The sequence below is a fragment of the Haemaphysalis longicornis genome, unplaced genomic scaffold (genome assembly GCF_048455015.1).
Source record: "Haemaphysalis longicornis isolate Haplotype H1 unplaced genomic scaffold, Haemaphysalis longicornis Haplotype H1 scaffold_8, whole genome shotgun sequence".
Taxonomy (NCBI): Eukaryota; Metazoa; Arthropoda; class Arachnida; order Ixodida; family Ixodidae; genus Haemaphysalis; species Haemaphysalis longicornis.
This window is the reverse complement of record NW_027526445.1, coordinates 146,333,864-146,405,952: the sequence shown is the minus strand read 5'-3', so window position 1 is coordinate 146,405,952 and position 72,089 is coordinate 146,333,864. Positions and strand designations below refer to the sequence as shown.

Genomic DNA, 72,089 nt, shown 5'->3' with positions numbered 1-72,089 from the left:
TGAAATAGGTGTACATGTTATGTCGAGAATGAAGGTGCCGCCCTTTAAAAGCATGGCGACTTTAATGGCTGAGGAACAGGAAACCACAAAAAAGTACGTCGACTTCCGAAAGTTCGCTCACTTGACAAGAGCAGAAGAAGTTAAAAGAGGTCACCCTCCCACTATTAGCCAACACCGGCACGTGCTGCTAGTGTTGACTGAGAGTGTGGAAACAACAGCGCGGGTTCGTGTGGGGTAAGATTGCGTTTACTGCGCTTTGCATGTATGTCTTCGCTCGGGTGGATACGCAGTTTGTTGTTAGCACACTGTCGTCTCTGCTACCTCGTCTTTTAGCGCTGCCGTGTTTTCGAAGTTCCTGCGCCAGCTGCCCCAACAATCCGCATTGCTCATGCCCGCTCTTGTAGCAAACAAGCGGCTATCGCGTCGGTACATTATGAGGCCCGGTGTTCGTGCGGAGCTACCAGCTTTCGTTCCGAGTGAACGGCGCGGCCATTGCCTCCACCGATGTGCTGATATTCCCGTTATGCCCCTCTTCCTCTCTCTCGCACTAATTCTTCAATCCTGCTTCCCTCTTCGCCATTTTTACCTCCACCACCGATCACCTCCCGCTACCACTGCAGTCCCTGCCCCCTCCGCCCCCGTTTGCCGAGGCTTCCCGAAAGGATGGCTTGGACAAGACGCGGGACAGGGACATACCGCAAAATGGGGGAAATAGGCCGAGAATACTGACTGCATTTTAAAGCGACGACAAAAAAGCAGCTGATGATTGTTATAGTCCCTAATGAGAAATTTGGGCGCAGCGCGAACTGCAGTCTTCGCGGTAACGACGCATAGCTGCTGTGTCTCAGGAAGTGATCAGGTCATCAGCAAACGCACGGCGGTGTGCGCTACGCTGCCGTTATGTCGCAGCGCGTCGCTTTCTTCGAGCATGTTGCAAATCGTGTGCTTGCAGTTTCCGCGCACATGTGACGAGGTTTGGATGAGCTCCGCAACGAGGAGTACACGAAGCGCAACCACCGGTTCCCTCACTCGTTGTTCACCCCTCACTTCTGAGTGCTGCAGTGCGCTGAGGCAACTTTCACTAGTGGGTTCTCTCTGCGGCAGCGATGGTAAGCCTATGCTTCCGCAGTGCGAACTGCGTGTCATCTTCAAGCGCACGACGGCACGCGCTGCTATGGCACCATCTCCGAGCGCGTCGCCATGGCCCAGCATGTCTCACTGCCTTCTTCTTAAAGACGTGTTTCCGATAGCACGAACAAATTTTCACTTCCCTTTGAGTTATTCCCAACTCTATGGAGCTTGCTTAGAAGATAACACACACATTCATACATACATATCTACTAAAGGATGGAAAATATGATTGTTTCAATTGTTCGTACTGCCTGAATGACTGCGCGAACTTTTCGCGCATGATATAAGGCGCATTAATTTGAAATATGAAATCGGCAACGTCGCCAAGCGTGGAGGCAGCATAATCACCGCCGCCCAGTAAAACCTTGGACTGCGGAAAGGGAACATATTGCGCGCAAAAGGCAGAGGTGCACATGAAAAGAAAAACGCTCGGTGTTTAAAACTGGAAAAGAAAGTGTTGGCCTAACCCCAGACGAAATTATAAAACCCTCAACTTGAAAACTTCCGCCGCTTTCAGTAGCAGCAAACAGGGCTGTTCTACAGCTCTCTATGGGTCGACTTCTGCTGGGACAGATTCAAAGAGCCCGACGCGTGCCATCTGTCGCTTCAAAAAAGCCACGCCGCACGCATTCACTTCCAGTCTGTGCTCTTATCGCTTTCGGATCGTTTTAGTCCTTTCGACGCTGTGAAGAGGCCGACACAAAAGGGGGCTGAGAACGGCCTGGAGCCGGTCTACACGGTCGACGCTCAAACGATGAGGCGCGCCAAGGGACGTGAATGCGTTGGGCTATACCCTAAAAGGAAAAAAAAGTGAGAACTTGTATGGGTTTCTCTATGAGGCTCAAGTCAGGGTTCACAGCTCCAGGCAGAAGGCCAGATAGCAAGGCGGGAGGAACACTTCACATTTTGCCTGACGGGCACAAGTGCACTATCAGTTGCTGTACCAGGCGATAAAAAAAGGATTGGCCTGGTTATCAGCCCTGCGTGAATACATTGAAGACGCGAGGTTAAATATCCGACGTGTTGATCCAATCACCACACGCCAGTACAACGCAAATCATTCACTGTACCTGTTGTAAGAAAAGTTCCGCCATTATCGAAAGTAAATACGAACACCACAAATACCGTATTTTCACGATTCCAATGCGCACCTTTTTTTATGGAAATAGCATTCAAAAATGCCTGCGCGTTATAATCGTCCACAAAACACAAAAACCTCAAAACCGATATCGGCAACTCTAAACCCAAACGAAGCGACTTAACCAACACTTTGCAAACTGCCAACACTTTGAAAGTTGCAGTAAAATTCATAATAGGTGCGGACAGATGGAATACCTGCTTTTCATGGATGCCACAGTCATTCCGTACCCCTTGCTCATATTTTGAAACGAAACCCTACTTCGGCCATATGACGACGCTAGAAAAAGGGGAACAGGTAGAAAAACGATACGTCTTCTGGAAAATACTACAAGGTTTCTTATAACTTCCTAATAATGTTAAGTTGAAAGCTCAGATTGACTTCCTGTTGATCTGTCGTTGACATTTCTGTTTAAGTTCGCGGCCGCGACATTCACCACTTGACCAGCACACACGACTGCGTCCTCAATAGCTCGTTCTGCTCGCTCGCCATTTCCATGGGCATCCTGTTTGCCCTGTCGATACCTTCACCTCTCAATATGGCTCCTACTGTGCATTCGCCAGTGGCCTACCCTCCTCCGGAGCTGCTGTTTCCCTTTCTTACCGAGCGCTCCTATTTTTTGTAACACCGATTTTCCGTACACAATTAAATACCTAACTAACAATGTGTTTCGTGAAACATACAGATCTAAAGCTTTCGTTTTTAAAGATTCGTTGTTGCTGGTACCGAAGAGCCAGCTCAACGCCCTACGCGTAATGGTTTGGAGGACAGCCTACGTCACAAAAAAATTATGGGCCAGCACAGCAAAAATCGCAATGCATTTAAGCCTGCTCCGTCCGCAACTGTCGGTGCATTGGGCACAGCTCGTACACGACGCGTTGGCCATCTGTCTCCACGATGTAGGGGCACCACACCAGCAGTGTTCATTACAGCAGAGGACAACGAACATCCGTCGCTTGCAGCTCAATGGGACGACGAGGCCGGGCCGCATGAGACATACCGGCCGCGACCCTGTGCGATCTCCATGTTGAGGGCTGCCCTTCAGCCGGCCTGTCACGCCACGGTCGTAAACAACGGCACGAGAGCCTTTTCCTGCGTGGTAGTAGAAACTGAACCGGGGACAACCGCACACTCTAAGAAATCGGGGGAGCAGTTAAAGAGTCCAACCGTCATTGTACTCTTGCAAGCGTTGGTGGACTCCCCTCGAAAGCTGCGGGGAGTTAGATGCAATGCTCGCTCCCCATGAGGACGAGAGCAAAACTGACCGCGTACTCTTCTCGTGCGCGGCGGAGTGCAGCCCCAGTTCTGCTCCCGCACCAGTGAAGAGTAAACCTGCGCATCGTCTCCCATCTCCAGTACGAAGAGTAGAATTGCAATTTCATTCTTGTCCAGTGCGGGAGTAAGCATGGAGATGCACTCCTGCCATCTCCTGCCATACGTAACGCGTCATACATCCGGGGGATCAGGTAACGCGAACCGCCCGAGCAAGCCTGAGAAAGGCACCTTCAGCGAGCCACGAAGTGCGCGTGTTCTGCAAAAACCTACACAGGCGGTGCACCCGCCAAGGCCGGACGGGCGACTTTACAGGCCGCGCCAGACCGTGATGTCAATGTGCTACGAACGAAGTGGGCTTTCAAGCAGACGCTTCGGGCAACATGGGAAGTTGGACCTGCCCTTATCGTCATACTTGCTTCGACACAGTATACGACGCGTGTTGGCTAACTGCTGGCCGCTTGTGTGTCAGCGCGACATCATGCACACGCAAGTCTTATATTTGTTCATTCGTGCGTGCGTGCGTACGTGGTACTAGTTTTTCTTTCGGACGAACATCACAGCGGCGACAGCGCTGAGGCCGATTTCGGAACTATGCGCACTGTGTAGCGATGCGCGCGCTATGGCCGGACTGTATCCGCGGCCGTCGCAGGCTTCGCGCCTTGAGCTTGGGATCTTTCGCAGCTATTACGACCTTGGATTTATCTACCGGACGAAGAAACGCTGGCGGGAAGTAGAGGTAAGCCATTACTTAACCTCGTATTCTTGTCTTGTGTATTTAACGGAGCAGAGTCACTCTCGGTACTTCGGTCCGTGGAAGCGGTTAGTCCTAACGTTTTCGTGACTGATTTTGACCGTTGTTTAGTTTTGAAGGGCGGCTTTTGTACCCGTGTGCAAACAGCGTCGATTCTTGCACCGTTTCAATCCCTTTGATTCGTGAAGTGCTGATATCCTTGCGGAATGTTTTCGCAGATAGGAAGCATGGTCGCGCGAGTAGTCGCAGCGCTACGCTGTACTCTTAGCTCGGCGGCTAGGGTGAGTGGCGGCCGTGCAGTAGCTGTGGCTACCTGCGCGGCTCCAAGAATTGCGTACAATAGGCTGAGTGATAGGAGCGCGTCTAGCGCGTGGTAGTCACTAAATTACAATAATTTTAGTGACCGCCGCGCGTACAGCAGCAGACTGAAATGCTGTTCAGACAATTTTTTTTACGTTTCGCTTGAGGGCAGGATGGACGGAAATGGGACTTTTCGGGGCGTACTCACCGCACTGTTAAGGGGTAATTACATGCGTCTAAGGCGATGAGCGACGCGAGAAACCTCACTCAGTGTGTACGGCAAACAGGTATTGTGTGCGACACAGACAAGCGAAATTTTTTTACACAGGCCGCTGACGGCGGCGACGGCGGCAGGCGACGGGCCGTCGCCGTCGCGGGTTTATTTCCGGACAGAATCAGCCCACAAGCTAGCGGCAGCAACGACGACGAAGGGCATTGGCAGCAATGCATTACTTTTTTTCGTTTATCGCTGTCGCCCACACTGTTTGTTGTACCCATTACATTACTTTTTTTCGCGTCGGTTTCGCGTGCATGCAACGAAGCGTACTCGAGAATGAAGAAAACAGTAGCTATATGACCCATAGCAACTTTTCCACGCTAGTCTTGTGAACGTATAATTCGCCCTACGTTGCAGTCGGCTGAGGACAAAATCCAATGCAAATTATTCAGGGATTATAACCTTACAAAAAGAGTTATGTTTCCTTAAATTTTGCGCAATGTTTTTATACCGGGAACGATAGCGGGGTAAACAGTTGAAGCTACGGACACGTAAGGCAGACAGCTGTAGGGCGCGCTGTCTGATATGACATTGGTCAAGTGGTACAATGAGCGTGGTGGCATCCAAGGTCACCACATCCGCATCTAGACTGGTTACTGCGCCAAGCAGTATGGCATTCCAATACGGGTTCAGTGCGTGCTCTCGGCGCAAAAACTAATCTATCACCCAATTAACTTCATTTAACGTTGTCAAACTCGTTAATATTTTTTTCATTGTAGAACTTATCTTTGCTGTCCACCTCTTTCTGTCTATGTAGGAACCACGGGAAAGACGCTACTTGCCCGAAGATTTTTTTTTTTTTTGAGAGAGGGAGAGATCCCCGAGGCGTCAGCAGCAGTGGCCGCCGCATTCCATTCAAGACACTTCTCCTCACACCCTTGGACATCGTGGATGGGTTCCCATTGCTGCTGTCTGTGTTTTGGCCGTTCATTGGGTAATACGCTTCAAAGGCGAAGCGCACCTTCTTGCTTCTGTAGAATGGCAGAATGAACCGATTGTTGTGGTATTTTGAAAAATAAAGTCTGAGCTTGTTTTTTCTTCTTTTCCATGTTACAAAATAGCTTGTCCTGTTTTGTTTGCTTGTAACTGCCTATAGTACCATCGTTGGGTGGGGGGGGGTGGGGGGTCTAGTAGCAGGCGGAGCGAAAGCACGCTGCCTCGCGGGGAATAGCAGAACGCTCTTGAGGCATAACGAGATGCTTTCCAAGAGAGAGTAGTAGTACCCGTCTGCAGTATCCGGGAACGCCGCCAATAGAGCTTATTTACGCCTAAAGGGAGTGACGGAACGCTGCCTTGGCGATGGCATTGCAATTCTCACACAGGGTTCAAGTACTCCGCTTCGAAAGCAGCAAGTAAATCCCGCGGGGAGTGTTTCGCCTCTCGTTCGGCCGCCACGCGCTACTCCTCGGAAGAGTCGCCCAATGCTTCCAAAGGGAGTGAAATATGGGACAAAAGTTTTTACTCCTAGACAGAGTGCCCAGCACTCCTCGAGTTCTTAGAGTGCACGGGCCGGCATGCAGATATCAACGATTCCGAGAGGCGGCTGACTCACGAGGTCGAGCTTTCCCGACACGCCGGGTGACCGTGCAGCTGTTGTTGAGCCGTGACCTCTCTCTCGCGGCCTGCTTTGTCAGCCCCTCCAGACTTGCAAGCTGCCAGTGCACGCGGGATATGAGGGTATTGGTTTGTCTATTGTTTACAAGCTCTATCAACTAGGTTTCAGAAAACACTCCACATCAACAACGATCACATCATAAGCATCATCTACGTCATCAGCAACGGAACGTCATCAGCATACTCCCCATCATCGGAAACGGAAGCGTGCCTCTGAACCCGCGTTGCATTGGGAACGAATCCTATGGATCAGAATTATTCCGATAAATATGTACGTGTTCGTATCACTTTAGCTGCTATAAAGTATTGGGCAACTATTCACTTGTTCGTGAAGGTACTGCCCATCAAGAACACGCAGTGTCTCTCGGTATGTGCACCATGTACGTTGGAAACCGCAGTCCATGTTCGCGTGAGGGCGACAAATTATAATGTAATTCTGCAACAAGGACACCAAATAAACCCTTTACCATGCCTTCCCGAGGAAAGTTCAGAGAAGCGCGAAAGCTTCGCCCTGTTAAACGAAAGTGTGTCCAATTGATCGTCATTTGCACCTTCGAAGACTCAAATAGCAACGAACCCACGCGACGATTTTTCACTCACTAAGTAAACACATCTACGAACGATAAATGTATACCGGTACATAGTTTGTAAGGTAAAGGTATACCATCGTATTCCTTCTTCACCCGCCGCGGTGGCTCAGTGGCTAAGGCGTTGCGCTGCTGAGCACGAGGTCGCGGGTTCGATTCCCGGCCGCGGCGGCCGCTTTTCTGATGGAGGCGAAAAGCAAAAACGCCCGTGTGTACGAGATTTCGGCGCACGTTAAAGATGCCCAGGTGGTCAAAATTCATCCGGAGCCCTCCACTACGGCGCGCCTCATCGCCTGCGTTGCGTCGGCGCGTTAAACCCCACAATCAATCAATCAATCGATTCCCGGCCGTGGCGGCCGCTTTTCTGATGGAGGCGAAAAGCAAAAACGCCCGTGTGTACGAGATTTCGGCGCACGTTAAAGATCCCCAGGTGGTCAAAATTAATCCGGAGCCCTCCACTACGGCGCGCCTCATCGCCTGCGTTGCGTCGGCGCGTTAAACCCTATAATCAATCAAAATCAATTCCTTCTTCATGATCCATGCGTGTGTTGTCTCATCGAGAACCGTTCCTTTACCGCGGTTTTGAAGTAACGTATGAACCGTTTTGACGAAATGGAAGCCCCTTTCACGCATGCGCCGTGTGTCCGGAGATCTTGTCAGAGCTTTCCGGTCGTCAAACAAGTCTATGGCGAAATGCCTTACTTTTTTTTTACAGAACGTGATGGGTCCCACTAAGAAAGCTTTAGTTTTTAAAATATGAGGCTCCAAGCAGTTTACCGCGTCGGGCAAGTGAACTTCCGCCAGACGGCCCTATGTTGCTCTATGCTACCACCATCATCACTGCGCTTACAACTGAAGTTTGACTTCGGAATGCTGGAAGTGCGTGTTTTCCATAAAAGCACCACCACATGACTAGCACGCGCTCTCGTCGTCATCACGCGCTTCAAGCTTTGAGAACGCCGTTGAACTTGCAACGGCGACCATTGTCGCGCCTTGAGGGCGTCGCGAAAACGGGGCCCGGGCGCTTTCCCTTTAGGAAAAGCTTGACGTACTAAGCGTAGTAGGCAAGTATCCAGTGACGAAGAGAGTCGACATCGCTAGGGACCTTGCATTTCCACGCGTGGTGCTTTCGACGATCGCAAAAAAGTGGCAATCCGACATTCTCAAGTTTTTTAGGGTTCGACAGCCAATGTTTTAGAAATACATTGCTACAAGTCAAGGGCACACTGTTATCGTTCATTTTCGAAAGTTTCCTCACTGCTGCGTTTTCTTGGTGTTTACGTTTTGTTTTCTCGGTCCGGTGAAAAACGTATGAACGGGGTTCCACTGTATTTGGCCCTCAAGTTCTCACGCTCGTATGCGTGCATTTAGTCGCAGATGTGCCTCTTTTGAGGTAACATTGAATGAGAAGTAAAAGCATTGTATAACTACGGTAATACCACTAATGAGAATGTACAAGTCCAGTTTAGTTACCCGCTTAGAACCACAAGTCTGTATTTCCAAAGTGCTCACATGCATCACCGTTAACAAAAATCAAGGAGCCATTCCACTCGCTAAAGGCGGATGCGGAGCCGTATAATGTACGCATCACACTCATAGGGAATGTACACATGTTGATTAGCACCATTATTAAAGCCAAAGCTTTCTTAGGGGGACCGATGGCGTTCTGTCACAAAGCTAATGTATTTCCCTATAGACCGGTTAATCAACCGAAAAGTTCTGATATGATATCTGGACACACGGCGAGTGCGCGAAGTCGTGCTCCTATTGTGCCAAGACGGTTACGGTTCTTGATAATTCACGCAGCGATCATGAAGAAGCAGTAAAAATGTGTGCGTTTATCTCATAAAGCACGTATCGGTGTACATTTAGACCATTCGTATATGCGGCTACTTAGTGCGCGAAAAATCGTCGCATGGTTTCGTTCGCATTCTGGGACGACCGATTGTACGCACTTTGCTTGGATTGGACGATGCATCCGCGCTTCTTTCCACTTTATTTATTAAGGAATGACATTTTTTTTTTTAGTTTGGCTTTGTAGTTACTTCATGAAAATGGGAAAGACTGGGGTTTTATCCCAGCATATCAGCATGATGATGCTGTCCGTCTCCCTCCCGTTGAAGCTCATGTATTGACAGTAGACGGGAATTCTGTAACGCTTAAAACTTCACTGTGAATTACATAATTAAGAAAAGTGGATGAAATTTGGAGTAATGATGGAGACGTCCTAGCTGTGCATCGTCATACAATTTTTTTTCGAAAATCTTTGATAGTAACAGCTGTTTTCTGTAATCCTACTCCTCCCGTTGATGTCCATCTACTGACAGCAGGCAGCAGTTGTGTAACATTTGCGACTTCACTCTGAACTAACTAGGACAATTAAATGAAACTAGATGTGATCACATAGTCGCCTTTCTGTCACTCGTCTTAAAATTGCTTTCGGGAAACATTAGACGAGGCAAGAATAATAACCATTGTCTGCTGAACATTCTGCTGAACATTGCTGAACAGTCGTTTTGGCTCGCGCCCAGAAAAAATGCACGGAACCCTAGCCATATATAGCTTCCCTTCAAAGTGACATAGCGCAATTAAAACACCCAAACGCAGTAAAAGAAACGCGGAATTCAGCCGAGGTACGAGGGAATGTTAAGGCCGGCGCGTCCTGTGTAGCAAAACAAAGGAGGCCGAAAGGGAGACAGACAAACACACAACAAGCAGCGTCATACCCCGCTCACACAAGGTTAGTGGGCCCCGCACTCGTTCATTACTTTCCCTCACAAGGGGGGAGGAGGGGGAGGGGGTCCTTTTCGATCTTAGCAACCCATAAATAAAGGGGAAATGTTCGTCTCTTCCGATTGCATCGTTGCAAACTGCTTCTTGTTTGTTTCATTCCCGCCCCGTACTTCTGTCCCCAACCCTCCGTCCAAGTCGGGGTTTGGGACTTATTCCCGGTCGACCTTTACACTCCCTTCTTCCTTCTGCCTTCGCTTGCACAGACGACGATAATTAAGGGCACGACGCTTGTCGCAGCTTGTGGCGTGTTGCGGCGTTTTCTTCTTTTAATGGCAAATGGTCTGGGGGAGTCAGAAAAGTGACTGCCACTCACGTGCTTGCGCGTGACGGAACCGTGGGACGGGGTCGTAGGAGAAGTGGCTGCACCGATATCTTCACCCGTGGCCGCCCTTGCGAGGGCGCTAACGAGGTTCTCCGCTTGGAGCGATTTATGCTCGCTGCAAATATGTCGTCTCTCTCTTTGCTCAGCGCATGCTTGCTTCTCGAGCTACCGCATTTTCTCGAGTATAAGCGAAACCCCGAAAGCGAATGGAAGCTCCGAGCTTGAAATATACGTAAATTGAGGAATGTACACCGCAGTGAACCGTCTTTACAACGTACTCCTTACGACGAGAAACTGACTTCGTTGTAAGCGGAATTTCATTAAATCGGTGAAGGGTTGGCGTTCTTTCTCTAGTGCAACTGGGCCCGTAAAATAGTTTCAATTAAGCGGGTCATCAAATAAAGTTAGTTCGTTTTAACCAGTGTTCAGTGTACTTGAAAATTGCGCCTGGTTTGAGCTTAGTTTACTCTATGCTTACCAGTTCAGCTTAGATTTCCAAGTGGCTACTTATTGAGGAAGTGTGTCCAATAAGGGTTCAGTACAAACAATATTAGCAAAACAAATTGGCAAAGCTTGCACTAAATCGCGCAAGGCATGAACCATAGCTGAGCTGAAGGATATATGTTAGCACTTATGAAGGACACACCACCACGCATTGCGTTATAGGTTAGAAATTGTTTATTTGCACGCTCCGTCGTCTCTTTTCACGGCGGTAGTAGTAGCAGTCATCGTCATATCCATCTACACCGTCCTTTTACCGATGCATGACAGGCGGGCCCGGGTGGTTTTGTCCGCAGGCTTTCACATTTCTTCCTAACTGGAACACGTCAGCCCGCGCTAGAACCGGCGGCAAACGGCTTCGCGAACTGGGCGTCTGTATTGTGAACTGCCTTGTGCTCCCCCCTTGAAACGCGGACGCACATGAACGGTTTTCTTGGTATTTTTTAAATGCAAGGTAAGCCTGTGTCTCAAAGAAAAAAGAAGGGAACTCATGAAAAGTAAAACACCCAGCACGGAGTCAGTCAAAGCCAATACGAAGGAGTTGAAAATTACTGTACTAAACTAATTTGCGCTTCTAAACGAGGGGAACGAAGATTGTGAAGGCAGGCTAAATGACAACCTAAACACCGACACGACAGCCTTCGTGGGTGCTTGCCCATGGGTTCTGGGCTCCTCACTTGAAAGTTTCGTCTTTTGATTTCCGGTTTTGCTTGTATCTCCCTTTTGCCCTTTTATCTGGGTTGCTCTTCACGCTGGTGAGGCAGTGATTCCGCGAGTGATGATTATCAACTCTCCCGGCCGGGGCAACTCTCACTCGTCGGCGTCCCTTCCTATCCAGGAACTCCCATTGGATGAGTTTACAATTTGCGGAGTGACGAGCATCCGCGTGGTCTTGGTGCCGGGAAGTTTCGAATCGGCGATGCACGTTTTCTTTCTGTGGAATAGACGGACGCGAATGAAATAGGGAATCGGGAAGTGATGCATCAGTGTATATCTGCTGTAAATTACCGAGGAAAAAATGGGAAGTCCTAGGTTCAGGTATGCAAGGTCTATCAGGCGCTTAGGTTCTGCGTCGCAGGCGCATTAGGAGAGCGTACAGGAGCGGTTGGAGGTCAATGGAAGATGGCATCGCCCTGCAGCGGACCTAAGTAGGGTGCTTCTGGTGATGATGACGGTGGTGGGGGGAGTTCGAATGCTGCAAAGGAACCCGTGTCATTCTATCACAAAGCCGGTTCCGACTGAGTGGCAGAAAGGGGGCGTCTATAAACGTCGTGCTTAGACAGCTTTTAAGCATAGGTTTAACGAATTCTTTTCTCCCATTCTGTGTAGCCCTTCGTGACGCCTAAAAAAATCACGTTTCACAAAAAATTGGTTATACGCACTCACTCAAATCCTCCTCATCTTAAAATATATTTCTTTTTTGCTACGGGCCTTCGTTTGATTCATCCCTTCCGTGCGGGGGGGAGGGGGGGGAGGGGGGAGGGGGAGGGGGGGAGGGGGGTTACCTTGCGCGTACACATGCGCGTACACATGTCCTGATCATTCTCACTTAACACAGCCTCCGATCCATTTGATACTTCCCGAACGATTGCGCTTTCGTTTTTCATTGGTATAGTTGGAAGACCAAGAACTGTTGCAGTGTCTTAAGCAGCTCTCCATGTCAAATCTTGCTTTCAGAGGCTGTATATTTTGTGTTAACTTTGATTCCCTTAATGTTGCTGTAATTCCTTAACTAAATTTTCTCTACATAAATTACACATTATATAGCGGGACATCTGAAAATTGAGTCAACAATGCGGTGTCATCTGTTGATTTCAAAAGCCTTCTGTTTACTTCTTTGACTAGGGATTCAGATATTCTTTCAACCAAGCAACCTAGAGTAGCCACCTATTCAAGCTTCCGATGACTTCATCACGTCGTTACTCACGGTTATTCTCTGTTGTTTGCGCGCCAAATGCACCGTAGTGTTTTTGCATATATTACCTGGAATCCCTAAATATGTCTCGATAACTATTTGCTTTCTAAATCCTTCCATGATCCCAGTGGTTTCCATTCGACCAAAAGCTTCTTTTTGGGATTTATGGTGCCTACACACATGCTTGTTGTATCCGAAATATTTCTCGGTTCCATGATACAGGACAAGAATAAAATTCGATCGTTTGGCTACCCTTACTAAACCCAGCTTATTTCCTCAATCGATGAAAGGTTCAAATTCTTTGTTAGTGTTCAATGTTACTTCGTTAACAGACGCACGCAGTAGACAGCTTATCGCAATATAGAATGCGGTCGTTACATTAGAATTGATTTGTTTTTGTACACTTTTACGTAGTACACAAGCATGATATGACGCTGCAGCTGTCGTTACTAGCCATGCAATTTTTGTATTTATTTTATACTCCGCAACACTCAGCAATACCAGCCGCTGTACGTGTTCGCGGACGACAGTATACGGTGTCTACGGGTTTCTAAACCCTCGGGTGTGGACCTCAGTTGTAGAAATTTGCTTCTGTATAACCCCTATTTCTGGAGCTGCCATCAGTCTTGTCAGGAACGAAAAATGTTCACAAGTCTCTTACTTCTGAGCGTCGCTGCAAACTTCGTTCCACTCCGACTGTTCCCAAAACAGAGTCGACGTGCCCGACGTTTCGGTTATGGACTTGTGAGGCGAAGTTGTAAACCAGCGGGGTATGGTCGTTAAACATCCCCGAGGCCGCAAACCAGGAAGGCATGTAAGGCAGTCCGCAAGAGATTCCCTCAGTGTTTGTTCAGATGCCAAGAACTTCGAACCGCAAGTACTTCCCGGGAGGGGTCGAAGTGCCGGGGAGTCTTTGGATGGACGCGGTTTGCGTTTGTGTAAACTCTTTGCCCAGCTTTGAGCCGTAAAACACTGCCGATTTTGTGCTGATATGCACGGAGTAACGCGCTGCCCAACTCGTGTCGGTTAGCGGTTTACGGCTTCTCCTGCTGCTTCCTGGTGTTCGCGCGTGGTGTACTTCTGTGCGTTGCGCGCTGTCAGGAAAAACCTTCATACACGTGTCTCTGCCGAGCCTTGCCTCCCGGGCACAGAGTTCAAAAATACGTAACGATAGCCTTGCACGCAAGACCAGATGGGCTAAGGTTTGTGTGCGCGCAACCGTACCCAGGCTTCCCGACACATAAACACACGCAAAAAAACGTTACTATGCCCTACCGTGAGGTTCCTTCTGAACACTGAAAAGATAAAAATGCACGGTTGAAACCTTTTTAACGTACTTAAAATTTGTTTTGCTATAATCTCCCCGAAGTGCATGAAGGGGCAGCCAATTACGGACATCTTCGTGCATCGCATAGTGTGCAAACACGGGTGTGAAAACAGAGCAATAGTGAGGCAAACCAAAGTTAGCAGCCGACCGATGAAATACTGAAAATGGGAGGTCGCTAAGCATGGCGCGACGTGTTACACTATTACTCAAGCTCTGGATTTTGCTTGTTGTAACTTACTATAAGCTATAAGTAAAAAATGTGAGGAGACGTTTATAGTGCAACAATGTAGATTTTATGTTAGATCCTTCGGACAAAACTTTTCTTAGGGAGTTAAGAACCTATTGCAAATAAATAAACAGGAAGTGCCACCCATGTCCAGACGATTGATGGCACTTTGAGTCTTCTGTTCTAATAAATAAATAAATAAATAAATAAATAAATAAATAAATAAATAAATAAATAAATAAATAAATAAATAAACAGGTTCTGAGCGCGTAGCATACTAACACTGAACCTTCCCTTAGCCCAAAAACTACTTATTATTTGTAAACACGGAACAAGTTAACGGCCATGTTTAGCCGCCAGCCTCTTCCCCTTCACCGAGGCTTTTGTACTCAAAATATGCAGTCCCTGTCCTTGAGTAGTTATCAACAATATTTAAATCTTCTACGATACTTTCGGTGTACTTTCAAGACAACGTAGTTAACTGGTGCGCTGCCGAGTTGGTCCGTTTACGTAAGTCCGTTGGTCCGTTTATTTTTTCTACGTAAGTGCGATGTTTTTTGTCGACTTTTTTCATTTATTCTTCGGTTTTTAGGGCAGGTGCATAAGATACATATTTTGGATTTCGTCATGTCATTTTCGTGAAAATATTTTTTTCCTCCTTTCTCTTACCCTCTGGTTCTTCAAAATTCTATCCGACCAGTTATCTGCATTGACGGTATTACAACGATTAAAGGTGTTACTTCCGCAAAGTCTGCGTTTTCCTGAAAATGCAGCATTATACGGTCCTTTGCTGGAGGGGGGTGCTCGACAAGGAAGGCTACGCAATAAAATATTTTGCGAGCCTTACCAAGTCGCTCCGCTTAAATCGCTCAACAGTGTCAGCGAATTTTATTACTCGTGGTACTAACCCGGAAAAAGCCCCGTTCTTCGTAGTGTCAACCTGATCATATAGGCTTAGGCAAGATACGGCCAGCGCCTCGTGGGGTTGCGCAGTGAAAATCGCTCGTTGGTTCCAAGGTCAGGGGTGCGGAAAGAGGGTGACAGGGAGAAAGAATAAGGGTGCGGGCGCTCTTAAAAAGAGGCCGTGGCACTTACTAACCGAACAGTAACCCGTTACTTGTCCCAATATAAACTAGGTACTTGATGCTTCTCTAACTGGTCATGGATGCCCTGTATACGCGTGACAATGTCGATCTGCTGAGCGTGCAGCACGACATAGACACATTCATCACGCACATATCACACCAAGACAACCAACAAATAAATTGAGCAAGAAAGCCAACGGGATGCACGCGGAGAGCGAGTATAACTTTGTTAACGTCGACACAAATCTGCACTTCCTGCTTTTATAATGAGCAGCGGAAAGTCCTCTGAGAGAGTCGGTGATCTTGACGGAAAATCAAATATTTTAGCAATAATTTTAAAATCATGCTTTTTAAAGGGAGCATATACAAGTCAGGATGTGGATTTTGAAGAAATTTTAAATCGTAATTTGGAGTGGAAAAAGTGCTGAAGTTATGTTCATAGTATTTTGTTGCTGTCAGAGAATGTCAGTTCTACACTTAGTTCCACACGGTTCTACACTTAATGCAGCACCTAGGTACCGTTCTAGGGGCTAGTAAATTTCGTAAGGAGTTCATAAATAGGGCCATTACTACCCTTTTATGGTCTTTTTTTGCTAAGAGCGTGTTATCAGAAATTGATACGAGGAGGCGCTGCACGCATCCAACTTCACGGTGCGTTCGCGCATATAGCACCGATTGCACCGAGCAGCATCTCTGTTTAGTCTTGCCCTGTAGCCAGCCTGGAGTGGAGCCGCCGGCGCGCCTCCACTCTAGCCCGGCCGTGCTCTTGCGGTGCAAGGTGCAATTGTGTGTGTGTCGACTGCGTGACACCGGCGCGACAATTTGGTTTCAACCGCCTTCTACCACAGCCAAACGTCTGGTTACGGTTCGATTTGAGCATCATCTATTTATTTATTTATTTATTTATTTATTTATTTTTATTTTTTATTTATTTATTTATTTATTTATTTATTTATTTATTTATTTATTTATTTATTTATTTATTTATTTATTTATTTATTTATTTATTTATTTATTTATTTATTTATTTATTTATTTATTTATTTATTTATTTATTTATTTATTTATTTATTTATTTATTTATTGTGGGCGTTCAGAAACAGCGCTGGGCCTTCTTGGGTGAGGCCCTCTGTACATGAGGAATATAAGGTATAGAAACAGACGATATACAAAATAGGGCAGAAAAACAGAAATGGGCAAAAATAAATCTGTAGGTATGTACGAAAGTGTAGTGTGAACAACGAAGGCAACAAAAACATTTCTCAACGAGAGCTCGGAGGTTGTGAGCGGCGTATGCATAAGTTAACATAGACAAGCATGAGAATGTTGCCCTACAGGCAAACTGCCCTTTCTTAAGAATGACCGCCGCCAACGCTCAAGACAAATAATATAACACTCTTAAAAAATATACCACTTCACATAATACCTTTCACGTACATTCTCTGCAACCCCTATGTTGCCTGGTCAAACGCTTCGCTGGTCATCTGCCGTTACAGAGTAGAATGCCTGATAATTTTTTCCTACGTTTCGAGGTTAACGTCCAATGCTTCTCACGCCAAACAACACTATGCACAACTTATACCATTCAGCACTTGATCTCTGAGTTGCCGAGCCGAATGCCTGGCCCTGTGCAAACTTTTGCCTAGTGCTGTCCTTAATCTGTCTGCAGTGGCCTCGCCTCTCATTCTTCCGTTTAATCCTGACTTACAGCCCTGCAGCTTGAAGGGTGCGGTCGAAAGCTGGAGCCATTCATCACAAGGCAGACAGCCTGAAAGCGAAAGTTCGCTCTCTGGGCCACCCCTTCCACGGCTGGCTGCCCGGACAACCGCCAACAGGAGCTTCATGCGTCCTCGTTCCCGTTGTGCATTACCATCTCCATGAATTGGCGCCGACTGGGAAGACTTTGCTTCTAGTTGCTTACTTGTGCTTTTTATGCACTGCATGCCCACTTTTCAAGACGAAAATAATGTGGCGAAATGGTTAGTAAACGGAATATGCAGCCAGATAGGGACACAGGGAGATAAAGACTGGTAGAGCGAACACCGTACAGCGCATGCGTAGAATGGTACGAATTGCCGTAATCGGCAAAAAAAATCAGCATCACGGTGATTACCAAATTGTGCTTAAAATGCTCCTTCGAACACGTACATTTCACTTGCTAAAAGGCATTGCAGTATCCTGCCATGATTTATACACAAGGGTTTGAGAAGTCTCACCACCATTCCACATTTCAGGCAGCTTTTCGCCAAGGCATCAAGCTTTTTGCCGTCTTCATTGCAAAGACGAGTTCTTAGGATAAGAAATCGAGGGTCAAAACAAAACCCTCCGTTCCAAAAGAAACTTGAGAAAAGAACGAGATCTTCTTCACATCAAAATTTCGTCAAAAATGCGTCAAAACCTTAACTAGAAAGTGCGTCCAGCCTTCGCTGAAAAAGCGACCAATCGATCGTCAAACCATCAAAGAAACAAATCGCAAACGAAGAACGCCCCATGCGACGATTTTCCCGCAGTAAGTAAACGCATGTACTAATTATCAAAATTTATACCGATACGTGGTTTATGACAAAAAAGTCTACTATTGTATTCCCTGTTCATGATGGATGCGTGCGTTATCTTATCTAGAACCGTTACTTCGTCGTGATTGTCGAGTAACCGTTTTGACACAATGGGATCCCGGTTTCACGGACGCACCGCGTGTCCAGAGATCTTATCAGAGCGCTTCGGTCGACCAACCCGTCTTAGAGGAAAAGCATTAGCTTTTTGACCCTACGCCATGGGTTCTAAACTAATAAAGCTTTTGATTTGAAAGAAGTATTACCAAAGAAAGTCATAACATTCAAAATGTGTGTACCGTGAGCCTGCTAATATCTTCAGAGGCTTATCAGGGAATTCTTCTCGGTGCACGTAAATTTACTCCAACGTTTAACCTTAAAATGCTGTTATTCATTTAAAGATATCGCCACAGCCTCGCCCGCACTATTCCCTTCTTCTCCTATTGTTCGACCTAGTCTCACGGCAAAGCCTTAACATAACAAAAGAAAAATGAAGGTACGAAATAAGGGCGTCATCCCCTGCCATACCGCCGCCAAAAGATGTATGGTCTGCCTTCGCCGTAAACACACAGTTGTTGAAATCCTACTTTTGTTCGTGTGTGTGTTTGCACTTTCCAGGTCGTTCCCACGACGGGAAGCAGGCGTGGCTGCGTCCGCGACCTTGATCCAGGCGAATGCCAATGCAAAAGGGAAAGCGCAATGTGTCACGCCTACTCCCACGTGCATGAAACGTATGCCGGCAAGATTTCGCTCACACATCCAACAAGTTTGTTGACTGGAAGCATAAGCGGCAGCGTACCGAGACGTTAAACAATCTGCCACCGTGGCGGTGTCTTGGTGTAGAACCAGGGCGACCTTCTTTGCTGGGACGCACAGGTCGCTGCCCTGGGGCCGTTGATGTCTTTTTTGGCTTCTTTCCTCCGTTCTCCCGCTTTTACCTACACAGAAGGAAAACAAACATTTAAAGACAGCCGGGTGGCGAACACGAGGAGGTTAGCATTTGTTCTACGTTTGATTTTAAGCAACCATGGGAACAGAACACTATATGAGAAGACAAAAGCGATAGTAGAAATATATTCCATTCACAAGGCTGCAAACATGCGGGGCGTTACTTCTAATGTTAACAGAATTCGCGGGTGGCTTCGCGCATGCGCACTTGGGCTGGCCAAGTACTGTTCGCCAAAAGCGTCCAGTCTATTATTTCAGGCCCACCTCATAAATGTCTGCACATGGTGGTTGAGGGGCCGCCACAGGACTCTGTACACCAATAATAACGCTCTACTTAGGGCTCCGTGTTTATTGAGTGTCTATTTGCATAATGGGAATAAAGGTTAGTGGAAATCCACTCCCGGCAGTCATGCGCGCGTTTTAATCTTCGTGAAACTGTCAAAGCAACTTCCATTTATGCAGGTGCCAAAAGGATGTTGCCCAGTGAAAGGCCTTCAGCATATGCTAATGGTAGTAGTAGTAGTAGTAGTAGTAGTAGTAGTAGTAGTAGAAATAGTAGTACTAGTAGAAGTAGTAGTTTAGTAGCAGCAGCAGCAGACGTGTTACTCGTATACCAGTAGCTGTAGAAGTAGTGGTTTTTGCTTGAGTTGGCTGTAGTAGTTGTAGTGGTAGTAGTAGTAATCATCGTAAATAACGTAATTTAACGGAGCAGTGGGTGTGGTTTCCTACTGCACGAGTTCCGCCGATAGAACAAATCCGAGAACTTCCCTATACAAGCCGCATTCTTTAAACGCGTCTAGATATTTCATCGTCCTTCCATTTCGGGCAGCCGATGAGAAAAACCTAGCTCCGTTAGCGCGGCCGTGTATACGGAGCCCTGCACGCGCTGCTGCTCTCGGCAACAACCGAATTACCTCACGGGCGTACACCGAAAGTGGAGCAAGCGAGTTGCACAACCGCGAAAGCAAAACAATCAAGAGCGGTGAGCGATTGTACTTAGGGGTCCGCTTCCGGAGTGTTAAAGAGGCTCATCAACGGCAAGGAGAGACCGTAGCGGGCGAGAGGCGCGCCGCTAAACGACGATCACGAAAGCGGCTTCTTTGTAAACAAGCAAGCACAGCGCGCCCGCTGCCTCACGTGCCCGCTTCGTGGTCACGCAAGCCGATTTGTTTGGGCTCGACCACGGCCGCGGTATACAGAACACCGGAAACGCTCGAGGAGCATGGCTCGCCCCTGTTGCCGCACATGTTGCACGTTGCTACGCGGTCGCAACCGCAGCACCCGGACAGTGCACGCAAGAGACATTATAAAAGACCAATCTTCCGACCTACAGAAGGGGATGTTTAGAAGACGATAGATTTTCTTGGGCTACTTAAACCCGAAAATTTTGGTCAGGCTGTTGGTTTGTCTTTGTGTACCCCTCGATTCAACCACCGGGCCAAAACAAAACGTAGCAGAATTCTTAAACGAAACGTTTAAATAAGCACAACATTTCGAAACCACGAAGTCTCGAAACATACCTCACGTCTTCATTGTTGAGCAAAAAGAAAACATTAGGGATATTTGGTACAAAACATCAATACATACTTTGTACTAGCACTGTGGTTTTAATTAAAAATAGATGTGCGCTTGAAGTTTGCCTTAGTAAATAAAAAAATTGGCTCCAATAAACGCTGTGGACATGATCGGAAAGCAATGCTTTAAACGACACCCACAACAATTGCCCATGCGTCGTCATTTCAATTCACACACGTGGCTTTACAAAGAGTGAAATCAGACGTTCAGACAAACATGACCTGGAATTCACGGGGGTGGCGTCGCGAGCGCAGCAGCGTCGGCCACGGGCAGACTACAGCGACGCATGCCGCCTCTGTAGCCCGGCCGTGTGTCGGCAGAGAGAAAACAGAGAGGAGCGTCTTTCGAAGGTTGAGAAAGCGGAACCTAGCCGTCCAGATGTGCCATCTCGGGGCTACACCACCACGCGACACAAGTGCAGACACCGAAACAATTCGAGATGTGAGCTTAGTGGTTGTCAGCTAGCTCCGACGATTCGCAGAAATCTCCCCGCCGAGAAACGAAAACGGTCGGTCACGGGGCGCTTAGCCACTCGACACCACCGAAGCCAAAAAACGCAATTTACTGCCCCGGCCGCGCCGCGAGGACCCGAGATTCTCAAGGGAACGAACGCGCCCCTGACTTCGGTGTGTTTATGTCCGAGAACATGAGGCGACGCCATACGCAACGCGAGTGTTTATGTTCGGTTTTCACTCTCTCACGTCTGTGTGCTGTTCGCCCAAGGGAGTCGCCCCACGCCTGTGCACCGCGTCAGACGTTTTCTCTCCGTGCTCCCCTGTCCTGATCCACTGTAACCTGAGTTTTCTTAATTATTAAACGCTTTAAATTCTCAAAACCTAGTTTCTCCAATTCGATCTTCATTCGAGCCACGACGCAGCTCTTATGGTTCCCATGTATGCCGATTAAAACAAGTTATTTAGTAAGTTTGAGAATTTCACCTCTTTCTACCTGTACCAGGCAACGGTTTTTTCGCGGCGTGCGGGACAATAAACTCCCAACGCGGCGGAGGCGACCGTGACGGGTAGGAGGGGGAGGGGGGTGGGGCGTTTTACACACGGAACACAACGGGGACGGCGCGGCGAATTTACCGAGCGTTCCCCGCGCTGAGGTGCCTGCTCGCCGGCGGGCGCGTCCGTGGTACGGCTTTGTCGTCTTCTTCAGAGACGATTGTTTTAGACCTGTTTTGGCGCAGCTTCGCGTATATTGCGCGCTTCTTTCGCCGGGCTTGATTAACTTGTTCGACAGCACCTCCTGGGTAAAGCGGACCCGACGGAATTAAATGGTCGTTCGGCAAAGGCACGATATGGATTGTCTTGAAGGGCGGAAAAACAAAATGTAGAGACCGCATACAGACATCTGCCATCTAGAAAAACGGTGCCTTTTGCGCCCGGCTTGCCACAAATTTGACTACGTTTTCTAAATTGATGAATACCAATTCGGTTGGGTTTTAGGAGGTATTAGAAAAGGTGAGGGAGCAACTGGTCCTGATAAATAGCAATTATAAAAGTTTCCTCAGCTTTCTCGGAATCCTCAAACTTACTAAACTATTTTAAATTGGTATAAACGTGAATTACTAAGCTCACATTCCGAATTGTTCTACGCTTGTGTCGCGCGGTAGTGTAGCCCGATCTAGCGCATCAGGATGGCTAGGTTCCGCTGTCTCATCCTTCGAAAGACGCTCCTCTCCGTTTTCTTTCTGCCGACACACGGCCGGGCTACGGCGGCGGCGTCCACCGCTGTAGCCCTGCCGTGGCCGACGCGGCTGCGTTCGGGATGCAGCCCCCGCGAATTCCAGGTAACCGCTGGCAGAATCTCTGGTTTCACTCTTTGTAGAGCCACATGTGTGAGTTCAAGTGACATCGCATGGGCAATTGTTGTGGGTGTTATTTAAAGCTTTGCTTTCTAACCACCTTCACAGCCTGGATTGGAGCGAATTTTTTAAAAGTGGTTTATTGTTTCTCAGCCTTTTTGGTGAAAATGTTGTTTTTTAAGGGCCTAAATGAGTTAAGTGAGTTACCAAGAGGTAGTTGGATCTTTCTATACACCTACAGCTATAAGTAGCAATGGAAAAGTCAGGTCCACTTTTCTTTGCAGGAAATTGACCACAACATAATATGTGGATTGCAATTAAATTCCTCTCAGTAACGTGTATAATACCGACGTAAGTGGCCGAACTATAACGGCTTGTGATGAAGAAATCTATCAACAGCCCGCTACACTTTTTGGCTTAGCTGCTACGCCATTACGCGGCGTGTCTTAAATATTGAAACATGAGGCGACTGCACTTCGTAACGTGACGCGTGTACGTCTCGAAGGCCTTTCACTCCATCTTTCAAGAACTCGGTACAGACGCCTGCTGATGTCTTTCGGCAGCTGCACAGTCTTAATTCCAAATCTAAAAAATCCCCAAGGAGGTTAAACAATGCTGGAAAATTTCAAGAACTTCCAGGTTATTACGAGCGCTCCCAGTGTGCGGATGTGTGTGCACACCTGTGTGCATGTTTCAGTGTGTGTGTGCCTGTGGAGTGTACCTTTGTGAACGCGTACCTGTTAGTGTGTACCCGTGAGTGTCTGGTCGTGTGTGTTTGAGCGCAGGCGCGTGTTAGCGCTTCCCCTAACGGTTCCCGTAATAATGCATGAGAGCGCATTGTAAAATGAGTTCTGTAAAGCCAATCATCCATCCAGCCAGGTTTCTCAAGCCACAATCAGTAAACGAAGGTGGTTCCGCGTTACAATATCGCGAACTCTTTCAAAAACTACCCGCGGAGGCATCCAACGGACCGTTGCACGCACGAGAGTGTGGAGGTGTCAGCCCCGTTTCCGACGTGCGTAAGCCACGTGCGCACCCGCACACCCCCACGCCTGTGTAAGCCGTCCGCAAGTGGTGGCCGCCTGTGAACCGAATCACTCGGTTGCTTTGGTACGAACCTACGAGCACTACGAAAGTTTCGTTCACTATCACGTTTACATTCCAGCAATGATGCCAGCGACGATGCGAGAAAATATATCTATGGCGGCTTTTGAAAAGTCTTGAGACTGTGCCAGCTCGACGAGCCTGCAGGCGGCACAGTTCGGATCCTTCTGTAAAAAGAAGCGGCCTTCCGTGTTCACCAACGAGGCCTTTCCATCTAGGGGCGTTCCCGAGCGTGCCTAGAGTAGCGCCTGAAGCCCGCAGGTGTTGTTCGCTCAACTCGTTCATGCTTCGCTGGCCACGGCTTGTTGCCGGAATCTGCGTATGAATAGGAGCTGAGCAGTTGAGGCGTCACGGCGTGCGCCGGTTAGCCTATGCGCGCCTGCTCATAAAAACAAAAAGAAACCGGCATCAATTATTCGTGACACGATGTCACAGCAACAGCTGCCTCGGTGCAACCGCTTGAATATGCTACCTAACTCACGGGTTTTGTCAAGTAAATGAAGTAGAACGGGCTGTTTGGGTTCATTAAACCGGCACATATGTGGGTTGGAGAGGCTGGCTTTTAAAGCAACGTGATCTCCATGAATTACTACAACGACGCGCGAATGGTCGCATATTAGAACTTCTGGGAGCTTCATGAACAGCCTGGTTCAGGGCTTGTGTACAGTCGAATTAAAACTTGGCGTTTATTGCTGAAAGCGAAAATGATTTCCTGAATATCAGAACATTGTTATGAAGTCTTTCGGTAATTTTCCGAAGGGTGTTTATGATCCCTTTTATTTAGCGCGTGGGAACCTACAGGCTAGCTATTGTATCTCGACCGATGCGCCGAGGCCCGTTATGGCGCTTCGGCGCGGGTGTTTCACACAGGTTTACCCTGGCTGGCATGTTTAGGTGATCCCTGGACGCATTCAAGTGACCCTGTAACACTTTCTTTTTCGAGCTTATTTTTATAAAGCCTAAATGCTTTCCGAACATAGTCAACAAACACATCCAGTGCCTGGAATAAGGGGTCACAATATACCTTTGCGCCAAATTACTTCTCTTTGTCCATCAGATAAACATAGGGGGTGGCTATGGCTCAGTGGCTATGGCGTTGGGCTGCCGATCTCAAGGATGCGGGTTCGATTCTCGGCCGCGGCGGCCGCTTTTCTGATGGAGGCGAAAAGCAAAAACGCCCGTGTGCTCGATATTTCGGCGCACGTTAAAGATCCCCATGTGGTCAAAATTAATCCGAGCCCTCCACTACGGCGCGCCTTATCGCCTGTGTAGCGTCGGCGCTTTAAACCCCGCAAACAATCAATAGGGGGTCCCGATATACCTCAGCCCGAAATTACTTCTCCTGGCCCATCAGATAACTTAAAAAATGGCTCGGAGGGTTTCGCAATCTTGGCGTTCTCAGAGCCGTAGAATTACGTCATTAAAGCAAGGTTGCGGCCATTGTCCACCTTCCTTTCTGCAGCAGCAATGAACACACTTGATGAACACTCAAAAAAATCACAACAGAAGCAAAACAGAAACAGAAACCGGACTGACTGCGACCAGCAAATCACGTTCTGTCGCTCACAATGCTTCCAGACGCGAAAGAAGGAGCGAGAGTGTTTATCGGGAGTGTTGCAGAGTCCCTTTCACAAGGCGCCTTAGCCCAGTGGCAGTGCTTGCCGCTTTCAAAAGCTTCTCGACGCTCTAACAAATCGCCGTAAGGTGGGGCTTCACCACAACGTCCCGAAACAACCAATGCTGCGACCGAGTGGGGGCACCCGATCCAAGCTCCGTGGCCTCCGACATACGAGTGGTAGCGTGTATGATGCGAGCGGCCAGCCGCTGTTGCAGCCGTGAAGAAGTCCAGAAGCCGTAGGCTAACGTAACTGTTTACTTCATAGCGAGAGGTGAGCCGAAGCCAAAGAACAATGTCCCGACGGGCGAGGTTACAATACAGGACTCGAGCAGAGCGACAACATCGATTCGCTGCTCAAACAGGAATGGTTTACAACGCTTGCGGGGGTCTAATTATACCCAAAAGCAAAGCGTCTGACGCGGCTTGTCGCAACTTGTCACTGACATGGTGGCGCCTGACGGCAGAGAGGCGCACGAGTGGCTTCGCCGCACAGCCTAGGAGTGATACGGGGAAGTACTGCGGCGCTGGCCGATTCGTAACACCAATCAGCGTGAACAAATGTACGAATTTGGCGAATGAAGAGGCCCAGCGTACGATTAGAGCAAAAGCAAGCTTTTCCATCGCTTCCCAAGGAACGTTGAGACAAGCCCGAAAGCTTTCTCTCATCAGAACTGCCAAAAGTGCGTTAACGCATTCGCTAAAAGGGCGTCCAACCTTCGCTTAAAGTGCGACCAAGCGATCGTCAAACCTTCAAAGACCGAAATCGCAAACGAACAACGAACCCATGGGAAGATTTTCAGGGCACTAAGTAAACGCATCTAAGAACGATCTAAATGTATACCGATACGTGGGTAATGCGATAAAGGTATACCATTGTACTGCCTGTTCATGATCGCTGCCTGTATTCTACTGACTAGAAACGTTCCTTTTTCGTGGTTTTCCAGTAACCATTTTGACGCAGTGGAAGCCCAGTTATACGCACGCGCTGTTTGTCCAGATATCTTATAAGAGCTTTTCGGTCGACCGACCCGTCTATGGGGAAATGCATTAGTTTTTTGACAGGACGCTATCGGCCCCACTAAGAAAGCTTTCGCTTAAAAAATAGAATCTGCGCTAAGAGAGCGGTGCACATGCACGCCTTGCGCAGTCGCCCCCGCGCAGCTTCCATTTTTTGCTCTAATGGCAAGCTGGGCCTCGTCATTCGCCCAATTGATGTGTTTGTTCGCGGTTCTTGGTTGCGTCTGACATTGTGGTGAAGCGCACCTTACGCCCATTTCTTACAGTGCAAATATGCATGTTACGATTATTACTGCAAGCTTTTATAGCGAAGCTATTATAGGCAAGTATCCCGGAAATAGAACGCTTGTGGCCTATCTCCAACGAGATGAAAGATCAACGGAGACATTAGGTCCAATCGAGCCTGAATGTCCACTGAAACGAAAGATCCACTGTTGGACCTTTCGCCTCGCTGGGTCTTTCGTATCATTGGACCTTTAGACGCTGAATCAGAATAGAATATCCTAGCACATTCACGAGAAAACATCATGGCGTGGATACAGCAAGCGATACCGTGTTTGCACGTATCTAACGCGCCTCCTATTGTAACGCGCGCAGCTAGCTACTTAAGAAAATTTTCAGCCATAACTGGACACCGCCTGTACCGCGCGGATGTAAAAGACATGACACCGCGCCTTGCAGACGACATTTTAGTTAGCACACGCTACTGTAGCAGAAAAATATCTTTTGCTTTATAAACTAGCTCATCTAGCGTCTGCGGGCATTCAAAGTAAACCAAGGAACATTAAACGGCGATTTTTGTTTTAGGCCCAGTTACAACGGGTATGCCAATTTTAAGGCTACTTTTAGCGAAAAAGGGTTCGCGTTCAAAATCGTGCAAATACGCTAGCTCCGGCGCACCTTTTCCATTAACCAACCATTCTTCGTCGGGGCGCGCTTGACCACTGCGGCGTACTGTCTTCTTTTACAACCGGTGTGTCGTCGGTAGAAGGCGCTATAGCTAAGTGTAAACCTCCTATTGAAACAGAAAACTAGGCATAAAACTGGAAATTCCCCTTTGACTGGTGACGTCACGTACTGCACAGATCCGCTGGTCAATAACTTCCATATAATGGAATAGTACTGACTCCTTTTTTATTCGGATGATTTCTGAAACATAGCTTCCTTGCTTCCTCTACGTGTTCGTGCACAATAAATATGAATAAATGGGAGGGATAACGCAGTCTTAATTACTTTCCTTATGGGCCTTGTATTGCACGGAAATTAGCCTTCGGCCGAAAGGCAACCTGACGTGGGAGCTCTGCTGCACTATTCACGGTTAAACATTGCATATGATGCAGAACTTACCTTACATATAACAAAATCTTCAAACGCTCTGAGTAATAATCCTGGTAAGAAAACCGAAAGTATCATTATCGCATTATACTCGTGTGAACCATCTGGCCTTGACTCGCACTACCGAAGTGCCCGAACCGTCGGCAATTCCTGAAAACACAGTTGTACAAGCTCTCAAAGAGGAGTTTCTCAAATTACCCGACTGTAACGTTCCGGCTTCGTTCCGGTGGGTTTCAGGGCGTTCCAGTTCGAGTGTTCACGCGGAAAATGGCCTGGAAGAATCCTCTGTGTTTACATTTTATTTATGTTTCCTGTGTTCTCGGGGTTACATCGAAAAACTTCCTTGCAAGAGTGATAGGCTCGTTCTTCTCAGAGTAATAGTCTGTCAGCCTAAAGAAATGCATTTATTCTTCTGTCAGTGCCCCTTTAAATGGCATGTATACTGATTTTGTTTATTACCAGGGTGCAAGAAACATTCGTTTGACAATGTTTGAACTTGTCAGCCATTGAAATAAGGTGCAACGAGTATGATGCGTTCAAGTAAAAGTCTACAATGAGCGTGATTGTATGTAGGCAGAGGCTGCAAGATCACTTTCCGTTCCTTCGTTCGCATTTTTCGTGTAACCGGCAGTGCTTCTGACAATCGCAGCAAGCAACGAACGTCCTCGAGGGAGTTTGTAATGAACGTTGTTTTTTTTTTTCTACCAAGTGTTCACGTAATATATTTACGTTTAGAACATCAACCACGTATGGCAGGAATAGTTCTTCGGAGCTCGTCATTTGAAGCTCCCACGCTTGCATTAATGCAAGCTCACTCTGCCAGCATGAGTACCACGGGCCCTGCATGAAAGCGTGTGCATTCATAATGTGGCATTATCACGCAGCTGGAGCATCGTATACGGCCACGACCAGAGACCGGACGGTGACAAAACAGCTTCCGCAGCCCCAACCCAGCAAACAAACACATCGCGAGACAAAGGATTGCTCTTGTCTGACACGAGACGAGTGTGGCACCATCACTCACCAGGCGTGGTCATCTCGCCGACGAGAGCGGATGCGGACAGCCTGAGCGTGGGAATCTCAAAAACAAGCGCGCAAAAGAGAGAGAAGGCCAAGAGGCTGAATATAAACAAGCACATAAAATCTGGGTCGGAGACTCGCAGTCGCCGTCCGGCGTCTCCCGCCCAGTGCCGTGTAGCGTCCCGTGTAGCTGCCCTTTTCGTGCCTTCAACCGCCCCCATGCGGTCTGCAAACCACACAGCGAGAAAAAGACGTTCCGCGGTCGCTTGTGTTGTCTGGGCAGCGCGTGGCCCAACAGGTTGTCCCATCCCGTGCCGCTTTAGCGCTCCAGGGGTTTATCGACTGCTAACCGCAATTTGTCTTTGTCCCCCACGCATTGCTTACGCCGCCCCTACTGGTCCTCGCTTCAACGGAAGCAGTCTGTCGGGCGATGCTTCCGTGCTGCCGTCGAGACAGGAGGTATCGCGGTGAAGCGCGTTTTGTTTGCATAAGCGCGACAAGCGTTGGCTGTAGAGTCGCCTCGTCTTGGCTTTATGTGTTTGAGCAAACGGTGACGAGTATGGAAGGATCCCGGTTCAAAGGTTTGAAAGCTTGCTGGTTTGTATACGGGTCAGTTTGGCGTGGCTCGAAGTTATTCTATCTTTGACAATCGCAGCAAAAGGCAGGAAGTGAAACAAAGCGAGAAAGAAAGAAAAAAAGAAAGAAAGAAAGAAAGAAAGAAAGAAGGAAAGAAAGAAAGAAAGAAAGGAAGAAAGGAGAGAGGCCCCCCCAAAAAAGAAGTAAGTATAATACAATTTACATTGGACGTAGAAAAATGTTAACACAAAGAAGAGAAAAAAATAATGCAATAAGTAACGACAGAAAAAGAAAACGTAAAGCAAGAAATAGTAGCCAACCAACCCGGACATAATAAGAAACTGAAAAAAGAAGAAAATGGCTAAAAGCGCAAGTTAAGCAGCTAAAAATAGCGGTACAATCCAGTGAAGAGCGAGCAAAAGGGGGAAGAATATACAGCAGGGAGTAGTGAACGAAAAGGCAGGAAGTAAAGGTCCATGGCCCACTCCACGACGACGCCGACGCCCACATGAGAATCGCTGACGATAGATTACAGCTTTTATGCAGTTACAGTAAAAACAGACATGACGGCTTCGTACATGGCACGAGAACAGCGTATAGCAAACGATGAGCTCGCTAGTCGACCACCGTGCTTCGCTTTGCTCCGTCGCCGGCTGGCTGCTATTCTCAGATGACAGTCCGTTTTATGCAAAACTCCCATGCAAAAAATCTCGGACGACTCCCACTCCGTCCACTTCATAGCGCAGAGCGTAATCTGCTCCCCACCCTCCCTGCACCCTCATAACGTTCCCGCTCGCCCAGAGGAGCACTCTGTTGGCCCTAGTCAGCACTTTTCCCCAAATGAAGCTACTAAACTTCTGTACCAGGATACCGGGGGTTCCTGTGGACACCACGATTTCCTCCGCCACACCTGCTGAATGCGCGCGGCAGTGGGAACTCAACGGAAGCGAAAGGGCTGCTTATCACCTTCACCCTGATTAAACGGACTCTGCAACACTTCCGATAAACGCTTTCACTCTTTCCTTCAGGTCTGGAAGCAGCGTGAAAGCTATAGTTATCGCCAGCACTGAGGAGCACTGCGTGATTTGCTCATTCCAGCAGATACGCCTTCGACTTTTCCTTTGGTTTCGTGATTTCTTTTTAAAGTGGCTATCAAATGCATTCATTGCTGCAAGTGAAAGGAAGCCGGCCATTAGCAGCTACACCGCTTTAATGACGTCATTCGAGCGGCCGAACAATGCCAGAATAAAGAAAGGGAGAAAACCCTTTTAAACAAATTTCTAAATTATCTGATATGCATAGAAGAGTAATATTTGCCTGAGGCATTTTAAGACCCCATAGTTTAAGCACTGGATATGTTGTTTGAATACGTCGTGCAAGCATTTAGGATTTCGAGAAAAGTTGAAAAATAAAAGTTACAGGTTCCTTTTAAAAAGAGGGCCAGTAGTATCCTTAGTCTTGTTCCGAAGTTCGGACCCAGGGACTCGTCTTCATCCGGCCCTGGTGAAGACCAGTCCCCTGGTCGGAACCTCGGCAACGAGACTGACGTTGAGGGAAATCAGCAGTGCAAGGCTCGTTAGATCAGACACCAGTTCACATCGAAAGGCTTTCGAGTGGTTCAGATAATGGTTTCTGAAATGATTTCAGCGCACCAAAGGCTTGGGGGCTGTCCTTCCCGCATCAATGAAAATGCGACAAAAAACAATAAAAGGTGGCCAACGAACATGTACATTAAGTCGCTGTGGGAACAAAGAGCAGATGGCTTTCTCTCTTTGAACGAAGACGCGGGCAAAAAGAAGTTAGAGAGTGATGTTGGGGGTAACGTCGTTCAAAAGCGCAATTGAAGCACAAAAAAAGTGGACATATAACAAAGCCAGGATTTCAGGATTTCTTTTTTTTAGCTAGCAAAACTTGCAGCCCACAAATAAAAAAGATACTGCTTGCTGCGGGTCGTGTGAAATTGCCGCATCAAAGCGCGTGTGCCCATGCTGAATGCTGGAATATCAGAAGCACATTCCCGGCAGCCCATGTGCGGTGAGCATGCGCTACAGAGTAGTGAGCCAAGTGGCCGCCTCATCCCCGCGGCTTCCTTTCCCGGAATCGAGTCGCGCGAAGTGCGTCACGCACTACCGCAAGCATTTGGGTTGCAAATTTCGCGCATGAATGACGGTTCCTTATCGTCTCCGCGTTATTCTTTTTTTACGTTTCATAGGGAAAATTGTGAGAGCGCGGTTTCGACGGTCTCCGCAGCCAGCGTCTGAGCCTTTCCGCCACGCCTGACCGCGCCTGGTAGTACATCTCCGGTGGCAAAGCGACTCCTTCCTGTATGGGCCAAATCTGTGGCGGTTGTGTAATACGCATGCGCTGACGAGGCTGTTGTACACCCAGATTCACATCGTAAACGCGTGCCGCTGTCACCATATATTGCGGGCTGTTGCGACAACTTTTTTCTCGCGTATCTATTATTATGCATGGACAGACACCTTGCTTCGGGGTCATGGTTTCTATAATGGCTACATAGGTGGCTAAAATACGGCTTCGTGCAGCTAACAATTTCGACAGCGATGCAAAAAAGAAACCAGAAATAACTTGGCTGGAATCTTCCATCCACCGGATGACACTCTATGTAAACCGGAGTCTTTGGGTAATCCACAACAGGTCATATGTTGGATAGCTTATTCGGCACTTTATTTCGTTTTCAGAGGCGGGAGGGGTTAGCTTTATGACCATGCTTTGGGCTGATATGGTGGTGTCGTATTTTGCGCCGTTGCTCGTGCTTTCTTGTTTATGCTTTTTTCTTGAAGTTATTTGGTTTATTTCATACTTTACATTTATATTTTTGGAGGGGTAGTCGTTTGGCGCCGACACTTTTATTGCCATGTCGCTGACTCATTTTATAGAGGTACCTTAGAACCTCCGCCACGCTTCTTTTTCCTGTGTCCATTTATTCTTGTTGGCGTGTTTTGCTGTGCGAAAATGATTTGCTTTAGTCCAGTGTACAGCGGGGAACTTGCATACAACCGTACAAGAAAAAATCGCAGGGATGATGAAGTTTAAAAACAAAGCGATCCCCCTTCTGCATTTGTTCCTGCAACGTGAAGTAAAGTAAAGTCGTTCATGTGTGTCCATGTAACGGGTAATGGCTGCCAGGCATCATTTTCTTGCTTGTAAAGCCATGTCGCATAACCGTGTGCTCGTGTCATCTTTTTAGTCGCCCTGTATCTTCGTTTGGCGTGATTTTTGTTGAGGAATATATCTCCGTGTCTGAAATTCTTTCAGAGATTCATGCACGTGGCCCGAATAACTGGGGCAAGACCTAAAAAAAAATTGGCGCTGCTTGAACTAGTGGTGCAAGTCTGCAGAAACAGCGGAACCGGGGCTCGACCTTGGCTCTTTCGGGTTAGCAAAGTTTTGCTACGTTTTGCTAGGCTTTGCTACGTTTTGTAAGGCTTCTCAATGTTCTTGCTAGGCTGGGCTAAGTGTTGAGGGGTGAGGCCAAATTTAGCCGGATTTAACATAGCCGTTCCGGCCGGTCCCCCACAATGACAGCCGATCCAAGGGGGGAAGAAGCTAGGCCGACCCCAAGCTCCGCTGTTTCGTCGGCGTTGCATCACTAGAGCAAGCAGCGCCAATTGGCTTTGTTTTTTAGTAGCCGAAGGTAGACTATTGCCTTTAAAATGTCGCAGTAAGGGGGGCGCATACAGATATACCCCTTGCGATTAAACACGAGCAAAAGCGTAAGCCGGCTTCACTGTTACAATACCTTGTCTGGGGTGGTGCACCCTTTACAAGCGCCGCAGTGCTTTTTTTTTCGTTTTTTTTTTCGCTAACGCCACCATACCAAATTCAAGCTTAAACAGCTCCGCTGTTAAAAACTGAGGATTTGTTCTTCCGAGTGTTTCTAGGGAGATGCGAAGCATCTACAGTAAACCTCGGTTGAAACGATGCCTTCGTGTCCGAAAAGTGACTCCGTTATAAGCGATACTTCGTTAAAGGCAGAAAACTTTTATATCCATTCTCTTCAGCGCGAATCACGAAACATTTTGAATGAAGCCAGACTTTGAATAAAGCTATAATAACGATGATTTCAAGTACTTAGTTATTCCGGTGAAGATTCCTGCTTTCAGGCAACACTTGTATTGTTTGTTTGTTGTATATTTTGAAGCAATTAAGGTGGGCCCCTACGGGATGGCCTGAACAAGTTTATTTTTACGAGCGTCAACGTACGTCCAGGTATCCGTGGACCAACAGCACGCCCAAAGCTGACAGTCGATGTGCCACAGTATTGATGGTGGTACCATTGGCGGTGAGATGTTTGAGTGGCGCCCCCTGGCTCCTGACGTCACCTTGGGACTCGCGCCGCTGCCGTCTGCTACATTCCGCTTCTCATTGTAAACCGTATTACATTGAACAAGCCTTACCTTAGTTCATTGGAAACCGTATTTCCCGTAATTCAGTTGCTTCAGTTACTTCTGACCCATCTGAATAATTCCAAGCTTTATCCCGCGCAAGTGTGCCACCCACGAGTCAATCTGTCAGAGGATCGTGTGGAAATCGTCCTTTCTAGGCTTTTTCTGAGGTTCAGTGCTCAGAGCTCCACGATAAGAATTCAAAATGTCTCTCCTTCCCTAAAATATTTTTGAGATGCTCTAACGAAAACTCAACAGTCTGTAATGCTACCCACCGAGCCACGGGCTCCTACACGCCATCGCACAGCAGGAAATAAAATGGCTTATTCTGAGGCATGGCATATTCTGGCATATTCTGTGCATATTCTGAGCATATTCTGAGCATATTCTGGCATATTCTGGAAATGGCATATTCTGAGCATGTGCTGCACAACTGAAGATATTACTTTATGCCAGAACATATTTAAGGGTGCTGGGAGCAATGCATAACGGTGCATTTAGTTGCTCACATCGAAGATGCATTTTACGTGTTTTGAAAGCTTAATTTCTGAGTGGGATTTCTTGGAGTGATGCAAGTCAAATAAATAGCATATGAAATTTCTTTGAAGTGCAGATACGCACAAGTGCATTTAGGCGTTCATTGCTGAACCTGGTAACCAAAGGAAATTGTGGGATGACTCCGCCTGTGCGGTGCACCACAAGCATAAAGCATTTCCGAATGCGGCGGGAGGCGGGGGGTGCACTCAAGGCGAGTCCAGATGTGTGGTACTATACTGGGGTGGGAGGGGGGATGTGCGATAGCTGCGAGTGCGATCTCTCAAATGAGTAAAGTGACTGATGTGTGACATATGGAAAAGTTTATTTAGCAGGTTATCCCAGCTTACTTGAAGACTGCTGTGCTTACGGTTATTACACTCCCGTGTTAACGGTGCCAAGTCACGGACCGAGTAAAGTATGGAATGGTGCACAAAGAAAGTGCTTCGTATTATATCTTGTGTCGATTTTTACAGTTTATTTTGTCTTGTCTAAAAGCAAATATTCACGAGCTCAAGGTTATGGAAAATCTCATTAAACAAACTAGTGAAAAAACGCTACACGAGGCGGAGAAACAAGGGCACAATCGCCGTCACAAGGCTTGCAGCACCAGTGGTGTAACACAAGTGACTGTCCTTGTGGCCTGCGGGGTACGAGGGCAGTCACGAACATAAAAACCATAGTTTCCATGTTCGTGTGACGTTTTTTGACTAGTTTGTTTATTGAGCAATCATGAACCAACACGCTCAGACTTCCTCATTACTCAGTTATAGAAAATGTCTTACATCCATAATCCAAATACGGCAGAAAGTGCGTAGCGGTAGTTGAAAGATGCTACCTTGCACAGACAACGCAGCTAACCACCACGCCGACGAAGATTGAAATATTTCCAAGCGCCTCCACTTTTACAGTCGCGACAAACTCATCTTCTTCAAGGCCGCAAGCGAGAACAATCAGCGGTAGCTTTCAGCGAGGCGGCAGTAGTTTTACTACAAGCTTGCTTGCAGCTACATGCAAACACGGGATTATTACCTCCATGCAAATGAGCTCCTGACCATGAAACATCGTTTTTTGATGGATTAGAGTTTGCAGCAAAGTGCGTCGGCGACGTTTGCCGTCGCCAACGGCACTTAAACGAGATTTTGCTTCCGTGGCCCCGGAGTCAACACGTCGTAGATTGGGTGTCAGAAGCGTGACGAACAACGCCTAGAGGGAATGTAAGGAACCACGTTAATGAAACGACTACAAGATCCTCCTTGATGAATGTAAGACCAAAATATTTCGCATGGAAATCACCAGTTGCACTGATGGCCAGCTAAGAACACAGTGTATCGCTGTCTTCATGATGGTCTTCATCATTCCTTCATGATGGCGTTTCATGCCGTCTTGGATACGGATTCTTTTTCCAGCTGTTTTACAGGTTCAAAAATTCGTACATTGAGGTATAGTGAACTAGAATTGAGGTTCACTGACACAACTTGAAAGCCGAATAAGACGTGCGTGCAAATATAAAGGAATTTAATGTCTAATCTGAGCCACAAGGTGAGGTTTCTTTTTCCCTATCATCGTGTTGCTGAATAACTTTCGACCCATGTGCACTGTAACCAAGAGGACGTGGTCAACGAACACCTTAGCCCACTGTTTTTGCGCAAGCATTCTTTGCCCAATACTCCCACATCACAAAATGTGTCCCGCCCTGCACTAGCACAAAAATGCATTAGTTATTGGTGAAGTTAGCACTATTATCGTTACAATAGCGTGAACACAGGCAACTAAAAATATTTAAAAATACAAAAATAAAACAAATACAGTCATTATGAAAACGAAATAATTAAATCAAAAGTATGCACTTTATACGCCGTCCTCAAACAACGAGGACAGAAATAAACTAAAACAGGGTGGATGTATGACCTCGAGTGATTATGAGCTTCTTCTGGACACGGCAGTACCATGGAAGGCTGCCGTTTAGATGCCGTTTAGCCCTCCCGGGAATCTGTGCGGGTGAGAGAGAGAGAATGAATTTAATGACACAAGCGAGGTTAGCCGAGCCACTTTCCTTATCTTGCTACGCCATTTGAAGACATAAAAACGTGAGCGTTTTTGAAATAAAATAAATAAAAAAATAACAAAAAAAAATAAAAAATGAGATGATGCGCAGATACATAAAGTTTGGCAGTGAGTTTCATCACAACACTTAGTCCAAGCCAGTGCTACACCAGAACTCCAACAGAGGTTTAGTAGCCCGTGCGGCCTGGCGTTGGTCCGACCAAGGGCCCAAAACAGCGCTCAGTTCAAGGCCTGCGTGGTGTGGCATTCACAAAAATGTAAGGAGAGTGTGTCTTGGAACTGAGAGCATGGGACAGACGCAGATGATATGTTTCATATCTTCTGTTACACGGCACGTTGATTAGAGTGGTGAACAGTCTTGCTGAATTTTGCGGAGGAAATGCCGTGCGTATACCACGTTCACACGTGAGCGTTGCAGTACAGCTTCGTTGCGCTTGCTGAGCCCAGGAGGCACCTTAAAGCTGCATTTAGGGTAAAATTAATGCAGAGGCGTGTACCGAAGTCTTTTGTCAGCCCAAATGCAGCGCTGTGTCCTCCAGACAATCGAGGATGCCAGGGTTGCCGCACCCCTTCTTGTAAAACGAATAGCCAGCGCTGGAACAGAGAGGCTGTGGGCCGATGGGCTGCATTATCACCCACAACACTTCTGGCGGCCCCGGAGTGAACATGAAGCCATTCCAGTTCAACGCTGTGCCGCTTTTATGTTGCTTGGAGGCGCAGATAATGTATCTTATTGATTGATTGATTGATTGATTGATTGATTGATTGATTGATTGATTGATTGATTGATTGATTGATTGATTGATTGATTGATTGATTGATTGATTGATTGATTGATTGATTGATAAATTATGGGGTTTAACGCGCCGACGCTACTCAGGCGATGTGGCGCCCTGCAGTGGAAGGCTCTTGATTAATTTTGATCACCTGCGGATCTTTAACGCGCGCCGAAATCTCCAAAACACTGGCGCTCTCGCTTTTCCCATCCATCAGAAAAGCTGCCGCCGTGGCCGGGAATCGAACCCGCCTTGTTGGGCTCAGTAGCACAAGGCCTTTTCCACTGAGCCAAAAAGCAGCGCGCAGCCCAGCGAGCTCGGTATTCATCGTTGATGTCTTGTGGCTACGTGAGACACAAATGGTTGTTCGCGACGAGGGAATGCCAAGCCGAAGAGGCACCCGTCACTGATTAATCCGTGAACACATGCGTATGGGCTCTATAGTTGTTATTAATGAGATCCAAGGCAAAATATTTCAAAGATGGGGCCGGTACGTGTGCCTTTCGCTTGAAGCCAGGCACAGTGGTTGTGATTTTCATGGGAGGGAACATCCAGAATGGGTGAAGAAAAGGGGCTGGAGCCCGGTAATGTGAGGGTAGGACCTCCTGCGCCCTGGACGCATTGACTGCTGCTAGTGGATGCCAACACTGTCTTGTTACAATGCGCAGTTGCGTTCGACATATCTGCAATGCCCGCAGAGCATGCCGCCTACTTTCTGTCATGGTTCTCACACTAGATGTAGTCTTCGGAACCCCAAGACAGATTCGTAGTATTTTGGCCTGTAGGCCCTATAGCCATCGACAGTTCCCTTTCGAGAGTGGGGTCAGTTCTGGCAGAATGTAGCAGAGGAGGCCTTCACAGAAAGCGTCATAAAGCCTTAAAACGGAGTTGACGTGGCATCCACCAGATCTATTGGACAGCATACCAATAACGCGCGCAAATGGTGAGAGCTTCTCGTTTAAGCTGCGAGCGTGTGGTGGCCATGTCAGAGGGCGATCAAAGATGACACCAAAAAACTTGTGGTGATCGACGAATGGTATTGGTACGCAAACGGCCGGTAAATGGTTCTTGGATACATCCCGTTTAGTGAAGGCCATTGCGGCGCACTTGGAGGGGGTTATATGAAGGCCGCGTATCGCGAGAAACTTCGCAACCAAGTTAATTGCACGATAAAGCCTTCCTCTAATTGCACGTGGGTTGCGGCCTCCGCACGAAATGCATATATAGTCTGTGTACATTGAGATTTTCACCGATTGCGGCAAACATTCCTCAAGGCCAACCAGGGAAAGGTTAAAAAGAGTTGGGCTATGGACGCCGCCCTGGGGGATAACGCGGGTTACGTTGTGCGATGTTGTGTCACCGTCTGCTACGCGCATGTAGCTGCTTCTGCCAGAGAGGTAATCACAGATCCAATCGTACATGCGTCCCACAATACCATCAGACCCCAGTGCTGTGCAGATAGCTCCATGGTCGACCGGGCGCAGGCGGCCATGACATCATATGGGCTCCAGTGAATAAGGAACCACTCCCAATTTAGACGCTCAATAAATGTATTCTCTCTCTCTCTCTCTCTCTCTCTCTCTCTCTCCATGGAGCACACAGTCTGACGCCGAGTTTATGTCAATGAAGACTACAATGGTTAATTGCCGTAGAGCCTTCACCTGCTTAATGTGCTGCAAGGGCAATTACGCCATCTGTGCTGCTTCGGCCCATGCGGAAGCCTGACATCTGCGACGGATATATGTCTCACTGAGACCTCAATCCAAGCGCTGCAGCACCGTTTTCTCCATCAGTTTACCAATGTGGCTGAGGCGGAAAATTTGCCGATACGAGTCCATGTGCGTGGGCCCTTCTCCAGGTTTTCAGGTTGGCACGATGCGGGCGCGATACCACTCTGGTTCAAAGTCAACCAAGAATGGTTAAACACTGAGAGAAGCCACCACTTCGCATTAGCACTTAGATGGCTCAGAACCGCGTAGCTAATGCCGTCCGACCCTGTGGAAGAAGCTTTCTGAACTGAGGCCAGAGCGGTCTCGAACTCCGCCATGAAAAACGGTGTGTCCAGGTAGGACGTGTTCGCTGATGGAGGGCCTATTGCTCCTACGGGGCTTGTAGGACGTTACCCTTGCGCGGCCATTTTGGCATGGAAGGCGTCGGGTACATCCAGGTCAGTTATTTTCAAACTCAAGTAAATTGAGGTGGACGAATGTACCTGAGCCCGTGGTGCACGGAGATCACGAACTAGACTCTATATCCTCGTGACGGGCTTCCCGGGATCTAATTGGAGCAAAATGAAATCCATTCACGCTTGTCGAGGTTTTACAAATTTCTCTGAATGAGCTTTTGCATGCGTCTGGCTGCTCGTACATCTTCGATCGCTAAGGTTTTCCGCGCACGTCTTTCCGCCCTTTTAGGGATCGCCCGAAGATGATCGTATTCAGCGCCAGCCACAGTATACTCCTTTGGAAGCCTCCCGGCTTTACTGCACAACCTCCGGGTTTTCGTGGTGCTGTCAATAGCATCATCGTAAGACGAAATAGCCTCATCGTAAGTCCATTTCTTCGCACGTGCTCCGTGGTTGCGTGCACTGAACCACAATCACCGAGCATGCAGGCATATTGACGTCTCCTTCCCCACGATTCAGTTGTTTGTAAACAGAGGCAAACACTTTGACTGGAGAACTCGGACCGACCGTGGAAAATACCATCCAACTCTGTACCGTCCAGATGTGAGTTTTGTCAGTGCTGCCCTTTTGAGGGCATGCACTGATTTGTAAACGCCTTTGGAGCTGAAAACTGGGCACCACCATCGACATGTCAAGCGTACTTGCATAGCGCGGGCGGGGTATACCGAAAGATCAGCACAAACACGCGCTTACGCACACGCTCGCTTACGCCGGCGAGAGAGATAGAGAGAGAAAACTTTAATGAATACTGAAGAGGTTAGCCCCACAAACGGCGGGGCTTGCTACTTCAGATGGGGGTGAACATAGCGAGGTGAAAAAAAAAAAAAGAACAGGGGAAGAAGTGCGCACCAACAATGAATAAGAGGGAGAAGAAAATAAAATCAGTTCGGAACGTAGAAAAAAAATTACAGCACTAGGAGAAAAAATATCAGGATCCCAAGTTTAAAGAACATCGGTTAGTCCCGTGTCAGAAAGAAAAGTTAAGAGAGCCTTTGTCCCTCGCGCCGCGTCAGCGTGATTTTGCCACGGACCAAGAAAGTGACGCAGCTCTGAAGAGTGTCCTCGTAGCAGTCGCACTAGAGTTCTTTTAGCTGTTTCGCGTTGAGTTGTATGCTTGGGGCAGTAACACAAGACATGCTGTTAGTCGTCTCTCACAGAGCACACAGAGCACAATGGCGAGTCCGCCCAGCCTATCTTAAAAAGAAACCTACCGGTGAAGGCAACGTTCAGGCGTAGTCGGTGAAGGACACCCTCAGTTTTCTTTTGCAGACCTCGCGGAAACTGGAAATTGCACTGAGGGTCAATTACGTACAGAGGCAATGGTATCTTAAGAGGGTCCTGCCAAGCTGATAACTGCAGTTTCCATCCAAGCGCATTCACGGCCGTACTTCCGTCTTGTCTGGAATACGGGATTCCAATAGACACAAGCAGATTGTGCGCCTCTTTCCTTGCTGCGTCACAGATGACGTTCCCCTTGATGCCGGAATGACCTGGTAGCCATTGAAGCGAGATGCGGTGCCCGTCTCGTAGCCCTAGTGTGTGCAATGCGTTTAGCTCACGCACAAGTTGGCCGCAGCGGTGGGATGGCTTCATCAGTGCTTGCAAGGCAGGCCGTGAGTCGGTAAAAATCACCCATTGTCGAGCGGGACTATTGGTGATGTGAAGGAGTGCCGCCCTAATAGCAGTTAACTCAGTGAAGGTGGACGACGTCTTGTGACTGAGTTTCTCTTTCACAGTTAGTCCCACCGACGGAATCCAAACTCCAATGGCTGACGAGTCAGACTTCACGGATCCGTCTGTATATACCTGAATGTGGCCAAGATAACGCGAACTGATATGCTCCAGCGTGTCGTATCGCAAGGCTGGCTCAGGCAGAGATGATTTCTTGCCTATACCTGGTATGGTGAGGCCTATATCCCATGGTGCAGCTTTCCATGGCGGAAAGGCAGGCTTCCTTGGGCGTTCGAAGTTGGCCGGTAGGAGGCTCCGTACATGCGGGGAAGACACCTGTGCTAGAGGATGGTCAGCACACCGGGTTACGTGACGGAGGCTGGTGCGAAGGAACTCTTGGGCTTGGAGTGTCTGGGCGGACATACACCTTGCTTCGCAGAGAGTTCCATTCGTGGATGTGCACCTTGGAAGGCCCAGGCAGATGCGCAGAACTTGAGCCTGTGCACACTCTATCACTCTGAAGTTTGTCTTAGACAAACCAATCAGCGCTGGGAGCCTGTACCGCAGAAGGCCAAGGAATAGTGCCTTATAAAGTCGTAGTAGCGAAGGCACTGAGCAGCCCCATGTTTTTCCTGTCAGCATCCAGAAAATGGGCACAAATGAATGCAGGCGTTCTCTAAGGATACGGATATGGGGGGCCCAAGATAGTGAGCGATCTAATGTAACTCCGAGAAATTTTTAACCCAACGAATTGCGTAAACGACGCAGATGAGTCTCACTTGGGCGTATACTTCCTAAACCACTTGCTTCGTTTACTTTGAAAGTTTTTGCTTCTCAAGCTTCTTAAAAATCAAATGCGGAGAAATAAGTGGCCTGGCAAGCTACCGGAGGGAAGAAAGGTACCATCGACTAGGGCGCCATCTTTTCGGAAGAGAATCTACGCTACGCTAGTGGCAAGAGACGCTACCCAAAAACCCGAAAACCTAAAAAGAAGGCTCTCCGTTTCACACATTCTGCCTAGTAATTAAGTGCCATTATCATTCCAATGCAACAAATAGGAACTATATATTTTTGAATTGCTGAAGTTGCGGAGAGCCAATTATTTTTGCTGAACTACTTCGAGCGGCGCAGCTAAACGGCGTGGTTCTGCTTCGTGGCCTTGATGGCATTGCCAGAAAAAGTTGCCCCCGAGTATAGCAAACGGCTGACTGTGGCTGCCACGAAGTTTTGTAGCGCAAGCTACACTGGCCGAGGTTGAGCAGTTTCGCGTGGACCCCGAAGGGCCGTGGTGCGCAAGCGCGAGGAGCATTTCATTGGATTGGATTGAATTGAATTGAATTACATTGAATTGAAATGAATAGAAATGAATTGATTGGATTGGATTGGGCTGAATTGGATTGGACTAGATCCAATCCAATTGGAGTACGGCTGTGTAGAGAATTCGGTCTGCACATTCACCCGTCTGCGCATTCCAGAGGAGTGACGTCATAGCCGCGGCAGACGCACTGGCGCCGGCGCGTGCCCAGCTGTGCGCCTCCGTTGCGCAGTAGCCAAGTCTGACGCTGCGCCGGAGCCGCTTGATAGGCGTATCGCGTGGCTCCGGAGAGCCGTGAGCGTATGCGCGAAGAGCACTGACTGGACTGGACTGGACGGGATTGGATTGCTGAACCTTAGCTCACGCTACGTATATCCTGGCATAGCCGAACTAAGCCACAGCTAGTTTTTTCCATATATACTAGAGGCAAGGGCTGTCACTGTCGTTTACGTCACTCACTTGCAGGCCGTCCGCGCCAGCATAATAAATACGTTACAAGTATATATAACAGCATTACGTCTGCAACGGTCCTATACAAGCGCGTTTTAGTGGTCACAACAGAGCGAAGAGTGCTGCAAGGACACTGGGCAAAGCAATGGTAAACCAGAGACGAAGTAGAAACAGAAAAGACACTGATAAGAATTTAGTGCGTTTTCGTATCTCTTTTCTCTCCTTTTCACAACCGATTAACGAGTAAGTTTTTTTTTTCCAGGAACTCCTCCGGGAATACCTGGGCGAACTCGGTCGTCACTAAAAACGCTAGATGTCAGAAAAAACAGGATACTGAAAAGGAAGTTTCCTAGTTCTTTTAGATGCGTTAATTATAAAGATATCCTAGGTTGCTAAAACGTACTGCCCTTTGGTCTGAAGCAGCAGCCAAAAACACGTAGGGTAGTTTGGATGTCCACAAATACAAATTTTTGTGTACTCTCAGTATTCGTAGGATGATCTTATTTTTTCATAACGGCACAGCGCGATACATGCGGTGCTCTGCGTTCACTTTATGTATGCCACTACCTTGATCCGTATATTGTTAGCGATGTTATCTCGTTACAGTGACCCACCAAGAAGTCCAAACCAGAACCCTCCTTCTAGATATACCCTGCGCATGGTTCATTTACATTTATCTCAGTAAAAAATTCTACTGCGGTTTCAAAATTAGCCTTCCTTTTATAATATATCAGATTGCTCCACAACGAAAATAAATAAAAAAGCTTCTATAAGAATAAAAAAAACTACGTTTTCTGAGGCGTGACCCGGTGACGAGGAGCCAAGCTATAACGACAGTGTGCAGACAGCACAGGCACCAACGCACAATAAACCTGATTCAGGGGTGTATCCTCACTGGGCACTAGAGAGCGGGTTCAGCGTTGCACGCAGACGAACGTCCAGAGTTGGTGGTGAGGCCTACTCTTCATCCTTAACGTCCGTCACGCTGAGGTAACGAGTAATTCCTTGCACGCAGGAATCGCTCAAAGCGTCCAGCTGCACGCGTTGAGAAGAGTGGCACTTCACGGAGCTGCAAACGACACCGGTTATGACGAAGAACATCTTGCGAAGCCAAGAGTTAGCCGATTCAATCGCCGCCGCACACACGGCTTCGCTCATTCCGGTCAGCTTGGTCAGCTGGTCCCTGAGCGAAGGATAATCCGCAAGGTTTTCGAAAGCGAGAGCGCGGTTCTTGTCCAGGCTTTCGTATATGACGAAGCGTACCGCGTCGTTCAGCATAGACAGGTTGCGGGTGGTGCTGCGGGAGACGACGAAGCCCGGAAAATCAACCCTCATCCCGTCGATGTCGAAAGACGTCACGGTAGCGTTGTGCCTGAGGCAGAGGGCTAAGGACAGGATTCCCTGGCAGCAGCAGTCATACTCATCCCCGATCTTCTTCCTCGCCACGGTTCCTATCTTTCCCATCTGGTGCGTAGGCCAGTCATCAGATTCGCACTCGCCCTGCGGGTAACCGAAGTGGATTCCCCCGGGCCACTCAGGGTTCAGGAAACCGTGGGACAGGGTCACTTTGTGCAGCTGCAGCTTGAGCGCCGTGATGGTCCACGCTCGGGACAGGATTGGGCAGAACAAGTCTCCTATGGAAGGGCCGATGCCGTGGCTCACGACGAGCGTCAGAGTCCTGACAGAGCACGTGACAGCACGAAGGCTTTCGTTGAGGAGGTGTAGCGACGGCCCGGACAGTTTGCTTCGCGCGTCGAGGACCAGATGCTGCGGGCACGCTTCCGGAGAGGACAAGATGTTTCCGATCACCTTCACCAACTTGTCGCTCCAGGACAAGATCTCTATGCGGCCGTGATGAGTGATGAGGGTGGAGAGGAACTCGTCCCTGCGAACGATCCGGAGGATCAGTTAGTAAGGCCACGAGAGGACACAGGAAACATTAACGCAAAATGGTTAATCGGCTAGGTTGGCCAAAGCCCTAACAAGGCTGGCATAGACAAGAGAGTCTCCCACGTCCATTGCATCACCTTTCCAGTTGTGCGTATGTTAATACGACGCTACGGCCGAAAAATCACTGAATGAGTTTTCACCCGATTTTTAGGAGTTACACTAAGCGCGTACTATGTTTTTTTTAGTATGTCCCGAAAGAAATAAACACAGCGCACAGCGTGAATTTGCAGGGATGAATGGCACATTATGGACTGATGGGTAAGCCATGTTTCACTGCGTGGCCTAATAGCGGCTTTCGTTAAAACACGCATACAAGATATTCATAAGCATATTTTTTGCGGAGCACGTTCACTGCTAGCATGCTGTCGCAAAGTTTCTGTTATTAGGTCACCGCACATTTTGTGCATCCCGTAATGACTGTCGATTTGCGTTTTCTGCAAAATAAAATGGATTGTCTCGTGAACCGTAATAAGCAAAACTGCAACGCACTCACCCCTCCGGCAAATAAGGCACTTTTCCGATCTTGAGCGTCTTCAACGAACCGTTATAGTCAAGGGCTCCGATCAAATCAACAAACGCGTACGTAGTAACTTTCGAGTCGGATAAATCTAAAATCTCCAGTACGACGTTGCGTGCAAGAGCACTGGTGATCAGCTCTGTACCCGCGTCATGAAATTCGAAGTTGGATACGCGGAGCATCTGAAGCGTCGTATTGTCGCACAGCAGCGACGCAACTTGCTCCTCAACGCAGAACTCATGTTCGCAAAAATTCTCCAAGTGAAACGCCTTCAAGGAAGCAGCAAATTTCACGGCCGAACACAAAGCTTCGGCGAACGCTTCCGTACGAACTACGACGTGGAGGTCTTCAAGCCGTGTTGTCGATGTGAACGTAGTGTATAGGCCCGAGTAAGTGCAGCACCATTCGCGTTCCGGTAAGTCAAGGCACAGTTTTCTCAGTTCCGGGAGATGTTCAAGCAAGTCGACAACCCTCAACGGAAGTTCTTTTATCAGTGGCAACTTCAGGGTCAAATCTGTCAGCCCTGGGCAACGCAACAGCGCGTCCAGCATCCCATTCGAGTCGGACATGAAATAGTCATCCACAGTCATTCTTCCAAGACGCGGCGAAGCTCGGTTCACAAGCGTTGCGACTTCAAATGAGATGGGCTCTCCGTCACAAATTATGTCAGTAAGGTGAATACTTTCGAGGCGAGCGACCGATGCTTCCAACGCTCCGCAGGCTTCTTGAACGTTAACGTCCCCTTCTAGTTCCAGGTGTCGGAGGTCAGTCGTGTCTCCGATGTTTTGCAGCTTTCCTGATAGTTCTTCTGTCATGTCGAATGTCCACCGCCGGGCAATACTGTCAAGACGCATCGTTTGGACGCAGCGGTGCTTTCGTGGCAACCAAGTCAGGAAAAAAGACGAACCGTACGGCTCTTCGAGCTTGCAGAAGGCGGCTTCCATGCAGTGGCAGAACTGAAAGCTCGTGAGGGCCAAGTTGCCCGGCTCACTTTCGGACAGGTTCAAGCCATAGTTGTTCAGCACCTTGTTCCACAAAGTGACTTCGTCGCAAAGCCAACAAGCCTCGGCGCAGTCAGCAGTGCAAGGCCGGAAGAAATCAAGGAATTCAATCATGACGATTGGTCAGAATTGCTGTCGTTTGATTACGGCGTCGGGCTGTACAGCATAAAACACATCGTATGCTTTCGTTCCAACAGCATCATCTTGCGTATGTGACCCATGTGCGTAAGGGTTTGAAAGACGTCGTTTTGTCCGGTAGCTCCCTGTCAGTCTTGAACAGGGCTATAACCTCGTCACTGGGCCCTGCAATTAAAATCAACTTAAATTGAGTCCATTGCTGTCTACATTCAGAAATTGTCCTGCCATGAGTAGTTTAAAAGAACCATGAAGACGATTTGCAGGTTTGCTTAGGTCTTGGTAGTCCGAGACTCCCAACATTCTTTGGTGCAAAACACTGTTACTACTATAAAAAAATTCATGCAAAGTCTTATATAAAACTGCACCTGTTTCCTAAATGGCCATATTTCTTTCCAACGGATATCACGAAGTACAGCCGGTAAAAGGCTTGTCTATAACACAGCGTTCGTACTCTCAGCCCTATCCTGCCCCGCCGGAGCGGGATTTGAATGAAACTACTGCGGAATTCTGAAGTCTTAGCCCTTCGCTTTTGCCTCCGACATGTTTGGAACGAGTATTATTCGGCAGTTTTCGTATGTAGCTGGTTGAAGTTGAAATCGCTGTTATAGACAAGCGTTTTACCGGCTGTACTTCCGGACAAGGCAAACAAGGGTATATAAGTACGTCGACTGCATGCGAGTGATTTTAGATTGGTCCGAAGTGGAATTAGGGACTGCCTGTGGGTAAATCGACTAAAACATGTACAGCGTTCAATGTTTTTATTGACGTGGGCATCGCTTCCGGGCATGTTTCAGACAACAAAGCTCAACCTGCAGCTTTCGTTAGGGTGCAAAGGAAATAATACCAAACCAAACTTACTATGTTACAACGAGAAAACAAGCATCCAGAGTCGCAAATTCACCTTCTGGTTTTGACACCTACCAGATGCACGTAAGTGAGAGGATGTTTTGTGTCGCTTGTTTGCAAGAGCCGAACAAAGGAGGAGCAGTCTCTCTCGGAAATCTTCGTTTGTTTTTAACAAAATAATCCAAACTCCGTACAAGTCGGTACGTATGTTCTCTTAGTTACATAAACCAGACAATCGCCAAAATGTAATTATTGTGCAGTATACTCGACATATTTGCTTTTGCGCGTGGTTTGTTTCTGCCTGATGTAAAACTGTGCCCGCCTCTTTATTGGCTAAAGGAAAATTCTGTTTTCCCTATGGAACGCTTAAGGAAGACAAAGAAGCGTATTGAATTCTCGTCATCCTTCATAGGAAACTGTTTTTTCCCTGAAAAACAGACATCTTTCCATTCAATTTGTTTAACCCAGCATAGAGATATTTAAAATCATACATCCATTTTCCGGTCGCAGACATGCATCCAACTGAATGTTGGTTGCATGAAAAAAAAAGAAATGTGTCGTTTTTAAATTGCATTGCGCAAACCGCAACCAGCCACTGTAATTGCGAGACAACTTCTTAATCAGCCTCTCAGAACCGGCAACCGAAATTGGGCCGATAGAACGAAAACGCTTGGCGAAGTAGTCTTTCTTTCTTGAATTTCCATTTTCCTCCTGTTTCTATTAATTCGTAGTCCGTCCTCCGAAGGCGTTCTAAGCCAAATTGAAAGTTGCCGCAAAATTTTGCATTTTATAACATTAATGGCAAACAATAGCGAAAACTTAAATAGTTGCCGCTTTAAAAGGCAAATAAAAAAATATAAAGCGACGCAAGCACGGTGCAAGAGTATGGAAGTCTTTCATAATCCATAGGATTCTGCCTTAAAATCGCGTAGGCAGACCTAAGTGCTTTGGGAAATTAATGTCTTACAATGAGGTGCGAACGCTTAGGACCTCGCTCGACAGGCGGACAGAACAGGGACCGAGGCGAGCGAGAGGGAAGCAAACATTTAGAGGGAAGCAGGCATACATTTAAGGACACAAAGACATTACTCTCTAAGGGCGCTTCCTCTACAACCACACCTCATTCAAGGTCAATTAATCGTAGTGACGACGGGGCAGCGCTAAATCCGAACTACTGTCATGAGGCAGGCTCGGCGAGGTGCGATAACAGGCACGGGAAACAACATGGCGTTTGCGAGGTGATTATGCGCATCGAAAGGCTGTTTACACTTTCCGCTCAGCACACTTATCGATTTGTTCGTTAGATGTTTATCTCCATAATTTCTTACATCGCTCCCAAAATCTAGGACTGAACACCACCTCAATCCCTCCTTCAATGACTGCATAGCTAGATTTTGCTTCCCGGAGAAATTTACAGCACAAATTTCTTCGAAAGCTGGTTATTCACTCACGCATGATACCTATTTCTGACCAAGAGTTTGGAAATGTTTTATCTTCCACTCGTTTTCGCACTATTTCATGGAAGTGTTCCTGCGTTCCTGCTACTGCCCAGGCGCGTGCTTTCGCAAATACACTGCTGCACACACCTTTTTCGAGCCTCTTCTATACCTACACGTTTAGGCGTTATCTGCAACCACCCAGACCTCTTCATGGCGTTACGCCGTAGCTGCCTCGGGCGTGCTCCCCGACGCCTCGAAGACATACCTGAATTTTGGGGTCAAGACGCCGGGAAGAGCTGGGTGTCGGGGTGAGGTGTGTCGCCGTTCCTGTTGTACTTCTTCTTTTGTTTTAATTAGCTTCTTGACGAGAGAAGGAAACAGCCAAGACCTTTAAGAGGGAAGAAGGAGCGATGTAGAGGGTTCCCCACTTTATTCAGTGCACTTTCTTTCATTTAACGCCCCGATTTGTTTTACCGAAGATAATCTAAATTTAACACCCAAGCCCCAAACGAGCCCAGTCAACGCGTTCGGTGTTGCCAATCCCCCTTGTGGATACGCGTCGAACACAACGAGGCCATCATCATTATCACCACCCCACCACCTTCACCATTGTAATCGTTAATTCATTCAGTCAGAATCACCCGAGGGCCTATTTCGAAACACTTCGCTGCTCAGAGCACCCACTTGACATGTCTGTTTGCGCGATTGAGAACGGTAATTAAACGTCGTCATCGGATGCACCCCAAGCCTACAGCGACCTAAAACATTGGAAATCCCTATTATTAAAAAAAAAAACGCGTAGACTTGAGTTTAGGGGAAAAAATTAGAAAAAAACTTCAATGAAAACCAAGACAAACCAGCTGCGGCTGCAACCCAATCCGTCAGCTGCAGTACTCAGTACTCTACATCGAGGCCACAGGGACTGAACGGTGGGCACCAATTAGCAGGCGCTCAAAAGAATAGCGCGCGCAGTGACATCCCACATGTAACGTGGGTTCGCTGTACAACAAAGCGTTTGGAAACACGCAACGAGAGGACTCCGATATTATACTGCATTGCAGGACGAGTTATAGATACGATTAGCAGGACTCTGAAAAAAAAAACCGAAATTCGTCTGCATACTGATATTGTCGCCCCCAGAAAACGAATATACTAGTGTCTGTGGCAGTACCCTCAAAATCATCTTGTAACTAATAAAAAATGATGCTATCAGTCGCACGGCAAAGATGTCGTTAACGGGACTAGGCACGATTTTTTTAACTGACAATCGACGTGCCCTTGATTTCTGCGATAGAAATAAGCAATACGTGTGGAAAACGGTATTTTAACACAAAAATTCAAAAAGAGCTCGCGCCGTAGACTAGAACTGGTGGCTGCATTCCAAGTCGAATAGGGGCGAACGGTTGTAATAGGTGGCGCGAAAAAAAATGGAATGCGGTAAAATTGAATTAACTTGAACAAACCTCCACATGTTTATCGTGGGAGAATTGAGACGGGAGAAGAAAAGTGTGAAAGGTGTGTGGGTGATGAGAAGAGAGGCATTTACTCGGTATTTGGCGGCAGAAGTCTGTCGTCTTTACGACATTTGCCGCTGAGTGAACAGATACGGGTCCTTTTTTATTATTTAATCATTTTTTAGGACGCGCACTGCCATGTTTTGCCGCTCTCCTCCCCGGCTGACTGACCTGGCTCACAAAAGCCCGCATCGCTTGGTTACGACAGTAATTAGAGAACGCGGCGCCGCGGACACTTGCGGCAACGTCTTGGAGCGTTCGCAAGGTTGCCACCGTATGTTAGTTGCCAGATTTATTCCCAGCAACATTCCATCACGCACCCCTGGAGATGTATATCCCGCTCTTCACGCCGTTTCAGACGTGACACCGACGCCCCATTTATTTTTACCAGCTGGGGGAAGACTGGAGAAGACCAGAGATATTCGCTCAGGTTGGCAAGTTGGCCACACTAATACTGTGCCGCACGTCGAGATAGTGTGCTCTCTCTCTCTCGAGAGAGAGAGAGGATATTTTAACGCCTTTCTCCCCAGTCTGTGCCAACGGATTTTAAATAGCCTGGGTGCACGTTTCGGACTTTGCGGGTATCTCATGCAAGTGGCGCGCCATCACCGGATTCCGTTTCTGTGCCTTGGCTCGGATAGACGAGCATTGGAACTCCTGAACAGGCTGCTTTCAGGGGCAAGAGGTAGTTGGGATGCGCTCCCATAGCCGCCTGGATTCAACTGAACGCCCCAATTACTACGGGCGCGCATGACCAGAAATCGTAGTAAAAATTTATAAAGAGATCCTTCTGGATATGTCTTATGAAGGGATATGAGCCATATCGCGACGAAAGTAGGCACGTTGAGAGGTAGTTAATCTGTCTCTTTTCGAACAGTGAGTTTGTACCAGGTGACAAGCCGAGTACTTCTCTGCAAGGCTCCAGTGCAGCTCGTTCGTCCAGAGAACGTCATTGATCGCAACGAAAAGAAGCGTAGAATACAAAACGCCGGAACTAAAGGCATTTTGAACTTAGGGTGTGCTACGTTCAAGCCCCTCACATAACTAACGAAGAACCCCAGCAATTTTTTTGTCATTGTTGTTTAGCTTGTTTTGCTCTCTTGCGTTTTAACGTTTATTACATATGACATATACACCTACGCCCCTTGTCCATAAGCACTGTTCTCAGCTAAAGGTTTTTCATTATTGCAGGTGGACCACCAGCAATCGTCCGTGAAGCAGCGACGTAAACAATCTGCGCGAAAATGTCCTACCGGGGTTAGCACAGGAATTTTCCGCGTGTAAAACAACGCAGGCTGGTTCACACCACTAAGGAACAAAGAGTCTGCAAAGGCTTTCCGTGCTCGCGGTCTAAACGGCTTGGACAACAATTTATAAACGCTCAATGCTCGTCGCCTTGTCACTTTCTGGTCAAAATAAATCCACCTCCACCTGAGCTCGTAGTCAACCTAAGGTTACTCCGGGTATACCCACATTGCTCAATATATGGGTGTCACCACGCGTAGCGCAATGGGTATGGCTTCGAGGGCACATAAATCAATATACGGCCGCAACTGTACAAGGATTGAGCAAGATGCCGTCGGATTACCACGCTTCGAGCTCGATACGTGGAGGGTCATAGTCGCACGGTTTGGAAGATTTACCGGAAGGAATCTCGGAGTGGTCCCGCCCTCTTCGTATTCCATAAAGGTTGTCCGGCCTCCACACCTGCCGGCTAGCTCGTTCCGCAGGTTTAGTGAAAACTTTTTCTTGCACCGTGCACCACTTTGTTCTTTATAAGAAGCTCTCAGATCCGTCCCCACAGGGCCGATGTTCCGTCCCTGCGTAAAGATCGGACGGCACAAGAGATTGAACGAGCAGTGCGGCCATTACAGACAACCGACTGCTTCAGAAATTGCCGATCTAATTCCCACGGGACGGCACCCGCCGGTGAAATGACCGAGATGGCTCGCTTCCATTGCCTGTGTGTTCAAGATCACTAAGCGTGACATGTTTGCTTCCGAAGGGGGCAATGAAAGTGAACTGGGGCGTTTATTTTGGAGGACTTTGGTCCGTTGGCATAAGGAACAGCGGAATTATAAGACAAGAAAAAACCAAGAAGCTTCTCCCCTAGCCTTAATGTCCGGCGCACACAGTGGAAGAAAATGTTAGCGCGGGTTATTGTCCAATTTTACGCCCTGAAAAATAACGCAAAACAAAGTCTGATGGTCGCCAAGCTACAGAGTGTATATATTGGGACACTGATCCGGTTTGCACAGTTACCGTGAGGCGAGGAACTTATGGGAGACAGAAGGGGTGTGGCAGGTAAAGAACAGCGATTCTCCGTTTTTCTGCGATGCATATACGAGCGTATAAAGGCGAATAGGAACCGACGCAAACAAACGAGGGCAATCAAAGTAAAGGTATCTCGAAGAACACGGGCCCGAAGGGTATTTTAAGCTACCAAATTAAATAGAAATGTCAACTTCAGTACGAAGTGAACTGAATTCCATCTCGAGTTTGCGAAATAAAGTAAAATCGACAATTCTTTGCTTTCTTTTAAGAATGACAGACTTTAGGAGCACGTCGGTGCAGCGAAATGCCGCAACCATCGCGTGGAAAATAAGCGGTGCCGCCTTTGGATCAAATCACCTTGCCTGTATTGCGGGGGACGACAGAGGCCTATTTAATGTTAACTGGAGAGGTCAGCTCTGCAGCAGGCAGTGCTTGCTATGCCGTATGGGAATGATTACGATGAATTGGGGTGAATAACAATTGAACAACAAAAATATGGAAAACAAAAATAAGATATAAAAACGAGACCAAATAAAATGCCAGAAACGAAGTTATAGACAGATAGATTAATCCAAAAGAAGAGAAAATGTTATCAAAGAGTAGAGAACGCCAAATCAACATAGGAAAAAAAAATTAGCAGTGGCTGAGCTCGGCTATGCCAGGATATTCGTAGCGTGAGCCAAGGTTCAGCTGCTTATTCTTAACTTTCCTGGTTGACTAGGGTTAGCTTGATTATCATGCTTACTGCTGCTTCAATGACCCACATACAGTATACGCATTATGTGGCACATGTATATTTATCAAGCGGTTCCGGCGCAGCGTTACCGATCGCCCCAGAGCTATGTTGGTTACACAGTCGCACGCCGGTGTTGCTGCGACGCACGAGCCATCGGCTCCACACCCGGCCACCCCTCGCATAATCATCCAGTGGGCCAGGCCGCCACGTGCGGAACGGAGGTCGGCGAAGAGCTGGACGTGGGGGGTGTGTGAGAGACGCCGAGCAGCGAGCAACCTTCTGTGCGCCGTGGGACGTCACTGCTCCTCGCGCATGCGCAGCACGACTCTCCAAGAGCCACGCGAAACTCGTAGCTCAAGCTACAAAAGTATGCAAAATTTTCGCCTCTGAAGGCTGGCAAGGGGGCAGAAAGTGACACAATAGAAGCCTTGCTGCGCGTCGGGCACGAGACAGGCAGTTAGCCGCTGTTGCTCGCTCGGCGGCAAATAGCGAGCAGAAAGACAAGTGCTTAGTTGTCTCGTGCACAGCGCATGTGGGGAACAGTGATATGTTCTCCCACCTTATTCCGAACTTGAATGCTCGCGTGTAAGCCACGTTGAGGCACAGACGATGCAGCACGGCTTCAGCCCTTTTGCTTAGGCTGCGTGGGAAACGAAGTTCGCAATGAGGGTAAATGACATGCAGAGACAGATGTGTGCTTTGAGGGTCCTGCAACTTCGACATGGGCTCTGTCGATCCATTTCACGAGGTAAGGGCACTGCGGAGGAGAAACGCGACCAAGGGCTCCTCCGATCGGCCTACCAGCACGACGACACCGGTTTCTGGAAGTTTTCTGTGAGGTTTCCCTTCATTTTTAACTACTTGCACTGGCGTCATAGCGCTGTCGGAGCCCATCGGAAAAAGCTTTACAATTACACGCTTGAAGAGGTATCTGCTTCGGCGAGCAAATCATGGAACGCGATTCTGTGCTCACCGCCTCTACGTCTCCCGCAGTGTTTTGGCTCGAAGGACAAGCAGAGAGCGTGATTCTATCCTTGCGGCGAGATCCGGCGCGTCCAGAGACTCAAGCGTCGCATGTTTTCCGGCTCCTTTGCTTGCAGAGGAAGCCGCGGAGGCGGGATTTCCTGCGCATGCAAAATAAATAGCGCGATTTTGGGCACTACATAGCACGAAGTATGAGTATTCTGAAGAGCTTCCGCCCCGCTGCGCTGCCATAACAAGAGAGTTCAAAGAAATGGCGTTTTGCTGTTGTTTAGTTCGGTGTCTCTGCTTTCCAGTTATCTAATTTCAAATAATTTTTGCGTTGATTGCAAGCCCGGATTTATTACATAAATGCGGCCGCCCTTCCCCCACATGGAAGGTAAGCATGAAGCTTGCCGGGAAAAGTCTATACTCGGAGACTACTCAATGCTAGAAGACTATTCTTTGACCGGAGCAGCTACCGTCTATGGCGTCAGAAGGTATCATAACAGGAAGATTGCAATAAGGCTGGCGGAGCCAGTTCTGTTGCTTGGGCAAAGCAGTGCGCGTACGTTGTGGGGCCCAGTCACTGAGGCGTCGTGTCGCTCGCACCTTCAAATTTGGGCATCATTATACGCTGACCTATTTTTTAGACTGAGTTCGGTGTCTTATAGTGTTCGTATAAGACCGGCGTGGCCCACGCGAAACCCTCCTTCTTGTTTTGCAGCCATCCCAAAATCTACTTACATAGTCAAAGTGAATTGGAAGCGAAGCGTGAAACGAGAGCGTCATTTATTCCGACGCCTCGCGGAGCGGGGTAGCTTTTATTCTCGCCCACGTTCACGAACCACCTTGAAGTGTCGGGCTCAGGTGTGAATTCACTCGCAAAGCGACTCCGCTGCTGTATGCTGAGCAGTGGACGAATGAACGCAGTCGGCCATTCGGCTCACGTCCGGTGCCAGCCGTGCCTAAGTACCCTCGTTAAGTTTCCATTAGGGTCGGCTCGCGGTTCCCTCCCGCGGAGAGCCGTTTCACACGTGGGACTGTGCACTGTGCGGAGAAATACAAAAAGAGCAATAATCTGAAACCGAGGCCCTTACTTAAGATGCCTATCATTCGCCTTGAAACAAAAGCCGCTTCATTTCACTGGCGGGTGAAGTGGCACCTTGGTAAGGAGGCAGAAAAGACAAACAGCGCTGGGCACATCCATGAAATAAGTTAGTAGATCAAGGCCGCGTGGTACCAATGATATGTTTCTCAAGATAAAGTGAAGCGTTCTTTTTACTCTTTTATTGTAGATTGTAGAAGATAGGCGATGTTTAAATGTAGTGAGGTAGGAATCTGAACATTCACAAATAGGTGCATGTCAACTGACGCTTCGCCAATGAGATGCCGTCAGTGGTGGTATATCGGCCATTGACTGGTTGCTCAATCCTAACGGAGCGAAGAAGCAAATTAAAAAAAAACTCCCATCTCCCCTCGCGGGAACCCCTGTGTAGATGCGACGCATAGGCGGAGCGGCGAAGGGACCGCGTTTTATAGCGCGCATAACGTTGAGGGGACTGCGTAAGCCGGTCCCAGTCGATGACGACGTTGGCTTACTTGTAAAGCGGCGTGGATTCTAGGTGTTTGAGCCAAACGTGGATGTCCCTTCGCCGGAGAACGGCACACCGGTTATATGCGCAGCGCGCCCGAAGGAGAGGAAACCGCGGAAGAGAGAGTACTGCACATGCGCCGGCCCCAGCGCGTCTGCCGCGGCTATGACGCAACACAATCCAACACAATCCACTTTAACCCAATGCAATCCAAATCCAATCCAATCCAAGCCAGGCCAGGCCAATCCAATCCAATCCAATCCAAGCCAAGCCAATCCAATCCAATCCAATCCAATCCAATCCAATCCAATCCAATCCAATGCCCCTCGCGAGAGAGTGTTCGCTACGGAGAGGAGAGGGGGTGAGCGGTGGAGAGCGCAGCTGGCGCGGCGAGGAGAATGGGTGTAACGTACTATTTTGGTCACATACTGCCGCTACTGTAGCATGAAGATCGGAAGGAAGAAGTCGAGACGTCGAAGAAGTTTTAAGGTTAACTTGTTTACTTTACGGATGACATTGATGACATTTAGCACATACAAACTTGAGACAATTACACTTATTACATAGATGAAAAAGGCAGTCAAAAGATTCAGAGTACTTAACGAAACATGGTTGGCGGGCGAAGGGCTCCCGGCGTCTGGCCCCGACGATCGGCAGCAAGCGGCTCTCCTGGTGTTGCTCGCTCTCTCGCCGCTCGCTCAATAGCCAGAGGGGCCGCGTTTATATTTGCCTTGGGGGGACGCATTGGGGGAAAAAGCGCATCCTAGCGTGTGCGGACTACCGGGAGCAAGTCTAAGGCACACCCGCAGCCAATCAGGAAGACGTTTCTTAGCTCCAATCAGACATGTCCCCGCCAAAGTGAAAAGGAAAAAATCACACACAGAAGACACAAAGTTCTAACTCGAAGGCGCCCGTTTCTGGCAAAAGAATTACTGGGGAGAATAAAGTAAAGGTATACAAACTCGAAAAGGAGAAAAGAGAGGCGGCCGTTTGGACGAGACCGGGGGTCGGAGAACATAGCGGCCCGCGTAGGCGCGCAACGGGGGTCGGAGACGCCAGTGCGTGCCGTAACAGAAGTCGAGGCGAGGGTTCGCTTCCCCCAACAGCCGCGACTCTCGGTTTCTCTCTCTCTCTCTCGGTCGGTAAGCGCGCAGAGACAAACTTCGCATGCTCTTCTTAGAAAAAACGGGGCAGGGCCCAGCCGCGTCCGAAGCGCCTTCACACAAACACTTGGGAGGAAGAGCCCCGGCGGCCGCACAGAACTAAAAGACAACCAGAAAACATCAAGGGATCTCCTCTTCGCGACACCTTCCCCGACGGAAAAAAAGAGTGCCCTCACTCTTGCACAAAGTTTAAAACATAAGAAAACATTTTCGCCAACTCACAGAGATACTGAAATGACATGGCATGCGGACTCGAGAAGACAACAACAGGCTCGCACACATGTTGATCGATGAAGTATGTAGGCTGGATCAGTCACCACACACGCGTGCACCTAACAGAGTTCCGTTTTCAGTTCACACACGCACAGTCTCTTGTCAAACACAGGCGAAACACTTCTTTTACACGACACAACAAGAAAATAACAAGGACACCATGAATAACATTAAAATAACATGCGCATTCTAAAACTCATACACTAAAAAAGATCGAAAAACCAGCTCCGCTAGCCGGGCCGCACACTCAGTTCTTGGGAGCTTGACGCGAAACAAAATCTGTCCTTAGACAACAGGTCGCATAGACCATAACCCGAAATAAATCAAACCGCTAGCCAACTCAAAATAATCTGCAAATCAAAACCTAAGCGCAGTCTGGGCAATCGCCACTCGAGCAAAGACGGCCCTTGCATATAAATTACCACAAACGGCTTAAACGAAGGCTCTACAAGACAGAAATAAAATTATATACAAGAGCTCACTCTATTGGAGTTATATCTCACGAACAAGTGGAAACCTACGGGCACTAGCAATTGTTGGTCACTTAACCCGGCACATTTTTACACTCACCCCTACCTGTTTTAAAGCCATCCTTCCCGTCTATTATGACAAGAATACCCAAAGTAGACCGCAACGCTTCTTAAAACATCGGCAAACAACTCAAAGGAACGGCTACGAAAATGAGCTACTTGAAAAACTGCAAAACATCGAAACATAAAAGCTACAAAATGTATAACTTGGCGGTCGCACACATGATACAAGAATGTTGGCGCCTGGAGAGGCTTGTAAGCACATTTCAGACGCTCTTCGTCAGTCAATACTCAGAAATAAACAATAAAACCGAGCAAATCTCTAGACATACTTATCATGAGCGCGAGCGTTAGAAATGATAAAGGTAAGACATGATGAAATATTTGCACACAAGACTTTAAAAGTATACGTATCGGCTACCCTACATGCTAACAAAATAAGAACAGAGACTGCCGAATATCAGCAGTGGTGAGAAACCTTCGCCCACCCGACGCAATCGCAGAACTGCACGCCCGCGGGCTCTCCCCGTCCGCGGCATCCCGGGCACCCCTGCTGGTGTCTTTGTTTGTACTTCGAGTAGCGGCGTGCAGCGGAAACATCTCTCAACTCCTCGTTTCCCTCAGACCCCCAACCCCGAAGTGGCTGCCGTATTTGCTTCAAGACAAAACCTAACTGCGGTGGAAAGGAGCCGAGGAAACGGATATCAGCAGTCTCTAATATAGCGAGATCTGCGTAAAAATCAGCCTTTTCATAGGCGCGCGGGGGTCTTCTTCGGGGCTCCTTCGCCGGGAGAGCCGAACGCTTGTGCCGTTAAGATTCTGACTACAAAGCTGTCCAACTCCCGCGCGAAGAGCCCACATACCCCACGAAAAAACGGCTGCACGCTCATAAATTTTTGCCTCAGCATCGACAGCGGCTAGTTACATAAGCAGGCTGGTGCTGGCAAAAAAATGAACCAAAGACAACCAATCAGTGGGCGCCCCGGACACGCGGAGAAGAAAAGCCTACAGGCCCACAGTCATGCGGTGCGCCGAGAGGCAAAAATCTCTCACCTTACTGCGTGCGCGGGAGGCTTGCCGCCGCGATGGAGTTCGGAGGCCGTGGCGACGCTCGGTCCGCGTCGGGGTCGGGGGCTCTCCCTCGCAGGAGCCGGAGGCGAGCATGAGGGGCCCGGCTTGCCTCGGGCTGGTAGCGCGGTGCCGGCCGTGAAGCCGGAGAGTCTTGCGCTGTCGCACATGTCGCTTGTTTCCGCCGCCCACGGAGTGCGGACGGATGGCGCGAACTCGGGTGTAGCCCGAAACAACCCATTCCCGTTTGAACCCGCCCCGCTTGAACCCATTCCCGAAACGCCCTTCCCGTTTGGCCCGTCCCGTGTACGCCCGTTCCCAAAACGCCCTTCCCGTTTGGCCGCTTTCTGTTTCAACCCGTTCCCAAAACACCCTTCCCGTTTCAACCCGCTCCCAAAACGCCCGCTTCGAATAGCTCAGATAAGTTTCTGAGCTCGCAGTTCACTTCCCAGTGAACGCAAGCACGTCTTGTATAATTCTCAAACTTATCTTGTGTAGCTGTCCAAGACATCTTGATCTGCACATTAGGACAGCTACCACACTTCTATACGACATCTGGGCAAGACCTCCAAGATGTCTACGCAACACCTGAAGATTTTTATAGACATTGCCAAGACTGGAGATAGCCATCCTGTAGCTGGGCTAACGCGACGCTATGCCTGAGCTACAAGTCTTGCAAGATATTCTCGATGATATCTCAGAGACTGCTAAAAATTCCAACAAGACGTTTACAGGACGAATACTAAACACCTCATAGCTATCTGGATTGAAAGCAACAAAACGTTTATTCTCCGTTTTGACGACATTCTCAAAAATTTTGAATAGCAATCTACGAGAAGACTTCTAAGCATGCCAGATAGAGACATAATGTCTTGTGAAGATGTTTTCTAGTAATTGTGGAGACATAAAGGAAAACCTCTCACAGCAGTTTACGCCAGCGGCATTGTAGCCATCTTGCTATCATCTTATTAAGATGTCATCAAGACGACTCTTATAGCTCTCTTCCTGTTTTACGCCGAGGGGTATATGGAAATGTGGTTATCAGAATAAGAGTGCACATATATAACTTATTTCATCTAAAACAACTTTGATATTGTATAGATGGGACAGCATAACCACATTTTACTGCATTTCGTGTGGCCTGACAAATCTGACTGAGCTAAAGCGTCTCGACACACCTTAAATGCAGCAATAAGCACACTGAGCAACTTTTGCAAGACTAGCAATTTTATTATTCAAAATACACATGACAAGTCAAAGTAGAATAAAAGGTGGCCAAAAGATGTGGGGGTAAAAAAAAACTTGATATGCATAAAAGGCAAAAATTAGAAACAACCCGTTCTATTTGGCTGCCATAGCAATTAAAACATGCTTATAAAAAATGACTAGATACTGAATGCCTTTCAGCCTTTCAATGTTATAGCAAAAAAAGTCAACTGCAAGAACTAAAAAGAATGATCATAAAAAATAAGTTAGGGATCACCGAAAATATATCAAAACATGTGCATTACAGTGAAAACCTATTCAAAGTGGCCGAGTCTTGATGACGTTTGAAGTGCTGGAAATCCAGGTAGGCTGATCCAATGACGGAGGGTTAACCTTCCTGCGATGAGGTAAACACTAATCTGAGTATACACAGACACGCACCCAAATGAAACACCCGATGGACACATTTTTGTGTAAGGAGACTTTTTTAGACCACAAGGCAGGGCAAAGGTAAATGCTTAAGGTAGCTACTATTTTACAGGTAACCAGTGAACTCTTGCTGACAAAAATTTTAATGAACCATTCTTTCCTTTTAATACATGGAAGGCCATGGGTAGGGGAAGTCAACAGCGACTGATGATAGGGGAAGGGGGCTAGTGGGTATACATTTAAGAGGCTTCAGAGTGGCACTTATGCAAGATGCCAATAATATGCCCAATATGACAACGTCAGGTTAATAATCCAAATTAGTTGCAGGAAATAGTAAAACGTTGCTTGACAACTATTTTAGGCAATATAAAGCAGCACAAAATCATTTCATCAATTTCCACAATATTAAAGCAAAGTTAGAAGAGGGGCAACACAAACACAGGGGGTGTGGAATATTGGCTGCATTCTCTTCCAGGCTACTACCCACAATGCAACTTTTTTTTTTGTGGTGGACACCTGACCATTTGGCAAAATTGTGCATCTTGCAATGACAAAATATTAGGCTTGTGCGAATAGTGTTATTTTTGTTCGAAGCGAATTCGAAGCAAATAGTCCTAGGGTCGAATATTTTCGAAGCGAATTCGAATAGTCGCGTAGGAAACCGGGCTAGTTGGTACAGATTCATCTTCGCAGCGCACAAATGACAGGACAAAGGGGAGGAAAGGCAGGATTCATCTTCAGCGCTTGTCCAGTGTTTTCCTCCTCTTTGTCCTGTCATTTGTGCGCTGCGAAGATGAATTCGAATAGTTGTCAGGTGTCCGAAGAACAAAACAACAGTTGAAGTTGTTCTATGCAAAAGTTTTTATTTGTGAGGTTAGAACATACAAAGGCATCACAGAGAATCCTGTGATAACATGATAAAAAAGATTTCTATATACAGACAAGTCGTAGAAGGAGCATGCTTCCTTCAACACAGGTAAACAACCTACAACACATACATGCATAAAACATCACAGAAAATCATTTGATAACGTATTTCAAGTAAAATAATAATGGCTTAAAGGAGCCATGAAGACAAAATACAAGTTGGGTTTATTAGAAATACTGCTTAGTCCCAATAACAATGATACCAATATCATCGCAATCTTCGAACAAATAACGGAGATATTAAAAAAGTGTGAAGCAGTCGCGACCCCCTATCCAATTTCCCGCAACTTTTCTATGACATCACGGAACCTTGTTTGTGCGATTGGCGGCCGCCTAACTGACCTGTCGCGACGACACATGACTGGACGTCTGTAATGGGGCCTCTAGTTCCATTTGACCGCATAACTTGAATGCTAACGTGCAGTTAACGCACTGAAAATTATGTTTTATTGTTGGCCCGTATGACGTCATTCTTGCTCATAACACGTCACCGTGGCGCGAAATTTGAAAGTTTTTAAATACTACTTGCTTTTTTCGTTAAAAAAACATCTTTTGTGGCTGTAATGAAGCTGAGTGAGATACTGAATCCTAGTTCTTTCAAATTAAACGAAGTTGTATTTTCTGTTGCAGTTGTATTTTCTGTTATGACGCTATTGCATGGATGGTCGCTAGTCTTGGGTAGGGGGGCGGGGAAGGAGGGGTAATTTCACGACACCTGCAAGGCGCCAGCCATGGCAAGGCTCGAAAAATCGCTAAAGTCGAAAACTTTTTCTCACCGCTCAATTATATATGGCTGCTATAGGCGATATGTATTTGTCCCCCTTTGTCTCTAAACGTTTTTTCGGAAGGCCACGAATATTTTGAAATGTAGAGTACACAAGGAAAAGTCCGTTACAGACAGCTGATAATGTCTCCGTTTGAACCCTTAGCTCCCAGTATGCGCGGAACGTTCAAATTTACGCTGAATGGTGAATTTACGCGGAGTACACGCTGTAATATATTGTCCCACACCGACATCGTTGAGATAGCTGCGCACAAATGAGCTGATCATGCGGACGACGAGGAGCCCTCGGATGTTCCTGCAACGGCAAAAAGAACCAACATGCTGCGCAAGCTTTGCTACGAAGTTGAATGTAGCGACGGCGACCAACATGCGATGCATTCAGCAGCTCGAGAACGCTTTTCTGGGAATAGTTGCGAACGAGAAGTAGACCGAGCACCACGCGGTTCTTTCTTCCTTAATAGCAAAAATGGTTTTTCCTGCGAATTATTTTGTCTGTATACGAAAGCTCCCCTATGCAGTAGAGCTTCTGTTACCGCAACTACAAATTTTTAGCGTTTCAATTAAATCGAAACTCCGCTTATATCAAAATTTTCAGCGGATTTTACAACATAGTGTTAACGAGGGATTACTGATTACCTTCACATCGAGAGAATTCGCTCATTTACCTAAAGAACTTTACTTCTCAGCATCAGTGCGGTACGCTTCCGCGCGTGTCATGAATTTTTCATGTTTCACGAGAGAAACCAAAGAGATGTGCTAAACGATACAACATGCGTGCATGCCTAAAAGTGAAATAAACAGCAGACAACATGTTTTCATTTGTGAACTTGGTATATTTTGTATACATACAAGGGTTCTTATCAGTGGAGACAAAGAGACAAATTTATGAGATAATAAAAGTAAATCGTATTTACAAACTAGTGTGAGGCTCATTTGAGAACTGTAACAATAGGTTCAAATCACCTGAAATAATTGACATCGTCACACGGGACCTAGTTCAAATCAAGTCATGGGAGTCTCTCAACTGCGCTCTTCCTTAACGGTACGCATTTACATGCATAAAATGCTTACACAAATAATAGCGGGAAAGACCAGCCTTTCCAAGAATGCGACCTAGTTACACCTCCTCAGCTTCAGGTGCTTCAGCTGTTCTCTTTTAGACGCTCTCTCCCGGTTCAAAGACTTGGCATAGAAGCGGAATCGTAAAAGTATGTAAAACTTCACTATTGCAAGTGTTAGTTCCCGCTCATGGTCGCAACAGCCAACTTTCGGCAACTGCACGCCCTGCAAGAAGGTGGCAAGGTCTGTCATGCGTGATGCGGTGATCTTGTTGTGGCTAAAAAAGACGGTAAACGAGTCCTCCGGAGTTGTTACAAGCCTGGCAAGCTCGCCAGACGGATAAAGAAGGCCACCATGGTCAAACTCTTCAATAAACTCGTTCCGTGCATCTGACCGAGCAGATTCCCCAGGAATAGTGAGTCTTTCAGAGCAAGGTCGGCAGTCTGTCTTCTGGATCATTTTTCGGGCTACGTATCCTGCTACATAGTAGACAAGGCGAGCCGGACTATTCTGGGTGATGTATTCATGGTCCTGCGGTGCAAACGAGTTCATGGCGTGCTCTGCATCCTCAAGATTTCCCACGTCCACCAGCTTGTCCAACTTACTGACGACATCAGGGCAGCTTTTACGGCACGTGGCGTTTGCCTCACCGAGCAACGCTGTTATAGTCTGGGGGTCACAGTTTCCTCCCTTTGGTGGCCGTGCCAAGTTGTAGAACGCTAGGACATTCAATGTCGCCAGAAACTGTGCTGGGGTTGGGTGATCGTTAGTGCCGTTGAACTGCCTGACGATTCCAAAATTGATTCTCCAGCTTGTCCTGGCTGAGCTTCGATGTGAGTACGTATTTAAAGTTGCAGTCGGCGCAGAGGTAAGCAACAAGATCTAACGTTGACTGCACAGTCACGCGGAGGCCCTCCGCCGTGTTCGCACTTAGGAACACCTTTTTTCAATCGCGGATATGAACGAGCTCCCATTCGTTCAGAAAAATCAGAAACTCCTTCAAGTATGCGGCGTTGGCAGAGTCCGGTCTCAAACTTGTCTTTGCACAGCGTGATGTCATGATGGCGATCAACTTCGACATCCGCAAAATAAATGCTTCCGTCTCACGCGCAGGTCCATAGACCTTTTCTACTTGGCTGCGGTAAAAATATAGGCCTTTTAATACTTCTTCACTGAAGAGGCGAAGAGCTGGGCCTACCCTCATCTTCTCGAAGCCGTTCGGGTAGAGGTGCAGCCTGCTTATGTGAGGCATGACCTTGAGTGTGCTGCGGTCATTCTCCCATGCTTCTTTTATGAAGCCAGCATGCACGTTACCCTTCGGTGTATCGTAGCCGGTCTCTAGAAAGCCATTGCGTACGTTTTTCATCAAATGCGGGAAGTCTGAAAAAAAAAATGTAAAAAGCGGCTTTCATCAGCTGGGTGGAGGCATTTGCACTTGATGCTTGCTGAGGAACCTGAATGCAGAAAAAAACAACAACAACAAAGTTTTATACAGCCTGTTAGAATACACCGAGTAAATAGTTATGAACTCGACACATGACATCCCATTACCAACGTTACCAGCGCGAGGTGCATTGTGCTTAAACGTACCCCTTATGCCGAAAAGCTTCCACATGCTGCGATTCCAGCTGGCAGCATCGCACGTCACACCATCGACAAAAAGGCCCGCCTGCTCACAGAGTAACGTCGCCTCCAGCACAACTTTCGACAGTGCAGCCGCCTTGACGTTGCCCCTTGACGCAAATACTCCCAATATTTGCATCCACTGTCCTGGAAAATGAACACAGTAAAGCAGAATATTACAATTTAACTTAAGCGCAGAAATTGATATTGTAACTTAGTTTAATTAGGCAAACGGATATATCGCACAGTATCGATCCCGCATGGTGCATCGTCCGTGTATACACCATACCTGTGAAAGGCTGGAACACGACCGCCAGGCCGTGGTCAGCAAGCTCGCCTCCAGAACTGTCTTCTCCCAGCCTTCCGAGGTCGACAAATCCCTCGATGGAGCCTGCGTTTTAATCGTTTAACAGGGTAAGGAACAACACTGATTGCAATTATTTGTGTGTACCTCAGAAAGACCAATGCTTTATTTCTGTTAATTGGTATGGTAAAATATATGAAGAGAACTTGCCTGATGATTTCACTTCGATGTTCTCGGAAAGTTTCATCTCGTCGAATACTATTAGCTCATGTCGGCTGAAGTCGTCCATTGTCTTTGTTTTCTCACGCAAGGCATCAAAGGTACTTGGATTGAATCCTAAGCCGCTTTTGAAATGCTGCATTGCTTTCCTTATGCAGCTGCGGCCAGGTAGAACCAAGATCTCGTGGCGCCGCAAGTGCTCGTACAGCTGCGGGCTTCGCATACGCATTAGTATGCACTCGAGCAGCCAGTCATTTCGGTACTTCATACCCTTTGTAGACTTTCTCCTGGCTGCTTCAAAGCATGCTCGAACGGCGGCCTGTTGTTTAGAGGGGAGGCCTTTGATTTTCTCTGAGAACTGCTTTTCCGGCAGTTGCTCATTCATCGCCTTCATCTGGCTTATGCTAATTTTTGCTTTCTTTAGCTTCGCCCTCATTTTTTTCAGGTTCCGCCGAAAAGCAACTGTGTTGTTCCTAGCTTTTACTCGGTATCTTATTCGCGCAAGCTGGTTAAGAATTAGCTTTCGCTGATACTTGCAGTGAATGCAACTCGCCTGACCATCTTTGACTGTGCGAGAACACTACTTGGAAAAAAAACTTCCCGTTGAAGGATGAGCATTTGCTCGCGACCGGGTGTAGCCCTGCGCCAAGGCATAAGGCCATTCTGTTCACATCGTTGATGAGGGCTTCAGCCTCTCCTGGTGTTCCGACCTCTTTTTGTTGCGACTTTTTACCGTTCAGGTATACGGTAGCAACTGCCCTTTCATCCTGTCTTGAACCTGCCACTTAAACTCTTACCATCTTCTTGAAAGCTACTCTGCTCTCCTCTCCAGAAGCATCGGACTCACATTCGGCGTACTGGAACACAAAATCACCTGGGAAGGGTGATTTTGGACCAGGACTGGGGCATTTTTAGGTTGCCGAAGGATACCCTTTGCCTTTCGGCGACCCAAGCTTCTTCACTTTCCACGTCTTGAGTTGGTTCCGCAGAATTTTCCTTTTCGAGGCGCAACCCTTTCTTTCGTTTTGCTGCCGGTAGATGCTGGTCGCACAGGTTCCTTTTCTTTCTCTTCCTAGGAAGTGACTTCGTCATGTAGCTTGGTGCGTCAGGAAAAATCGTAGGAACGGCATCATTTGTAAGCAACGGCCGCTCTCGTTCAATTTCCACGAGCTCACCGGTCACTGTTGTTTGGAATTTTCCGCTTAATAAATTGGGGTTCAAAGGGCCTCTCACAGACAACGCTGCCTGCGTCTAGTGGCCTGTCAACTCTTTTTATATTCCTGGACCACAATTCACGGCGATCGGGCTCCACGGGCACCCGAAAAAGCGACCTTTTTTCTTTGCATGATCGCAGTCCGCTGTTGCAGAGCGGCACAAAGCAAGAGCTGACCCTCTTATCCCGGCGCCTTTCCGTCATTTCGTGCACAAATCACACTCCTGAGACTTTTCTCACACACTGTGTTGAATCTCCAACGATAAAACGATGCGCGCAACGGCTGTAAGTTTCTTGCACCAGAACGACGACGCAGATACGCAGCCGCAGACGACAATAGGCCGAGGTGGCAGATCAGTTCGACAAGTATCGTCTGTTACATCGCCTGTGAGGATTTTTATTCATTTATAACACTAAAGAGTCTTATATATCCATTTTATTGCATCAAGTTTCATAAAACATGTCAAATAATGGGGAAGAGCACTCTTCGGAACAATCAAAGTGAAAAGGAGCCCGCGTGTCGTCTGCTACCAACCCGCGGAGCAAGCAGGTACACCAAGCGGCACAGCGCCGGCGGGCCGTCGCCTGGGAACTCCTGTTGCAGCCAGCTCCACCTACAATTTTTCATCGCAAAAGGGACCTTCGCGTTCCATTGGTTTTCTCCCCGGACGACACACCTCTACCTTCTAGTACACCATACCCATGCCTTCATGGCGGCCATGCAGGATGCAGCCTCGGGCCGCGAGTGACGTTGGGTTCCCGTGCAATGCGTGTGCGAGTGATTCGATAGTCAGTTGTGCCGCGATAGTGTGGTGGTTAGCGATAGCGTTGGTTACACGAAAAGTCACGATTCCGCTCATGAGTGTGACAACCAAATCTGCAATTCAACCCCAGCCTCCGCGCACACCTACGAGCGAGTGCGAGTCGGTCATGGCACAAAGGTTGCAACGTGAGCGCAGTGGTCCGCTTGACAGCAGGAACTACTACATCTTTAGCAAACTGTTGCCCTCTGAACACAAAGTAATACCTCGACGCCAAGTGTACTTGAGTGCAGCACAGTACGATCTACCTACCGCCAGAGAGAGAGAGAGAGAGAGAAAACTTTATTATTTGCAGTAGGTTTAAGGGGTCGGGGTGGCCGCAGGCTCCAGCCTGGCGGCGACTAGCGTAGCCCTGTGCACGAGGGAGAGTTGTGTCCCTAGGTCAGAGCTACCCAGCGCCCCCTCCCACTGCTCGTCGGAGGAAATTAGAGGGAAAGGGTCTTTAGGGCAGCCCCACATGGAGTGGGGTACAGTGGAGCGTGTGCCACAGGCAGGACAATTGGGGGAAGGGTAAAGGGAGGGGTGGATGTGGTGAAGTACCGCTCGGCAAGGGAGAGTGTGAGTCTGGAGGAGTCGCCATGTGCGTTCCTGCGCGTGGGTGAGCTGGGAATGGGCAGGGGGGTATTTGCGGCGGGCGAGGCGGTAATGACTGACAATGTCGTGGTAAGTAGTCAGTCTGTCCCTGGCAGATCTGGCCCCATGGTAGGGAACGAGGCTGGGGCCCGCTCGGATTGTAAGTCCTCGAGCGACGACGTGGGCTGCCTCATTTCCTCCGAGGCCGGCATGAGCCGGGGTCCAAATTAGTTCTACCGGGGAGGTTGGGGAATTTTGAGCCAGAATTTTGAGGGCGAGTGGCGAAATAAGGCCACGAGCGAAATTTCGAACGGCCGTTTGAGAATCTGAGATTATAATTGCGGGGGTCGGCCTGTGTGACAGCGCTAGCGCTATTGCCGCCTCCTCCGCCTCTCCGGGATGAGGGGTGTTCACCGTGAGGGAGTTAATGGGAGGGGTGTCGGGCCTGTTGATCACGGCTATCGCATATGCGTCATGATGGCGATATTCAGCAGCGTCCACGTAGTGGATATCTTGGCGGATTGGAAGACGCCTCTCGAGTGCTCGTGCCCTCTGTGTTCTTCGGCCCACGTTATATGTTGGATGCATATTGCGGGGTAGTGGCCGAACTATGAGTTGAGCGTGGGTGGTATGCGGAATGGAGACTTTCCGGTCTAAGCCTGCCGGGATATTAAGGCCAACTCTTTCAAGAATGTGCAATCCTGTAGGGGTAGTCGCTAGACGGGCTATTTGAGCAGAACGCGTATGAAGTAGCCGCCGCAGATCGGCTGATTGCCAGCCGCCGCGCTCTGACGTCAGACGTGAGTTGTTTTGCTGGGTGTGAAACATTTAGCGCACGAGAAAGCCAGCGCTAAATCTGTGTACGCGTGAACCATTTCTACAAAGAAAGTATTCGGTTTCTGTACTCAACCACGTATTAGAGGGCACCTACCAGACAAAGTCGTGGATGCGGTGCGCGTGCACTTGGGTCGACATCCGCGGCGGCAGCCAAATGCAGCGTCGGACTTATGCCGTTCGCCGCCGCGGTTTCTTCCTCCGCGGATTCGAAGTGCTCGAGGGTAGGAAGAGCGCCACCACTTAATGTGAGTGCGAATAATATTATACCTGTTGACGCCACTACCGATAATCGGTCTGAAACGCAGCAGACGACGTGTGCTGGTGTTTCTTTTTAAATGCATAGCATTTTAGTAACTCACAATGTCACGCGGCGTTCGGCCTAGTCCGCAGCCAGGCCACTACACTATAAAAGAAACAACAGTTTCCGGCGCCCGGATTCGAACCCATGACGGCGCGGGCGGAACGGCAAGTGCCGGGCGCACTACCGATTGAGCCACGCAACCAACACGGATTTCGATGCACCGATAGCGCCTTATATCCTTCACTCATTTATGGTTTGTTTCGAAAGCGCCATAAGTTGTCACGCGCCTCCGCAAGATGGCGACACAGGTTCCGCGATCGAGACTATGATCGAGAGACCCGCCATAAGTTGTCACGCGCCTCCGCAAGATGGCGACACAGGTCCCGCGATCGAGACTATGATCGAGAGACCAGCAGCGCTGGTCGCGTCTCGTGCTGCCGGGACGCCCCGCTGTAGCCCACCGCAAATTTGATGACGTGCAGCGTGTAACAAGAAAACCAACAACCAATACGTAATCCATACGACTTGCCGGCGCACCCCCTCGGAAATGCTGTGCATTTGATCGTGCCCCTCGCGAGGGGGATGTATTTTTATTTTGGCTCTCAGGAAGTTGATTCATGGGGTGTCTGCGGTGGAAGGTGTTCATGTCACGGCCTATGCCGATGACATCACAATTTGGACTGAGGCAAGTGACCACCCCACAACCGATGCCGCGATGCGTCAATTACAGAAGGCCCTAGACACGTTCAGCGCCCTCCTAGCTCCCACTGGAATGAAAATATCGCTGGCGAAAACACACTTCCTGGCCATACGGGGCACACCTGCAGAACGCTCCCGGATTCATTTAACCATTGACGGCGTTTCGCTCCAGCCTGCTCCACAGGATTGGGTGCGTGTCCTCGGGGTGCCCGTTCACCAGAACGGTGGCGCTACAGAGTGGATCAAGCAACTTCGGCCGCAGTGGCGTAGCCTCCTGCACCTCATTCGCCGCATCTCCAACACCTTTGGCGGGGCATCACAGGACGTAGCTCGGCGTTTAGTGCAAAGTGTACTTGTGTCCAAAGCCACATATGGCGTCATGTGCTATTTCTTCTTCTTCGAGATGCGGGCGCAAAGAGCATGCGCTGGCACGGTGGCCACCGACATGGCGGTTTTCAGTGTTGCCAGGCGGAGAAATCGCCCGCTAAACTTTTCATTGAATACCGCCTATACGTGTCGCCACCCTGTACGGCGGACGCGTGAATCAAGGGACCCTAGGCTGCAGGGCGGTCTGTGATGTCATTGCGGACCACAAAAACACACGATTTAGAGGGGAAATCAAACTTTTAACTTACATTGATTCATTTCCCGGTGAACAAAGCGTCGTTTGCATTCGGACAAGCGCTGGGGGCACTATAAAACACGAAATCTTTCGAATAACACAAGCCTCACACTGGAAGCTGCTGGAAGTTCATAGTCTGGCAGGGAAAGTTTTTTAAGCGTACACTCACCTGAAGTGTGTCCCAGAAGAATTACAACAAAACATTTTCCCGAAGCCGCGTGTGTCCGAGCTGGGAGCCATAAGTTGCACACCTCTTTCTTGAGACGACGCCACTTCTGCCACCTCGACTAAATTCTGAAGGCGTCATTTCACCAATACACTGTTCACACTAAAATCGCTACAGTGAACGAGAAGCCACCGCTGAGAGCGCAACGAACTTTCCAGTTTTCTTTCACACACACTACCAGCGTTATCGCTGCTGACAGTAAACCTACTGTAGTCGCTGGCACAGCTAACGACAGACGTCGACACGGAAGGACGGTTTCAGCTAAATGTAATACCACAAAAGAGGAAACGGTTTGAAACACAGCTAGAGCGGATTCCCGGTGCAACACGGCTTCCTGGCATGGAGGCTTCCCGGCATTCACTGGCCCCCAGATTTGAAAATTTGAAAATAATCAGTAAGTTGCATCTCAATTTCTTCCACATTTAAATTTAAAAAAGATTTGCAAACTAATTGCAGAATTCATAATAATTTTCTACGGCTTTATTAGCAAAACCTACTCTTCTTTTTGTGTGCGGTCCTAAAAAACACCGCCTTCACGATATTCCCTTCCCCACGCATAAGCTTCGCAAATCTGCCCCAGCTTCGCACTTGTTTTGTTGTGTAAAGCAGCCGCCTGTGGCGCTAGTATCTTACCCCCTTTTTGGCGCGGTTGTTTGAATGTGGAATAACGAGCTGCAATGATTGATAGCGGTTCTAATCAGGAAACACTGTTGAGACTGGATTTTGCCCTACCTGATAAGCATCCGTGTAAGTGTGACGCCGGCATTCAACGAAAGATTTATGCCGGTGTGCAGTCAGTTCGTTAGCAGCATCGTGCGAGTATATCAGTGCTTTGCTATAAAACAAAAAAAAAAACTTTGCTATAAAATGTGTCAACTTTATACCAACGCTGCCTATTTGAAGATGAAACAAGGGTACATATAGACGTTCAGTTTGTTTTAAGGAATAAAGATTTTTCGCGCCTGAAAATGGATCAGCTTGAGAAAGCAGCTTGTCTCGATCAAAACGAACAGCGACTGCTTTCGTACGGGTACGCCGTTGCAGCGCAGCGCGTAAGGTGAAATATACTTTGCAAAATGTTTGTGTGGGCGTGTGTGTAGAAAAGGGGAAGCACTCTGCACTACCTCTGCACCAGGCCAGAATTCTTACGCAATATGCATACGTGTCGAACAATTTCAGAGCTTGCCTATTGGCCACTATTGCAAAACGCATCTAACATGCTCAAAATAGGGCAAAATTATTTTATAGAGCACCGCCCAGGCCTAAGCGACGCGCAGGCGGAGATTTGGAAGAATAATTGTGCGGTAAGTCGGCAAGCTTTACGCCAATTCACTCCGTACGCGTGCGAGCGAGTACATGTGATAGCAATCACTTACCCCTTACCTACATGCAGAGCGCCGATATCGATTATAGGCTACTGTTTCGCGATTCCAATGCTTTGGGGACGTAATGATTTGGAGTAGATGCACCTAGCACTGAAGGTATCAGCCAAAAGATTGCGTGCAAATGCCTCCTACGTGCAAATCACCGAGATTCTAACTGCGCCAGCGCTGCGCTCCTCTCACGACAAAAGCAAACGTGCAGCGAACTTTCGCAAAGGCGTAGCGACGACTTGAGCAATACGTAGCGGTGCGCGTAGTTTGTCAAAGCACGCATCCTGGGATCCAAAGCAAGCGCAGTGCCTGAGAGCCTGAGACGCCACAGCAGGACTGCTTTCAAATGGGCGCCGCCATTTTGGCTACAGCTTCAGTGGAAGTGACGTCGGTGACATCACGATGCTGGGGCGCTATTTAGGGGGGGGGGGGTCGGCCTGGTCCCTTACGGGATATGGTTTGGGAATACGCTGCCTGGCGCTTACGGAAGGGGGTGTGGTTTGACCTCTAGCGCGCAAGGGCAAAACTGGTCACCCCGCGAATACTGCTCGAGGTAGCGTAGAGTAAAAACCAAAACCAAAACGCTTAGAGGAGCCACGGCATGAGGGAATAAGCGCTTTGTGCGACAGATAGTGTCGCCTTGTCGCTGAAACTGACCAAGATCA

General features: G+C 48.1%; 1 protein-coding gene across 1 annotated transcript; it reads right to left on the bottom strand.

Moving 5' to 3' along the window:
• Positions 1-42,792: 42,792 nt before the first annotated feature.
• Positions 42,793-58,378, bottom strand: LOC144148513 (uncharacterized). The gene is made up of 3 exons (XM_077680036.1): positions 58,199-58,378; positions 45,584-45,696; positions 42,793-44,089 (listed from the first exon to the last, which is right to left on the bottom strand). Exons 1-3 carry the CDS (start codon positions 58,376-58,378, stop codon positions 43,162-43,164), a joined length of 1,221 nt encoding a protein of 406 aa, XP_077536162.1. The 3' UTR covers positions 42,793-43,161.
• Between the last annotated feature and the right edge of the window lie 13,711 nt (positions 58,379-72,089).

Bases quoted from the DNA above. Each gene is read 5' to 3' on its own strand.
- LOC144148513 (XM_077680036.1), bottom strand. From the start codon at position 58,378: ATGTGCGACAGCGCAAGACTCTCCGGCTTCACGGCCGGCACCGCGCTA. The intron at 45,697-58,198 runs GTAAGGTGAGAG...TTGTGGAACAAG, and splicing joins GCAAGCCTCCCGCGCACGCA to GTGCTGAACAACTATGGCTT. The intron at 44,090-45,583 runs GTACGGTTCGTC...GATCGTTCGCAG, and splicing joins TTCTGCAAGCTCGAAGAGCC to GGACGAGTTCCTCTCCACCC.